Here is a 72,089-nt window from a genome sequence, read left to right as displayed (position 1 = left end):
ATGATAAACTACAAATTTACTCTAAATTACTAAAATATCGATATTTTAATGTGAGAATCGATTCTAGAACATAAATGATTGGTATCGGAGGAATCGATATTTCAGGATCGATCTGCACATCACTACCAACAATCGGATTGGGTGTGTGGTAGTAACAGGTAAATGAATTTCTTTTTTAAATTATTTGAATGAGTATTTGTGTATTAATACAAAAACAATAGACACGTGCTTTCAATTGTGTAATTTAAGTGATCTAGGTAGCTCTGTTTTGGAAGTTCAGTTAACACTAGCAATGTGTTTTGGAGTTTGTACGTGCTTTGGAGTTTGTACGTGTTTTTGTCTCTAGGGGCCCCCATAAATATTTATATATAAACATACATAAAGAAAACCACATTTTTTTTATATTACTAATTCCTTTTGTGTGTAATTTTACATTGTTGTTGATAATTAATTAATTAAAGCAACAAAACAACCCGAAGAGCCAGTTGGGAGCCGAAAGAGCCGGCTCTTTTTAGTGAGCCGAGCCGAAAGAGCCGGTTCTCCAAAAAGAGCCGGAAATCCCATCACTACTGTTTTAGCTGTTTGGTGGTTGTTGAAATTGTCCAAGCATCATTTAGGCTGCCTGGACTTATTTGGTAGTTTTGGCTGTAAAAGGGCCAGAAATCATACTATAAGTGAATGCTTTTGCCCCTTTATTCAGAATAACCTTAGCTTTCAATACCTGGTAGACATTTTACGTTATTTTATTGTTATGACAATGGAACAACAGTTTAAAAAACAAAACAAAAAAATGAACTTTGTTTTTTGAGATTTATAATCAACTGGAAACTGATATTCAACATATGAACTATAATAAATATATACAAAAAAGTATTTTAGCCCTGCTCTTTCAGTTTTTCATTTATTGGCCTTTTTATATTACAAATATCCAGGCGTTTTTGGGCCTGTGTGAATGATCCTGAAGCAGTTCCTACTCACCTGGAGACAGAGAGCTACACTGCACTGCTCACACTGCCAGGGAGTTTTTCTTTTGCACAGAATGCACTTTCGCCTTCCCTGGGTGGCCATGCTTCCCTTTGAACTGTCCTTCCCTGCTGCTTGTGGGGACAAGAAAATGGTTGGAGCCAGGTGCTGGTGGGCATTCAGGTTTCAGAGAAACACCAAGAAGATGAGCAAATAAGGCTTCCTGGAACTCCTGGCGACTTTGCTGCTTCTGCTGCTGTTTGGCACATAATTCTTTATGAATTATTGTAGCTGTTGGTCACAGCAATGTCCAGGAAATGCGGGAAAACCGTAATGTACCACCTCCGGGTTTTACGGTGGACTGAGTGAGTTGCCAGCATCTGGTCCGACGTGTCCACTCCTTCCATGTAGCGGCTGTAGTCAGCCACTGCTAGGGGCCTAGGGACAGGGACCCTTCGACGCTCACCATCTTCCCCTTTCTGCCATTGTAATACTGTGTCACCGGTGTAGACAGTGTGGATATTGTTGCAGATTGACACTTCTCTGGTGTCCATCCACTTCATAAATAATAAGTCACCATCTCTAATCCACCTTATTGACCCTCTCTGTGATTTTTTTTTTTAGTTAGGGCATTTTCTTGGGTGGATGGAACATCTGTTCTCCCTTGCCTGTAGGTGCCACAAGCCCCAAATCCCTGCTGGCCCAAGTGATGGAAGAGGAGGGGGCTTGTGTAGAAATTGTCACAGTATATGATGTAGGCAGAGCCAACGTAGTCCTTCTTGATGAGAGATGTGACCACATCAAAGGAGATCCAGAGGCCACTTTGGATTTGCCTATGTATAGCTTGAAATCTATGGTGTACCCATTTACATCAGCTAGTACAAAAAACTTGAGCCCTCATTTAGTTGGTTTGTCTCTCATATATTTTTTGATTCCCAACCTGGCCTTTGTAGCAACCATACTCTCATCCACAGAAATATTCTGCCTCGGATGATACAGGGACATGCTTCGGATTCTCATCATTTCAAGAAGAGGCCTGACCTAATGGAGACCTGCCTTTTTTTCTTGTCATTTTTGACATCTTCAGCTATTAGCTGATATTATAAAAAACTGATTCCTGGACATAATAGAGACAGGAAAGGGAGTTTGAAAAATTGTTTTTGTCCTCCAGAAGTCTTCTTTGGGAGGCGCAAAACAGCCATGTAGAGTAGCAGTCCAAGATATTTCTGGATATCTACTGGTGTTAGCTCCTTCCATTCAAACCTCCTCCCTCTCTATAGATTTCTTGCTGCATTTTTGTTGGTGTTTGTACACAGCATTTTGAGGACATCAGCATAAAAAAATGTGAAAATATTTCACCAGCTGATGGATTTCCACAATTTAGAGGTGGCTGTACACCAGGGGTTCTTTTGGGGATAAACCTTGGTGGCTGGGGAACCACATCAGGGTTTTAGCAGTTTTTCAGCGAATAGGATTCCCAGATGTTTGATCCCGCTGTCCGCAAGTCTGACCCTGGCTGAGACTCCTCTCCATTACAGAGGAGGTCTGTACAGCAGAAACTTGCCTAAAAGATAATCATGCATTAGCTGTGAATAAAGGTAACTAAAGGTAAAGGTAAGTGCATACATAGAGACAAAAAAACTAAAAGAATTGTAAAATAGCATAATAATAATGGAAAGTATGTATAGAATATGTAAAAAATAATTGATAATTGAAACAAATAAAGTTACAGATAATAATAACAAAAAAATCACACAAAGCAGAAACTTGGGTTTAGCAAAATTGTTATTTTCTTATCTTGATGCATTCTCAATCACCCAGGTAAGTAAATCTCCATTTTCTTATGTTTGCAAAATTCATTACTTACTTTTGTTTAGATTGAGCAACTCCAGACGAGCTTGGTTCCTTCTGTTCCTGTTCCTTCCAGGTCATTTTCCTCCTCTATGAACCTTCTGGGTAGCTTTCTCGGTCTTTTACTTTTTCTTGACATTTTCTCTCTCTATTTTCTCTGTTCACTATAAGATTTTTCAAAATTCCGAACCTTCCGCTGCGCAACACCGGTCTCTGCTCAGTGATGGGACCGTCTTTGCATGTGCATTTGAATAATGCACCATAAAGTCTTGTAAAGCTCGTCTTCTCAGCTTTCAGTCGCTGTTTAAAATTCATCTCTTGCTCAAATGCTTGAAGAGTTACAGTAGCGTGATGCACACATGGTAAAATTGGAGGTGGAGTTTTGCTTCTCAGTTCAGACAGGATTAGCTTGTGTATGCTTCATGCTAGCGTAAAGCACCGCATATCCCCGTAAAGCTCTGCTTCTCTTCTTTTCAAAACCGTTCGCATTTTTATTCTAGCATAAACGATGACGGAGTTAGGATCATTTAAACAGTGCTTGTAAATTGGGCCCGCCGGCAAGCCCGTGGTAATTAAAGGTAATTAACCTAAGATCCTGGCGTTTCTGGCACCGTATGTTTATATTTAAAAATCAATTCAGGATTTAATGAATCAATACCTTTTTTTTAAAAGATAAAAACGATTTTAATCGGAAATTCGATTATTGAAACCCACCCCTACTTGGCACCACCGCTATGCAGCTGACGCCAAAGGTAGATACGCTTCATCATATTTTATAGTCTTTGGCTTGGAAGGAAGTTGGTTTGGAAGCATATTTGGCGATGCTTCATCTTCTGCTTTTCATTTGTGTGGGAACCCCTTAAAAAACCTGTCCATTATGCTAGCAGTGTCTTTTTTTTAAATTTATGCCGCACCTCCCCTACAATGGCTTTGCATTTTGGGAACCCCCCCCAGCCACTGTGTTAAGCAATTATTTTGGAAAGTAACAACCACAGTAATATAGTAGTGATTAAAATATGTTCAGAAAATTGCAGATTGAGAATTCACCTCATAAGTCATGGCATTCTATTCTGCTGATATTAGCTCCCTGAATGAATTAAAATTATTGGTACTGATATCAGCAATACTGGCCCTGTATTGACTGGGTATTGGATATATACCAAAATTTGTAGCATGGCACAGGACTACTGTTAATCCACATCACTAGCAGACACCATGTGCGTTAGCAAATAAAACGGTCGGGTGGAGACCCAAACTGCAAACAACTGTAGCCTCCACAGTGCACCACCAGATGGTGAAAAAGAGCAAGATCCGGACATACAGCTCAATGAAGCATTAAATGCAAAAGACCATTACAAATTTAATTAGGTTGTGTGTCATGTTTTTAAAAAGTAACTAAGTAATAAAGTACTACTTTTGAAAATGGGTAATCAGCAAAGTAACAGGATTACTTTCTTAAAGAAGTACTCAATAATTATTAACTAATTACTATTTTCAAGTAACTTGACTAACACTGTCCATATTGAAATCTTATAAAGTTTGTATCTGTCTTGTGTGAAACTTGTATGAAAAGCATACAAGAGTGAAAACAGATATAAGATACCTTGAAAAAATTATATAAATGAAACTTCTATGTTTTGGATACTTACTAAAACAATATATGAAAGTAATGAGAAAGTGGCCACTTTCATGAGTAAATCATATAAGCCTTATATGATTCACTATATGAAGTAGGCCACATCTGCAAGTCTTTTATAAGTTTTTAATATTTCTTTTCCAAATGGGTGGTTGTGTTTTGTTGTGTTTAGTGGCCACATGGGACAGTTTCCATTTTGTTGTGCTATTGTATCAGGTATGACAATAAAGAGTTATCTTATCTCATCTTATTTGAACATTACTGAAGTAATTTATTATTGAATAGTTTAACATAAAAACACTATTTATAAATAAATATTTCAAAAACAAATGATGAATCCATTAACAAATATTTCAAATCAACAATTCATTTCACAAAAAAGAATGAATTTATTTAAAAAAAATACAATTTAAAAAGGGAAAAAAGTAAATGTATTAAAAAAAATCAAATGTTTATTTGTGACTGAAAATAGCGATTCTGATTTGAAAACCAATTTCCTCACTGGATTTCCTTTCCTGTTAGCTCATGGATTAGGTATTATATTAGCAAATGTATTAGCTTTGGGTTAACTACTGGATTAGCTAACAGATTAACTTTTGGATTTTGGTTCTCGTTTCCAAAATCCAGAAGCAATGCAAATTATGCGATGTAATGAGCACTCTGATTTGTAAGACTGAAGCAAGCTGTTTGAATGGATTTTGCTACACTGCTGTTTGTGCCAATAGCTTTGCACTGCTATGAAGTGTACACGTGCTTGTACAAAAGGCCATACAGCCTCGGGATTTACACTCTGCCCAACACAGATGTATGAAGAATGAAGGGACTCTGCAATGAAATGGAAGGCTGAACATCAGAGTGTGCACCTGTGGACAGCCTGGAGACCAGTTGGAGTAACATGCTAACATAGCTAACGCTTGCATGACCCCATGTACCCCCATTCTTTTAAGATCACGTTAGCTTATGTTAATATTACTTTCCAACAGTACAAGCTAGCTACCATTTTGTGTAAACTAATGTGCTCTTCACAAATAAATCTTCAAGTAGCTCAGACCAAGAACCAGCACTGAGCCCTGTTATATTTATGCACAGAATACAGCCTTTTAACTCATGATTAAAATGATGTCTGTCCTGCTGGCTTGCCAGCCTCCGGCTCATCCCGAGTTGCGCACCGTCCACCCTTACAATAATCACACGGTTGCTGTAACAGTACATTCAACGGCTGCAGCTCTTCCGAAGCCAGCCCTACACATCACCACCGACAACAACGACAGCACAAGCAGAGCACAGATTTTAAACCAGCGAGGCAGCTGCATTGTAGACCATGCCCCGCCACAATAATAAAGCATTTTTTAATTTAATTATAAACTTTGTCCTAATTATGTCCTGGGTTTTTACTACTTAAGAATAAAAAAGGAATCATCACAAAAAACACTTCAGGTCATGAAAATTAATTGAGATTTAGCAATTCAGTGATGCATCCACCTTTATTGAAAAAGTATCGGTATTGGTATTGGCGGTACTGGCCCGTATTTACTTGGTATCGGATCAATATCAAAATATGCAGTATCGCACACAACTAATGGATGAGGGATGAAATGATTCTCCCACTGAAAAGCATTGTGTCTAGTTGAATTCAATCAACCTTTTTAAAGTTAAGAGAACTGTTAGATGCTGAAATGCTCACTAAAGCTGAGGGAAAGTGAAGGTCCTTGCAACATAGATGAAACTGACCCCCTCCATGAGTGTTAGTTCCCTAACCAATTGCAGATCATCCTCCCAACACCCAAACTCATTGTGTGAATGCATTCCTATTTCTCTTTATTCTTTATTGTGTGAATGCCGTGAGTAGTTTTTCACTACTTTTCAGCACAAATTCCAGCTTCTTCAGCTGTTTTCAGCACAAACTTCAGCTTCTTTACCTCTTTTCAGCAGAAAATCTGCCAATTCACCTTTTTTCAGCACAAAGTTCTGCTTTTTCACCTCTTTTTAGCACAATTTTCAGCTTTTTCACCTCTTTTTAGCACAATTTTCAGCCTCTTCTGCTCTTTTCAGCACAATTTTTTTTAGCTTTTTCACCTGAAAGCTGAAAAAGTGGAACAGAAGATATTCGAATGCATCCCTCCACAGCTGCTGATGAATTCAACAAAAAACAAAGTTTGTTAAACAATTGCCGGTGAATCACCACTGATTTATCAGTGACATCCATTTACTAAAAAATTACTGATAAGTTTATAATTTCAACAGTGTACTTTATAAAATGGAACTTATTTGCCATATGTGGTGAGATGCTTGCATGATTTTCAACAGGTGTTGAGAAAAATTAATTGAAGTGCCTGAATAATGCTATGCTTTTTATTAATAAGTGTTATAAAGTTATATAGTATAGTATTAAGTGAACACAGCCCTGAAAAATAAAGGCATTAGACTACGTGTCCTTGGGAAGTAGAAAGCTGTAGATTCTCGCTCATGCTTGCCTGGGAAAAAGTAGATAACAGGGGACCATCTCTACTGGAAAGTTACTGATCTAAGCATCAACCAAAATATCAGCAGTGATTTTGTAACTTTACGACCTCTGTGAAAATGATTTTCACATCATTTATTGTATATAGCACAACATTCAGGGCCTCTATAATGACAGAGCATACAGAGAAAAGTGGTGAACGGAATCAATTTCAACGTTTTTCATTGTTTTTGATTATCTGTATCTTTACCACACATTTGACCAGGTACAGATGCTGTAGATGCTTAAATTATACTCATTGAAATATAGTGGACATTCAATGCTCATATTAAGCATACTGTGTTAGATGCAGGGATTTGATTAATTTATAAAACATCTAGCTTTCGTGTATTCATTTTCAAAATGCATTAATAAAGACAGGCATAAAAAACTGCACATGGTTCTTGATCATCATAATTTTTGTCCATCTGAAAATGAATGTGTATATTCGTGTATTAAAATAGATTAATTGAAATGAGTAGTGTCATCTCCCGTCTTGTTAGAAGGCAATAATATACTGAATGAGAGAACTGAGAGCTATTATTTTAATCACTCTGTCTCGGTTCTTTTAACTCTGAGTATCATAAAGTAATGGGGTAACATACATCTGGACTGATGTGTTTACAGACATCATTTTAATGATGAGTTTAAAGGCTGTAGGCTGCAGCCATTGTTCTAGTATTGTGTATAGATGTAAATCTGCATCTCCATACAGATCCTCAGCAGAAGGATTCATGAAATCCTCTAAAACATTCTGGTAGACTGTTGCGGTGACCTTGGATTTAAGAAAACAGAGTTTATCAACACCTGCACCGGACACTACACCCCAAATCATGACTGACTGTCGATATTTCACACTGGACCTCAAGCAGCTTGGGTTCTGTTCCTCACCCATCTTCCTCCAAACCCTTGGACCTTGATTCCTGAATGAAAGGCACACTTTACTTTTATCGGAAAACAGGACGTTTGACCACTGGCCAACAGTCCAGTCCATCTTCTCCTTGGTTCAGTTGAGTTGCTTCCGACATTGGCTCATTCCAATCTGCCAGATTCTTGAATCTTCTGTCTGACAATCCGCTGAAGGCCACGGTCATCTGTAGTTTGTAGGTTGCGTGTGTTAAAAAACTCATGTTCTTTGTAAATTTCACTAAAATTTCACTAAAATCTGTTAAGGTTTCAGGAGCACAGGGATCTGGCTTAAATATTTGTTTTAAAATGTTAGGATCATTACATAATAATTGTAAAACTTTTAGAAGTGGAATATACTTAAAAGTCTCCTGTTTCCCAGTAAAAAGGATCTATCCCCAGGATGCATTCAACAGGTTCAATCAAGTTTAATTTCTCAACACGGTATCTGTCTAGTTGATATGTATTCCTGACTGCACTGAAGCAATGTTCTACCAAACTACTGCCATCAATATAATGAAGACTTGATATATCAAAATTAAGAGTCTGCAAACATTGAGTAAATATCTCCCTATAGTTTTCAATAAAATACTTGAAAAGTGACTCTACTTCATTAAGAACAAATGTTTGAACTTTTCTATTTACAATGCTTTTCTCTTGAAGATTCAAAGAAAACAATGCCAATTGGTTTCTCACAGTCTCTGTAAAGTTCTCTATAAGTTCACTCAGAGCTAGTTCAGATGATCCGGGAGATTCAACAGTTTCCTGGATGACAGGGTCACAGTGTCACAGTCTGGGGCAGACTCTAATATATTATTGTTTCTTCCTTATGTGATTTTTCAAAGATTTCACAGACAAGAATTTTCTGGGACAGTCTTTTAGTCCGCAGGCACTGAAGAATCCCTATTTACTTTCATAATATATCTGTTGATATTTCAGCTATTTTTCATTTGTTGGTTTTCTTGTGCGGCACCATGGAAAATGATATGGCACATCCACAGAAATGCTCACCTACAAAGACCTGTTGAAAATCTGCCAATTCATTTTCCTCAAGCCAAAGAGATACTTCTCCAACAGTCCACTGCTGAGCCATGATCTGTTAAAACAAAACAAAACCCACATTACACTGATTTATTCTGTGACATCAGAAACCTTTTTTTTTTCATTCATTCATTTTCCAAGCTGCTTTATCCCCGTAACGGTCACAGGGGTCCTGGAGCGTATCCCAGCTGTCTTTGAGACAGTGAGAGGTGGGGAACCCTGGACAGGTCGCCAGTACATCATACAGATATGTATGTCTTTGGATTGTGGGAGAAAACCACAGTACCCAGAGGAAACCCACGCAGACACATGGAGAACATGCAAACTCCACACAGAAAGGCACCCGGTTGACCCCCGGAATCAAACCTGAGTCCTTCTAGCTAAGCGACAGTGCTAACCACTATACCACCGTTTTTTCTAACTGATAAGCTTTCTTCAGATGAATATTGATTATTTAATGCTTTGCATTATCTGGTCTGACCTCTTTTTGGCTTATTGTATGATGGTGGATAAATGAAATGTACATAGTGTCACGGTTTGCGGGACAAGATGTGTGTAAATTATTGAAGGACCCAAGATGCAGCACAACTGAGGTGAGGAAGCTTTATTGAAGAAGCGTGTTCAAGTAACAAAGGCGAGGGTGGCGAAAAACAGAACTGAGTAAACCTAAACTGGGAAAACTAAGAATAGAAAACAAACCAGAAACCTAGAGACACAAATGGAGTTGCAGGGAGACGTAGACAGACGCAGCAAAACCACTCTGGACGAAGGAGGGGAAAAACGCAAACAGTAGTGATGTGCGATACCACTGATTTCCTTTCCGATCCAATACCAAGTAATATTCAGGGTGGTATCGACGATACTGATCCGATACCGATACTTTGTACAAAAACTTATTTTATTTATTGTATCTCACATTATAGCGTCATAATGATTATAGGACATCAGATTACTTGTTCTTATCACTTAATAATGCAGGGTTCATCATATATAAATAAAAAAAACTGAAGCTGAGCGCTATTTGAACACCTTGCCTGCCTGCAGCACTAAAGGACTCCGTGAGAGACGTCTGTCTCACCCTAGCATCACCTGTCCCTGTCCTCCTCTTCGTCTCAACATACACTCCTCATATTCTGTGATATGATTTACTCTGAGGTGTTTGACAAGGTTAGTGATGTTGCCACAACCATACATGCAAACCCTCCTGATTTTTCCGGGAGAATCCCGGAGCCACCATTCTCCCGAATTTCCACCCGGACAACAAAATTGAAAAACCATATCGCAGAATTCATAGCATGGCCCAGCCAATTCCAGTTTACAACAATGACGGCAGCTACTTAGTTAATACTCTTATTTCTCTTTCTGGTTCGCAAAAAAACCTTTAACATATTTTCAGGTGAGGATGTAGCTGTGTAAACTTCAAATATCTGAGCCGACCGACACATCGTCTTCAAACCCCCACTGTCTTTCACTACTCAGGTTAAACATGATATATAAGTCACATTGATAACTTAAAATGTTATTGTTTGGCTTTTTCAGTGTTTTATTTGTTTGTGAGTAAATCGGTTTGGCTGAGATTAAAGTAATTAGATTAGATTAAATTAAATGTAACTTTAATAATCCCCCGGGTGGGTTCCTCCAGGGTTTTCATACAGCTGAATAAACGTCAAACAGAAAACTAATTAAAGAAAGTGTGAGACGGTCGAGAGTTTACGCCAGCGCCCTGTTATATTTTAGATAGCAAGGAGCAGACGGCAAGTTTCACTCCACCTAGGGAGCTCGTGACGTACTACCCGGCTTTCTTTAGACCGCGAAGGCCGGGTCCTCAATGTGTTGAAAGAGGCTTGGGAGGCTCCAAATCCCAGAAAACAATGCAATGTTCTTTAATACGTGCTGAAAATGAGAGATAAGCCTGAGGAGCTCCAAGAGCTGGCCAATACTCATCTGGTTGGTGTCCAACAACGTCAGAAGCAGAGTTATGACAAGGCAGGTCGTAGGAGGATTTTTCATGAGGGACAAAAGGTTTTGCTGCTTCTTCCATCATCCCAGAACAGTCTCCTTGCCAAGTGACAGGGACCATATGCGATCAGTAGGAAAGTGGGTCCAGTTACCTATGAACTGTACATGCCTGAGCATCGCAAGAAGTATCAAATATTTCATGTAAATTTGTTGAAAGAATGGTTTGATCAGCCAGCATCTTCGCTAGAGTTTTGGGCCCATGCCACGGTCGAAGAGGAGGAACCACGGGAGCTGTTCTTTCCTTCTACAGCAGGTCAACAGCCAGTTCCTGATGTGAGCCATCTTACTTCCAAACAACAGAAAGAGTTGAAAGCAATTATGCCTGCTGATCTTTTTAGCACCAAACCAGGTTGCACCAATCTCATCCAACATGAAATACGACTCCACTGTCCCAATCAAAAACCTATTAGGGACATGACCTCACGGGTTCCTGCAAAGCTGATGCCAGCATTAAAACAAGAGGTGGAAAACATGCTTGACATGGGAGTCATTGAGCCATCTAGAGGTGAATGGCGTAGTCCATTCACCTCTACAGAGATGGTCAAAGGATTGGTGCCCATCTCTGTACAGGACCAAATACGAGGCCTTAGACATGGCTAAATTGGTCATTAGAAATCACACTACATTTTATTTAGGTAGTTTAACACTTACTGTGACCAGGCTGTCAACAACCTGAGGTTACTGTGCTTCAGGTAAAGATCCACCAGCAATATTTCCACAGTGCTGGTTGTTTTTGTAGTACTAGTTGGTAAAAACTGAAACACCAAATTTTTTATCCTAAACAAACAAATGCCATACATTATTCATTCTTTTCCCACTACAATATCTAAAGTTGAGTTAGATAATTATTACACCAATCTGTACAAACGACTCCAAAACATGAAGTCTCCATGGCAGAGGCAGGGCTCCATGAGGCAGCCCCGGGAAGACTCTTTTCAGCTCAGAGGACACAGACAATGTGACTGAAAGTGACCTACATGGCGAAGCAAGTGGTGTGACAAAGTGGATGAGCAGTTGCAATGCTCTCCATTTGTCCCATATGTGTTGACCTTTTTTTGCACATTATACACATTATTCTGTTTCTAGGTATTTGCTATGATTTGCTATTTGTCAAGTAACATTGCTTCACTCACTATCCCGGGTTTGTTTGTGTAAGTGTTCTGTTGCCGGCAAATCAAACATTCTGCAAATTAAGGCAAATACTCAAGTTACGTTTCTTTATATTTTATTATGTTACAGATTAAGTAATTTGTTCATACTTTGTTTGTCTTTTCAGTCTTCAGCTTTCAAATTAGAAAGGATGAGAGGGGATGTGCACAATAATTGAAAAAAACTTTTTTAATTTCTTCGTGCATTCCCTCACATCACAAATATCTTTTTGTTTCAGGGAAGATAAAGAAAAAAATGACCACAAAGAGTGGGAATCCAGCAGTGAAAAAAATCCCACAATTTTGTTTGTTTCTATTATCCTTGGCCTTACATACACACCAGAACATGACTACAAGGTAATTGACTAGGCATGAGCGTCAGTAATTTGGGTTGTGATGGTGTTGTGATCACTACAAAGAGTCACTGCATGAAAATGAAAGCAGTAATTTTTTTTGTCCTAGAAATGTGCAGGCAAGTTATAATTTTATGTGTTGACATCAATTGAATGTCTGCTGAGTTCAGTGTCTACCTTAGCTTTTGTGTAAAGGAGTAAACATAAGCTTCCATAGTAATTTTATACATACCACACAAGCATGGATCACCAAGTCCTTGTGCATATACTGAACGAAGACTGCAAGACTGACGGAGAGATTCCGCAGGTCTTTCCTTCCTACTGCTGTCAGACTCCACAACAAAGACTTTACAGATGACCAAACACACACATCCACAAATGTGCAATAACACTAAGTGCAATTCTCTTTTTCCTGATAATGTAGTATTTTATTCTATTGCATATAGCATCTTATTCTTAATATCTTATTCTATGCCAGTATTTGTATTAATTTTTGCTACTATAACTTTGCACTGTCCATTTTCTGCTGTGACACAACAAAGTCAAGTCAAGTCAAGTCAACTTTATTTGTCAATTCTGCCACATGTACAGGACATACACAGAATAGAAATTGCGTTACTCTCAAACCCTAGTGATTAGAAAAATGCAAATAAAATAATTAAAAAGTAAAAATTTAAATAAATACAATACAATTTTACGTATAACAAAAAAAAAGCTATGCAATATACAATATACAATATTCAAGTAAGAAGGCATAGTGGTGCAAAATAGGCAAATAGTGCAAATGGAGATTTAGTAGTGTACGGTAAGAGATAGTGTAACAGCAAAGTCTTATGAGGTAAGGGTTAGGGTGTGGGAATAATAAAGGTTATCATATCTTATCTTATCTTAAGAAAATTGTACAGGATAGCATAGTGACTTACTGAATAACTTCAATTTTACACTTTCATAGGACTACACAACTACTTTTTTAATATAACTTTTTTCTTTCTTAGTTTTTTTTTGTTTTTTCAAAACTATTTCTGGAACATACAAAGCTTCAGGAATGCCCTTGCTCAGCACAATACAAATTTGTAGACTAAGCTTAAGCTTGAACTGTGTCGGGAAACCAGCTAATGTGAATAAATTCCAGTTCCCAGAAACTTGCTGCTGACTAACAAAACCATCTGGTCAAAGTACAGTTTGCTAAAAGACATTTAACCAGATATTAGTGGAAGTCTGCATATACTTTTGACACTGTATGTACACTTTTATTGTATACTTTTAATTTTCTTTGCAGATTACATAAAATCAGGATATGAACAAAACTAAGCTGCAATGATAGCAAACCTGTGACTTGTAATACATTTTAAATAACCTTCAAGCCAGGGGTTGGCAACCCTAGGCACGCGTGTCACAGTTGGCACGTGAAGGGTTAACTGATGGCACGACTATAGCTGGACTGGCCATCGGGCATACCCGGCATTTGCTCGATGGCCCAATGATTTTTTTTATTTTTTTTTATTTTTTTGCAACAGTATAAACAATGAAAGGTGGTGGATTGGCCAGATGCTGGTTGGTGTGTAAAAATAACTTAGTTGTTTGGTGGTGGCTATGGTGTAGCTTCCACAGATTCAGTGACATTAGCAAGTGATGGGGGCCAGCAGGTGGATGAGGGAGAGGGGAGGCAGGAGGAGGAGAGACCCAAGGCAGTCGCCGGTCCGAGTGTCAGGTGAACTGAACTTCAGGTAAGAAGTTATAACCTGCAGTCTATCTGGGTCATATATAAACCAAGTTTAGGTGTAGTTTATTTTCGTTGTGCTGACTTTTTACAGTCAGTTACAATAACTAGCTAGCTAGCATGACAGAGTTTCTATACAGCTGGGTGGGTGCTATGATGTTACTGATAGTGAACTTTATTTTATTCATAAGGTTAGTTAGTAGAGTTGCCAACCGTCCGCGCTAAACAACAGCAGCACGTTTAAGCTTGATCAGCTGTTGTTAGCATGTATTTAATATTACTTTCTAGTGTCAGCTGATGTTTGCTGGAGCCACAGCTGTAAAAGCTGCTGGTCATGATGTCTGTTTGGTTATCTGGTGAGAGGGAAACATGAAGATTAAACCAGGAGATGTCCTTACTGAACAGGTGATGGAGAAACAGGTTTACCTGTACCTTAGGTGACATTAGGGTTGCCAACCGTCCCTTAAAAAACGGAATCGTCCCGTATTTAGAAACAAAAGTACAGGTCCCGTATTGAGCTAATAAGGGACGCACTTTGTCCCGTAATACAGTGAGAATCAAAAGTAGTCTATAAATGTTTATGGAATTAACGCTTTGTTTGAAAACATAATTCCCAGCCCCTCTCCTGCTTTGTGACCAATGAGCTGACAGCACACTTATGACAATTCGAGTATGACAATTCAGATTACCGCTCATCTCATTGGTCGAGGAAAGGTCGCTTGTGGAGAAAATACCGGAAGACAACAGATGATCACAACAAGAAGCATGGCCAACAGGGAAACAAACGCTGACACTGCGGTGCAAGTCTCGGATGACAGTACACCTAAAGCTGGGCAGACACTGTGCGATTTTTTTCAGTCACGTTATTCAGCTCCTGCTCAAACTGCACGATTGACTCGCAGGGGTTAGAAGTTGGAAGGTCACGATGCAGGGTCTCACACTATACCGCCCGATGCTCTGATGCGACCTGAGTGCTCACACTGTGCCTCCATAAAATGAAGGTTATAACAGAAAATCTGTCGCTCGCTCTCTCTGTCTTTCACTCACACAGACACACCACCACCATCAACTTTGCTAAATTGCTAATGAAAAATCAGAATCAGAATCAGAATACTTTATTGATCCCTGGGGGAAATTATTTTTTGTTACAGTGCTCCATTTTAAACCAACATTAAGACAAGACAGACAATACGCTAACTAAGAATAGTACAATATATACATATATATACATACATACATAAGTCACTTATAAATAAATATTTGGAAAAGAAACATGTGTAGCTGTAGCAGCAAACAGTGTGTTAAGTGGATGCGTTGTACAGGGAGATGGCCACAGGCAGGAATGATTTCCTGTGTCGTTCAGTGGTGCTTTTTGGTAATCTGAGTCTCTCACTGAACGAGCTCCTGTGACTGACCAACATGTCATGGAGTGGGTGGGAGGTGTTATCCAACATTGTCTTTATCTTGGACAACATCCGCCTCCACAACACCACCTTGAGGGAGTCCAGCTCCATCCCCACAACATTGCTGGCCTTACGGATCAGTTTATTAAGTCTGTTGGCATCTGCGACCCTCAGCCTGCTCCCCCAGCATGCAACAGCATAGAGGATCGCACTGGCCACAACAGACTCATAGAAAATCCTCAGCATTTTCTGGCAGATGTTGAAGGACCTCAGTTGCCTCAAAAAATAGAGACGACTCTGGCCCTTCCTGTAAAGTGCTGTGGTGTTTTTAGCCCAGTCCAGTTTATTGTCAATGTGTACTCCAAGGTATTTATAGTCCTCCACAATGTCAACACTGACCCCCTGAATTGAAACAGGGGTCAAGTGTTTCCTGGTCTTCCTGAAGTCCACGATCAGTTCCTTGGTCTTTGCCACGTTGAGCTGCAGATGATTCTGCTCACACCACGTGACAAAGGAGTCGACCACAGCCCGGTACTCTGTCTCATCATCCCTGCTGATGCATCCAACCACCGCAGAGTCATCAGAAAACTTCTGAAGATGGCAGGTCTCTGTGCAGTGGCTGAAGTCTGTGGTGTAGAGGGTGAAGAGGAAGGGGGAGAGGACAGTCCCCTGTGGTGCCCCTGTGTTGCTAATCACCTTGTCAGACACACACTGTGGGAGACGTACATATTGTGGTCTTCCTGTCAGGTAATCAACAATCCAGGACACCAGAGAAGCATCCACCTGCATTGCTGCTAACTTATCACCCAGGAGGGTCGGCCTGATGGTGTTGAAAGCACATTGATCAGGCAGCTGTGATTGAGCAGCAGTGTAGATCCAACTATTTTCACGGTTGTTGTGATCGTGATAATTTTGTGATGCCACATCGAAAAGGCTCGGATGAGCTTTCCAAAGTTCTACAAGTTGTGCCTCCATCGCTTGTGTCCGGATCACACGCTGCACAGCCGTGCTGCTCTGTCTTTTTCACCGACGTTTACATGTTTGCGCGTGGGCAGTGTGAGCGGCTGTGTTGACACCCTCACGAGCGATTGATGATCGGGAGCTGGTCGTGAGGTGTTAATCGTTTCTCGTTACCCCACGTATACTACACGATGCACGATGAAGGCCAAAATCGGGCCGATCACCAAATCGGTCACACGACTCAAAAATCGGCTCAAAATGGGCCAAAAATCGCACAGTGTAAGCCCAGCATTAGAGCAGCAATGTTAGTTCGCTCAGAGAAAGAAAAAAAGGGCTGCAAAAGTACAGGGAGGAATGGGAAAAGGAAAACACCTGGCTGGGAAAATGCACGATAACACCTATAAAGCGCACTGCACTGTGTGCCGGCGCACTTTTTCCATAAGCATGCTTCTAATGGTGGGCACATGAAGAACATGAGGGGCGTGAAAGCTCGGGGAACCCTTAACCAATTTTTTGTCCACCAGGCCACGGCAGAAGCAGATATGGTATGTAAACACTGGTTTGTTTTTTTAAACCCTCTGGTTAAGGTTAATATGGGCATGTGCAGTGGATATCAGCGCTATGTGGCCAGAAGTGTGATAATATAATTTATTTTGTGTAATAAACAACTGCAAGGATAGATGATTACAACAAATAGATGACTAATACATAAAAGTAATACAGTACATAGATGAATAATGATGATGAGTTAAGATGCGTAATCATGGGAACAAGTGGGTTTACAAACAGGAGCAGCTGATTAGCATTAGAAAAGCTGAAATAATACTTCAACTGAAGCCAATTGTACTAAATGCACTATATGTGCACTGTTACAAGAATATTTTTCGTTCTATTGTTTTCTATTAATTTATATAATTTTAAGTTAGGCAGGACAGAGTTCTTTTAAAGAAAGATTTACCGTAATTGTCGGGCTATAAGCCGCTACTTTTTGCACAAGCTTTGAACCCTGCGGCTTTTAGTCAGGTGCGGCTTTTCTATAGATTGTCCATGATTTTTGTGATATCGTAAGACGATTTGTTTTGTTTGTTCCGCTGTTGTACGGCACTACGTTGCCTGGCGGAAGGATCGGGGTTCAAGAGTGGTATGTTAGTCACATGTCCGTCCGCCAGGCAACGTAGTGCCGTACGAAGTAGCGCGAAAAACAAACTTCAAAGTAGTGCTACGCGTTCAGCGGGAGTCGTGGATGATGAGCGGCGATAAACTTGCGAAAAGAAAGTTATGTCCAACTCCACCGGTGGATTCTGACAGCGTGGAAAAGTGTGAAAACATCCATGATCACCAACGGATTTTGAAGGGCTGGACTGCTGCATGATGGAGAGGAGGACACCGCCACGGCCCTTCTGAGGGTGTTCGACTCTGACACTGACAACGAGGATTTCTTTGGTTTTGAAAGTGACAACGAAGGAGAGAAGCGGAGAGTGGATGACGAAGCCATCCTGAGCCTGTTTGTATCCGACACTGGAGGAGAGGACTTTGGTGGTTTTAGTGCGCAGGAAGAAGAGAAAGATGGTGAATGACTGACTTTTCTTTTTGTCAAAGCTGCGTCACTGCACCTGAGCCTAAAAGGTAGTCCGAATCTATTTTTCTGGTGTGCTGTAGGCTACTGTTATGTACTACATGTGCAAATATGTACCCATAACTTGTTTTTCAAAATATTAATAAAAGTGATGTCTCCAAACAGCCATCTCTTTCCTGACAATTCCCTTTGTGCATATTCTCTTACATATGATAAGTCAACATTGAAACACCTGCGGCTTTTAGTCAGGTGCGGCTAATGTATGTACAAAACAGGATTTTCCCCTGATTTTAGCTTGTGCGGCTAATATTCAGGTGCGCTTTGTAGTCCGGGAAATACGGTACTTATATTCTCAAAAGTTAAGCATGACAGGCTTTACTGTGTTAATGTTGTTATTTGTGAGCTAAAAATAAATGGCTAAATGATCATTTGTTTCCCATATGGTCATATCACAAAGAATATGCATCTGCTTAAATCAAATTCAAGTCAAATGGTTAAAAAATAATTTCACACAAAAAAAAGAGCTACAAAATTCACCACACTGGGAAGGGTGAAGTGGGTTGCCCGGCCCTGGCCACGAGGTGTCCCTTATTTATTTTTCAGGGAGTTGGCAACCCTAGGTGACATGAATGAGTTGAAGGGAAGTTATGAACTGTTTCTGAGAGACAAATAACACCAGGATCCAGTTAACACCAGTTACCAGCTGACAGCTGGGAACTGTGCAGGGGCAGGTCTAGCAAAGTGTTGCCAAGGGGCCATGAAGGACATTAACAGGGAAAGGGGGGCACAAAGAAATACTTCTCTTTCTTATTCTCATTTAAAATGTCTGGCTGTTATTAAATAATTATCTGAAGCTTACAACCAAAGTTTTTATCTGACGTAAAATGTATAGAAATCATACATATACCAACAAGACACCGTACATCACTGTCACAACAGCATTTTCATTCAAAGGCTTTATGGCTGTAATACCTGGTGCTCAGCGCAGCATCAGCACCATGGAAATACACGGATACATCCGTAGGCTCGAGATAGAATGCACAATGCGTTTTTGGGACTTTCAGGTGTATGGACCAATGTTTTATTTTCTGATCAAACCAGAAATCTTTAATGAGCAGTTAGATTTGTCTCGTATTAACTGGCTGAGTTAATGCCAGTTAATGCAACATCGAAGCAGCTGGAATCCACAGCTGTGCGTGAGCTTGCATTTTCACCTGCTGGACATCACTACCTGACAAGTTTAACTGTCTTCAGAACATTGCAGAGGCCTTATTGACAGTATTTGGCTCTACATATCTGTATGAGGAGATTTTCTCTCACATGAAGAGAGTCCTCAGGTAGCCGTCTGAATGCTGGACACTCGGAGACCTGTGTCTCTGAGTGGGAGACCAGAGTGTCTTTTTTTTGTTTCAAAATAGCTAATAACCATTCACTGATAGCTGCTAACATCTGCAAACAAATATAATTCTATAAAGTGGTTCTATATAGTGTGTAACTGTTAGTATAGAGCGTTATTAAATTTATTGCTAATGCAATCATATGGCACACTGACCTCTGAGGAAATGTTAAATGGCACTCATCATCAGAAAGGTTGCCTATCCCTGCTTTAAGTTGCACAATGAGTGCTGTCTACTGGCAGATGACAGGATCATTGACAACTGTGAATCAGAAGAAGAATGCATATTTCAGTGTGCCGCACACTGACCTTCAGTATTTTTTTAACCAAATTGCAGTATAGCTAGACGCAGTGCTTTGACGTGCTACTTTGCTTCTTTATGTCTTTCTTGTTGCTTATTGCTGTGATCATAACAACTCTCCTTTTTAAGGGTACTTAAGGCCAGAGAAAGGTTAAACTCAAAGTAAACTTTATTGTCATCTCTGCTAGTGCCAGAGAGCTTTGCGTGTGTGTGTGTGTGTGTGTGTGTGTGTGTGTGTGTGTGTGTGTGTGTGTGTGTGTGTGGAGCTCTGTGCTCTATGGAGAGGAGTGTTTTAGTGACTAACCCTTTTTTGACTTACTTTTCAGTTTATTGACTAATGCCTGGGTTTGTTGTTTTCCTTCTCTAAAAGGTGGCAGTGGTTTGTCTGTCTCTCTTAGTTTAGTTAGTAATAGAAACATTAATAAAACCCTTTAATTAAACCATTTTGCCTCCCTATCTACTTTTTCAACCTGGACATCTTTTGTTACTTTCCCCTCATCCCCTGGACCTTTTTGAGCAGGCGTTGGCAACCTGCGTGCGGCTCTTTCAACCTTATACTAAGGCTCCGGGTGGCTTGGGAAAGTATATTACAAGTATTTAATTAAAGTGTATTGATTTGTGTTTGTTCTTTTATGAAAATTGTAGTTTTAAATTGGGAGATTACTGTGATCTAGAAATATTAAAATAAAATTATATTTTATTATTTTTTGTAGCTCAAAATAAGTGTCACACTTTACATCAGAAGGCCACTGTTGTTCAGAATCACAATTGGAGGGATATTGAGAACCCAAGACCGGACAAACTCGTATTTGAAACATGGAATGCCATCCCCGACACATAAACAGGAAGAAATATGCATTTGGAGTCATGTCGATCCTCTGATCCAAGTATGTATGCGAGCAGCTATTCTCCACCATGAACTATGTTAAAAACAAACATCGCTCACGCCTCTCAGATGACGGCTTACAGTCCTGCGGAAAGATGAAAGTGACTTCGTACAGCCCTGATTTGCAGATGCTGTGTGCAGAGGTTCAGGAGCAGACGTAACATTAACCAGGTAGAATATATATTTATGCCGATATTCTGCAAATATTTATTCTTCATTGTTTAGTGGCATAGTGCCTTTTTCCAGTTCATTTTTAAAATTCAGGTCATTGCTCCCCTACATACTGCAAAAGCCCAAAGGCGATATAAGGATGATGGCTCACAACAGCTTTTGTTTGCTACATGAATCATTTAAGTATAGCTTTTTAATTGTTTTTCTTTTTTGTTATTATTTATTAAAAGTACAAAATGTTCAAAATGTGTTTATTTCATAAATAAAATTCAATTTTCTCTGTAGCACTTCATGGATTTCATAAGCAACACACTATAGTTGTTTATACAAAGTGTAAAGGTAAAAAAACAAAACAATATATAGTGTTACCTTCATTTTAGATGTCAAAAAGTGTTTGCTACTCCCAGTGGGGTTTTTTGGGCTTTTTTCGTGGAAACCGGGTCCAAATGGCTCTTTGGGTGTTAAAGGTTGGCGACCCCTGTTTTAGGAGATAGTAACAATCATGTTGGCCCAGGCATCTGCACTCAGGATGGGCACTGCAAACAAATACAGTTGAAATATAAGGACCCTGACAACACTGAAAAACTGAGCTACACTGTAATGATTCCAATTACTTTTATATTATTGCTTTTTAACAATTGTGGTAATGAAACATTCTCAACTGAAAACAAAACTGAAACCTTAAAATATGCATAAAGAACTGCCAAGCAAAGAACGAATTTTGGAGTGCCAGTTTGTTAAGCTCTTCCAGTTTGGATAATGGTAAATGGCCTGTATGGTAAATGGCCTGTATTTATATAGCGCTTTACTAGTCCCTAAGGACCCCAAAGCGCTTTACATATCCAGTCATCCACCCATTCACGCACACATTCACACATAATAATTATTTTACCATTGCACTTGACAAACAGAAGTCTTTCACATCTGTTTTGTGCTACACCTTTTCAGAATGTCTCAGCCTGCACTGGCATTCTTCATACGATGGATTCATTGTAGCAGGGTGTGATCTAAACAGCAGGTTCAAAATCGGCAGAGGAGGTAATAGTGAAGGGAGCCAACACCCACCGGATAGCCAAGCACTGTTTTACAGGTACTGCTGACGTTCCTGGGCCTGGAGCAAATTCTCCCATCATAACCTCCCCAATATTTGTAGCTTTGCTCTCAAGTCTTTTGAATTTCATTTTTACTTATGGGCTTGGACCTTCCTCCTAGTTTTTTTTTAATTTTTTTATTAAGTCTAACACCCCCTGCGGCTTCCTGCCAAACAACAACTCAAAGGGGGGAAAAAATCCAGTGGAGGCCTGGGGCACCTCCCACACTGCAAACAACAGATGGTCTAGAGCAGTGGTTCTTAACCTGGGTTCGATCGAACCCTAGGGGTTCGGTGAGTCGGTCTCAGGGGTTCGGCAGAGCCTCCACTGCGGAGGTCGCAGAGGTCCAGCCACGCCCGAATTATCGTGTAAATTTGTGATGACACGCCCCCTTCTGGCCATCACTGGCTGCAGACGATCATGCTACACTGCTTGGCCAATCAGGGCTGCGGGGAATGTAGCGCGCGCAGTAGTCAACATGTGAATGTCGTGGTAGTACTTCGCGTGATTTTTTTTTTAACATTTTAATCCATACTAACTATGTCGGGCAAAAAAAGAAAGTGGTTGGACGAATATGTACAATATGGATTTACATGTATCACGGAACGTGATGGGAGTGAGCGTCCTATCTGCATGATTTGCAACGCCAAGTTGAGCAACTCTAGTCTCGCACCGGCAAAACTAAAGGAACACTTCTTGAAGCTGCATGGAGACGGGGAATACAAGAACACAACACTTGCTGAATTCAAGGTGAAGAGAGCCAGATTCGATGAAAGGCCCACTCTGCCTGCTCTTGGATTTGTACCCGTTAACAAACCGATCCTCACAGCATCGTACGAAGTTGCTTACCTGATCGCAAAGCAGGGCAAGCCACACACCATTGGTGAAACACTCGTGAAACCAGCCGCGTTAAAGATGGCAAATCTGATACTCGGAACAGCGGCCGAAGGTAAATTATCACAAATTCCTCTTTCAAATGACACCGTCAGCGACAGAATAGAAGACATGAGTAAAGACATCTTGGCTCAAGTAGTCGCCGATCTGATTTCAAGCCCGGCAAAATTCAGCCTTCAGCTCGATGAGAGCACAGACGTTGCTAATCTAAGCCAGCTTACTGTTTTTGTGCGCTGTGTGAAAGATGACATGATAAAAGAAGATTTTTTTATTTTGTAAGCCTCTTACAACAACAACTAAGGCAGCCGATGTGAAGAAGCTTGTGGATGACTTCTTCGGAGACAACAATCTTTCATGGGACATGGTTTCTGCAGTTTGTACAGACGGAGCTCCCGTCATGCTGGGAAGAAACTCTGGTTTTGGTGCGCTAGTAAAAGCCGATGCACCACACATCATTGTGACTCATTGTATTTTGCACAGGCATGCATTGGCAACAAAAACCTTGCCTCCAAAAATGGCAGAAGTATTAAAAACCGTGGTGGAATGTGTGAACTATGTGCGAAATAGTGCTCTGAGGCACCGCATCTTCAGTGAGCTGTGTAAAGAAATGGGCTCTGAATTCGAGGTACTTCTGTACCATTCTAATGTTCGGTGGTTATCCCGGGGACAGGTGCTGAATCGTGTTTTTGCCATGCGTGTGGAATTAGCCCTGTTTTTGCAAGAGCACCAACACTGTCATGCAGATTGCTTCAAAAATCCTGAGTTCATTCTCATTTTAGCGTACATGGTTGATATATTCGCAGCTCTCAATCATCTCAATCAGCAGATGCAGGGTGGTGGAGTCAATATCATAGAAGCGGAAGAACACCTGAAGGCTTTTCAAAAAAAGCTAACGTTATGGAAACGACGAACAGAGAACAACAACTTTGCAAACTTCCCCCTTCTGGACAACTGTGTAAGTAAGGTCGAAGATGTGTCTGGAATCGGAGATGTTTCTGTATCCACGGAACTGAAGCAAACAATTGCAACGCACTTAGATGAGCTTGCAAAGTCTCTCGACAGATATTTCCCTACAAGAGAGTCATATCCAGCATGGGTGAGACAGCCGTTCACGTTTGCTGTTGAGACAGCAGATGTCAATGATGAATACCTTGACGAAATCATTGAAATTCAGCAGAGCCAGGTTCAACAGCAACTCTTCAGAACAACAACACTCTCAACGTTTTGGTGTCGACAAATGGACAAGTATCCAATTATTGCTAAGAAAGCCCTGGATTTTTTTATACCATTTGTTACAACATATCTTTGCGAGCAATCCTTTTCGACGATGCTGGACATAAAAACGAAGAAAAGGAACAGACTTTTCTGTGAAAATGACATGAGACTGGCACTTGCCAAGGTGAAGCCACGCATATCTGAACTGGTCTCTCAAAGGCAACAGCAGAAGTCACACTGATTTGCAGGTATGTAATTTGTTGTAAGTTCATGCATTGTGTTGGTTTTGTTCTTTGAACAAGGTGATGTTCTTGTACGGCTCATTTTGTGCACCAGTAAAAAAACATATCTATGTCTTGAATTTGAAAAAAAAAAAAAATTTCACTAAAGAGGGGTTCGGTGAATGCGCATATGAAACTGGTGGGGTTCGGTACCTCCAACAAGGTTAAGAACCACTGGTCTAGAGGATGAATTGTGTTCATCCTCACGAATTAACTTAGAAATCATGGGCTTTGATTAAAGTCTTATTCAGCCCACTCTATTAGGGAGTAATTCTCTGGTAGCCCAAGCAGAGGACCACCAGAAACAGCCAGATCCTTCCCTAGAGGTGTCCTTGAGCATTCACCCATTCACACCCATTCGCACAATCACGTTTTCCTAGGTGCTTTCTAACTGACATTCATAATAATAATAATGGATTGGATTTATATAGCGCTTTTCAAGGCACCCAAAGCGCTTTACAATGCCACTATTCATTCACTCTCACATTCACACACTGGTGGAGGCAGCTACGGTTGTAGCCACAGCTGCCCTGGGGCAGACTGACAGAAGCGAGGCTGCCATATCGCACCATCGGCCCCTCTGGCCAACACCAGTAGGCAAGTAGGGTAAAGTGTCTTGCCCAAGGACACAACGACCAGGACAGAGAGCCCCGGGATCGAACCGGCGACCTTCCGGTTACAGATACGCTTCCCAACCCCCTGAGCCACGGTCGCCCACGGTCACACACATTCATACTCCGATGGATGCATCGGAGAGCAATTTGGGGTTACTTTATGTGTAAGTTCAATAAGGAAGAATTATGGTCTCACATCTGTCTGCTTCCAGGTGCTGCCGGCTAAATCTAAGCTTTATCACTCATGCTTTTCCATGATGTTAAAGACTGCAGCAGACTGCATCAGTGTGCTCTAAAATCATTGGCCTGCCTGTCAGAACTCTGGCACAGGTTTTCAGTCTACAGGCCCTTAGAAAGGCAGCCAAAAACATCAAAGACCCCTCTCACATTTCAATGGCTCCCCTCTGGCCTCCGGCTCCGCTGTATTTCCTGCAGGACTGAGAGAAGGAAAGCCACCTTTCCCCGAAAGCCTTTTTAACTCCAGCCAATAAGACCATCTCACACACCCATAAACGTAAACACTCTTTTTATACTGCCAACACTTTACTCACTTACAGTTATTTATTAACCTTTCACTCAACTTAAATTTAAAACTGTGTATATACTGTATATTCTGTGTATTTATTATCTCACTCTTATTGCCTGTTTATACCCTGTCCTTATCTTCAACGTCATGCTGCTCTGTTGTATCTTAATTGCCCCTTGGGGATAAATAAAGTCTTTCTGATTCTGATTCTGATATAATTTAAATCACTCAGTGACCAGACGTGCAGAAAAATACAAGAACTTGTCTTTTGAATAGCCGCTCAAGGAGTCGGATGCTTTGCTAGCTAAACTGCAAAACCAACAAGAATTTTTTTTTACAAAACTACACACATCCAGGTTTGCAGCTGGCAAGTTATGTCATATCCCACAAAATCTTAAAAGAGGAATTGAACCATCTTCTGATGGAAAGTTTATTAAAGAGTGCTACGTGGATTCTGAAGTGTTAATTTGTCCAGATAAATCAGTGCACTTGTTGAAGCCCAAAACAGACTTTAGTTTTCGCACTGAATGAGGAAAAATAAACTTCAAGACTTCTTTATCACTTCTTTTATTAAGTTGATTAAATACTTACATTTTTAAAACAACTATTCATTTCTTGTTGTGTGTTAACTAAAAAGAAATACTGATATAATTATTGTTTTCCCGTTCATATCTTGTATTTTCGACTATATCCTTAGTCTTTTGATTACCAATAGCATAATTAAAATTACATAAATATATTAGTGCTATCAAAATTAGCGCTTTAACGCAAATGAATCCGCCATCACGGTGAATGCGATTAAAATTTTTAACGCATTTAACGCATCTGGAGTTCTGTCAACGCATTTTGGGCAGTTTGTCCAAGTAGAGTTAACTTCGCACATGCATGTTGCTGGTCAGCAAGATACTGTGCCTCCCACACATTGGGTGGCACATTAATAAAGGATAGCTGGATGTTTACAGTACACAGCATTTTTGTGATAAATAAGGGATCTGGAACCGTTTTAACAAGAATTTGTCCTAAACATAAGTAGAAAGTGCCTATTTAAAATGCATGTGTTTGGCCATTTGATGCTTTACAGTCCCCAAAAGTGTAATGTTTTCTTTTGCCCCTCCACCCACTCATTTGCTGTCTGCTCTGGAGCCTGATTGTGCAAGAGGTTTCTTCCTGCCAAGAACTAACTCACTGAGCATCTTGTGATCAGCAGTATAATGACATTCTGAGTCAGCTGTAGCGGTAGAGTCACACAGCTGCCGTGAGAACTCTGCAATCTCAGCAAAAATAAATAGTCTCCTTTTGGGCATTAAAACTGTGAAAGACTGTGAACAATCATGAAGTAGCTTAACTATAAGACCAAACAAGTACAGTTTAACACACAAAAAAATTCAGAATGCCACTCATTATCTTCAGCTTGTGTTTTTTCATGCTTTTACATCAACCAGAAAATCTAATAACCCTTTATTTCGCATGACAGCATCATAAGCAAAACAACTACAGACATTGTTTTAGCCATTGCATTAAAAAAAGGACCTCAGTCTCTACTCATATATGTTTGTATGAATAAAAGCCTTAAGTATATGAAAGAACTAAGCTTTTGTAGCACAGAATGTAATAGTATTGGCATGCTAATGAAGTTTAATTTTCCTGTAACAGGTTAGTCAAGTATCATAAACCACAACTGCCATTTGCTTTGACATATTGTCACGGCCGGGATGGCCAGTGTGTTTGCGGAGCAAAATCAAAAGCAGACACGGTAGAGAGAAAACTAGGGCATAACAAAAAGCGAGACGTTTATTTGGCTGATAAGGAAAAAGAAAAACAAAAAACAAAGGCAAGGCGAACTGGGGCAAAACTAAACTAGAAATTAAACTGGGAATATCTAAGACTAACTGTGAAAAATATGACATGAAAACGAGAATATATATATATATGTGTGTGTGTGTGTATATATATATATATATATATAATATTCTGTAACTCTGTAATTTCTGTCGGTGCTGTGCTTTTTTGGAAATCGAATTTCCCAGAGGAACCCACCCGAGGGATTAATAAAGTTCTATCTAATCTAAGAACATGAATCTGAGCAGAACCATGAAAAAAAACAAGACTTGAGTAAAAAAAAAAAACATGAACACGAACCTGACGTGACATGAAGCAATACAAACAGATGACCCAACACTGAACAGAGGGAGACGTAGGACTTAAATACACAGGAGGATAATGAGGGAAGTGGTGGTGGTGTGTGTGTGTGTGTGTGTGGGGGGGGGGGGGGGGGGGGTACAGCTGACACAATGAACATGATGCCACAGGGGAAGCAAAAGTGAACACACTGAACAGGGACACAACACTTTCAAAATAAAACAGGACACATGAAGCAACATGAACTGGGACAAGCAAGCTTGACACAAGAGACAGAGAGAGGGAGCGAGAGAGGAAAAGGAACAGAAAGGGGAGAGACACAAGGGGAACCTACATAGACAAGGTGATAAAACATGACGCACAGAAAAAGACTCATAAACAAGGAGACATAGACGATAACGTAAACTAGACTAAACTTCAACTAAGACAAACTAATAATAACCCCAGACCTTAACATTATCTCATAAGTAATCAAAAAATACAAAATAATTCAAAATGCTGGGTCACAGACCCGGCCCCCTGACACACTTACTGATCCATAACGATTCTTGTGCATGCGCTGCATATCCCCGATGTTCACATAGCTGATAAAAAAGAGCACACTAGGTAATTCATAAAAGAATACAAAGATAAACCAAAAAACAATCTCAAACACATCGCAAAGAGTGTCCTACTGTTATTGTGCACTGTGAGCATTTGTATTTGATTTTCTTTTTGCCTCTTGCAGACAGACGACTGCGAGGATGTTAAGAGGACTACATAGAATCCTATACAAATCTAAACACACACTCATTTTTCCACGGTTTCCCTGTCTGGAGCATTCAGGTAGATGTGTCTTTCCAGAAGACCCTACAAAACTCAGAGAAATTGAAAGAAAAAGGCTGAACATGTATGGCTTGTTTGGAAGGGTTATCAGGATAAAGCCTCTTCTCAGTATGACTTTTGTAATGACTTCCAAAACAGCTAGACAAAACTAAAATGGAGATGTTTGGGTAAGATGCACAGCGTTATATTTAGCAAAAACAAAACACAGCATATCAGCACAAACACCTCATACCAGCTGTCAAGCATGGTGGTAGAAGGGTGATGTTTGGGCACGTTTTGCACAGGACCAGGGCACCTTGCAGTCATTTCATCAACCATGAACTCCTTTGTATATCAAAGTAATCTGGATTAAAATGTAACGTCATCTGTAGCTTGCATCAGCTCTAAATTTAGCAGAGCATAAAAGCATACAATGAGAAAATTATATTTTATTTGTGCAATATTGCTAGACCCCTTTACTGGCCCTATAAATCTCACAGGTTCCATTTTTAACAAGTTTTTGTTTAAAAACATCTGTTAAAACCCCCTTAAACCTAAAAATCAAATATTTGTAAAGCATGCCAAATGTCATGTCAAAGGTCTGTGATCTAGTGCTTGTGTTTTTCTGGTTTAATTTATACTTTAATATTATTTATGGTTCAGTTTCCTTGTTTTTTCTAGTTTAGACAGTTGTATTTCTAGTTCTGAGTTTCTTGTTTCATTTAGTCTGTTTCCCTTTGTGTGCCTCAACAAGACAAGACAGGCTAGACGTGAAGTTCTCCCTGGTTATTCATTTGTCTGCCAGTCATTTCTCTTGCTCCATCTGCTCCCCTTGTTCGGTTAGTCCATGTCTTCATGTGTGTCTTATGTTTCCTGTTTTACTTTGACAGTTTCACATCCTTCCTCCCTTGTCATAATGTTTGATCTCTCCCAGCTGTGTTCTGTGTTTCTGCATTCCTCATTAACCCTCTGTGTATTTAAGCTCTTTGTCTTCCTGTGCTCGTTGTCATATCGTCCTATGTTGCTGTGTGTTTCCTCCATGCTACTTGTTTCCTAGTTGGCTTCTAGTTCCTGTTTCCTTGTCTCCCAGTTCTGAGTTCCTTGTTTTTAGTTTTCAGTTTGGGGCTTTGTTTACCCTTCAGTAATTTTTGTCACAGAAAATAAAAGCTGACAGAATAAGAGAATTTGATTAAAAAACAAAACAAAAACATATTCACTTTACAATTATTATTTTCACTACTTGTTTTAGTATAGCAAATGCACACATAGCAAGTTTAGCAAAGGGAGCACATTAGAAGTCTGTGGCGAAGTCTGTGCGAAGTCTGTGGTCCCCACATGCTTCAAAAGATCCACCATCATCCCTGTGCCCAAGAACAGCAAACCCTCATCCCTGAACGATTACCGGCCAGTTGCACTGACCTCGGTAGTAATGAAGGTGTTTGAGAGGCTGCTGAAGAACATCATCTCCTCCTCCATCCCAGACACCACAGATCCGCTGCAGTTCGCCTACAGATCCAACAGATCCACAGAGGATGCCATCGCCCACGTCCTACACACCACTCTCAGCCACGTGGACAAGAAACAGGGTAACTATGTGCGAATGCTGTTTGTTGATTACAGTTCAGCGTTTAACACAATAGTGCCCTGCAGACTGTTCACAAAGCTGAGGGATCTGGGACTTAACAGCCGTCTGTGTGCATGGGTGTTGGACTTCCTCACTGGCAGAACTCAGGTGGTGAGGGTGGGCAGGTGCTTCTCCAACAGCATCACCATCAACACAGGAGCACCTCAGGGATGTGTCCTCTCGCCACTGCTCTACTCCCTCTACACTTCAGACTGTGTGGCCACCCATGGCTCCAACACCATTGTGAAGTTTGCTGACGACACAGTGGTGTTGGGTGCCATCTCCAACAACGATGAGGCGGCCTACATGGATGAAGTGAAGAATCTGGCATCGTGGTGCCAGGACAACCACCTCCAGCTGAACGTCAGCAAGACCAAGGAGCTGGTGGTGGACTTCAGAAGGGGTCAGCACAGAGACTACAAGCCCATTATCATCAATGGAGCTCCAGTGGAGAGGGTGCAGTCCTTCAAATATCTTGGTGTCCACATCTCCTCAGACCTGACATGGGCTGCCCACATTCAGGTCCAGACCAAAAAGGCTAGGCAGCGCCTGTATCACCTACGACAACTGAGGAAGTTCAGGGTCTCTCCAAAGATCCTCAGGATTTTCTATACAGGCGCTGTGGAGAGCATCCTCACACAGAACATGACATCGTGGTTTGGGAACAGCTGTGTGAAGGACCAAAAAGCTCTCCAGAGAGTGATCCGTACAGCAGAACGCTGCTGCAGGATTGCTCTCCCCCCGCTTCAGGACACCTACACCAGGAGATGCCGGACTAGAGCAGCGCAGATACTGAAGGACCCGTCCCATCCTGGCAACAAACAGTTCCAACTTCTGCAATCTGGTAGAAGGTTCCGCATCTTCCGGGCAAGGACAGAGAGACTCAAGAGGAGCTTCTATCCCCATATATATATTACCCACATTATATATATATATATATAATGTTTTTCCTCTACATCCCCCCCAATTTTTTTGCAATTGTCGAGGAGCGTGTCAGGCTACATTTCACTGTGTGTTATACTTGTATAACTATGCATGTGACAAATAAAGAACCTTGAAACCTTGAAACCTTGAAGAATTAGGAAGCTTCTACCTTATTCACAAGGAGTAACCACAGCAGACAGCACCACATATATGATTTATCAGAATTTTCTTTTTAACACCAAATGCCTTTCCTGACAAACCACTAAAGGGATTTGTATCTTCTGCTGCCAGGAACTCTTCAAACCTTTTTAAGTTAACATGCTAGCACTACAGTTAGAGTCCATAGACTCCTTGGGTGGCAGCAACTTGGTGTGGTCTATTTCTTAAGTTTCTCTTTTCACATACCAGGCCAGATCAAGGGAATATCCTTTTAGACTTACTGGCTGTAAACAGTAAGGACCCAGGACACAGACAGCTGTAGTGAGAATTGTTTTGTTTTTCCTTAGTGTTTGGCTGAGTTTGCAGGTGGTGACTTTCCAACTGTCACCACCCACACTCTCTCCAGATCCCAGCGTCAATGAAATGGACGATTCAAGCCGCAGACTGTACCACCACAGGGGTTTTTTCCCAGAACCAGAGGGGGAAAAAAATACTAACTACCACAATAAGTACAACTGGGACTAAAAACTCTGGCTGGGCATTTCTTTATTTTTATTTTTACTTGCAAATAATTACAAAAGCAGAACCAGATTGATGCTAAAGCAACGGGAAAGTGGATTTTGTTAGTGATGCTGTGGATGATGTTGCAGTAGAGTCTATAAGAAGAGAGATTGTAATCATTTTTACACATTCATTTCATCTTTATTGTGTGCTAGTTTGTGAAAACTATAGTTGGCAAAACTAAACTCATCAAAGTGGATGCATCAAATACAAAAAACAATCAGAGATCACTGCTATGCTATGCTATGTTATTACACCTCAGGGGTAATCAGAGATTAACATGATCGAAGCAGCAGCATTTATTGGACATTAGAATTGTTGGAGGTTATTAAATCTCAGGACCAGAGGTCACCACCATGCTTAGACACTAATCCTCACCAATAGTTATCAAAAACCAGCAGTATCAAGTTCAATTCACCTTAGCAGCAGGAGGTCACCACTGTGATGGACATTGAGCCTCTTGTGCAGTTGGTGTTGTCTAATCCAAGGAAAGACAGGAACAGGAAATGCGAAACTGGGGAAAGAAATACATTTTCAGTGCGCAAAGAAGAGAGAAGCTGAGTCAGTGGAAAATGGTAATGTATGCAGGGGAAGTGGTGAGGTTTCATTTCCTACCGATGGTGGAGGATGTGGTCTACCAAGACAGATTCTTTTTTCTTTTTTGTTATCTCTTCCAACCTCTGTTTTGTATTGTTAATTGCATTAATCAGGTTGGTTCTCCCAAGTTCATGAGAACATTGGATGGTGATTATTGGTCATACCGTCTAAGAGGGCACACAAAATTAATTATTAACTAATACTATTAACACAGCATTGGGGTAAAGACATTCTTCGTCTTTGGTTTTTATGCCCATCAGTTTGAAAAAGTATGCTTGGCTCCAAGTGACATAAGGTTTGCATCAGATGGTCAGCAGAGCTAATCTATAGGGTGGGCCATTTATATGGATACACCGTTATAACATGGGAATGGTTGGTGATATTAAAGTCCTGTTTGTGTCACATTAGTATATGTGAGGGGGCAAACGCCTCAAGATGGGTGGTGACCATGGTGGCCATTTAGAAGTCGGCCATCTTGGATACAACTTTTGTTTTTTCAATAGTAAGAGGGCCATGTGACACATCAAACTTATTGGTAATGTCACAAGAAAAACAATGGTGTGCTTGGTTTCAACGTAACTTTATTCATTCATGAGTTATTTACAAGTTTCTGACCACTTATAAAATGTGTTCAATGTGCTGCCCATTGTGTTGGATTGTCAATGCAACCCTCTTCTCCCACTCTTCACACACTGATAGCAACACTGCAGGAGAAATGCCAGCACAGGCATCCAGTATCCGTAGTTTCAGGTGCTGCACATCTCGTATCTTCACACCATAGACAATTGCCTTCAGATGACCCCAAAGATAAAAGTCCAAGGGGGTCAGATTGGGAGACCTTGGGGGCCATTCAACTGGCCCACGACCACCAATCCACTTTCCAGGAAACTGTTCATCTAGGAATGCTTGGACCTGGCACCCATAATGTGGTGGTTCACCATCTTGCTGGAAAAACTCAGGGAACGTGCCAGCTTCAGTGCACAAAGAGGGAAACACATCATCATGTAGCAATTTCAAATATCCAGTGGCCTTGAGGTTTATATACCACATCAAACTATCACTTTTGTTGTTCCAACAGTCTTGGAGGGATCCATCCAATGTGGGTTAGTGTCAGACCAATAGCGGTGGTTTTGTTTATTAACTTCACCATTCCCATAAAAGTTTGCCTCATCACTGAACAAAATCATATGCGTGAACTGAGGGTCCTGTTCCAATTTTTGTTTTGCCCATTCTGCAAATTCTGTGCACCGATCTGGGTCATTCTCGTTGAGATGCTGCAGTAGCTGGAGTTTGTAAGGGTGCCATTTGTGAGTAGCTAATATCCGCCGAAGGGATGTTCGACTAATGCCACTCTCCAGTGACATGCGGCGAGTGCTACGCTGTGGGCTCTTGCTGAATGAAGCTAGGACAGCCACTGATGTTTCTTCATTAGTGACAGTTTTCTTGCGTCCACATTTTGGCAAATCCAACACTGAACCAGTTTCACGAAACTTAGCAAGCAGTTTGCTAACTGTAGCATGGGAGATGGGTGGTCTCGTAGGGTGTCTTGCATTGAAATCTACTGCAATGACCCAGTTACTGCGTTCGTCAGATATCAACACAATTTCGATTTTAACCTCTTCGACATGTCAATGGAAACTTGTAAATAACTCATGAAAGAATAAAGTTACGTTGAAACCAAGCACACCATTGTTTTTCTTGTGACATTACCAATAAGTTTGATGTGTCACATGGCCCTCTTACTATTGAAAAAACAAAAGTTGTATCCAAGATGGCCGACTTCTAAATGGCCACCATGGTCACCACCCATCTTGAGGAGTTTGCCCCCTCACATATACTAATGTGCCACAAACAGGACTTTAATATCACCAACCATTCCCATGTTATAACGGTGTATCCATATAAATGGCCCGCCCTGTATAATCCACCAGGTTTCCTGTCTGATTATTTTAGTTCCCTTTCATCTCCAGTCTGCCCTAGTTTCATCTCTGGTTCTTGCCCCCACCATCTCCTGTGGAAATCAGTCTTGTCTCCATATTTGTTTACCTTCTGTCTCACCAGTCATGTTCTCTTGTCGGTCTGTTTGTGTGTCTCAATCTCTGTCTCAGTGTTAGTTTCCTGTTTTATTGTGATACCCCTTGTCTCAGGTGCATTATGTTTAGTTTTGCTTCCTGTGTCTTGTCAGTTAGATTCTGTTTAGCTGTGTTCTCTAGGTGTGTCCTTGCTTTCCTGATTCCCTGCTGTGTACATATTGTCTGGGTATCCCTCCGTTCTTTGTCACATCAACATAATTCATTCCCCGAGGTTATGTGCTCTGTGTTCATGGTGCCTCGACTTGTTTTTAGTCATAGGTCCTGATCCTGGCCATGCTCCTTCATAGTTTTGTATTTTGTTCTTAAGTTGATGAATTTCAGCAATAAAGCTGTGTTGGAGGTCATGTCAGCCTGCACGTGGGACGATCTTTCTGCTTCCACACAACCACCCCGGGACAATTTTATTCTTTGGAGCCTCGCAGGAATAATGCATGAGAAACAGTAAATCAGAGGGTGAACATGAAAACTTCACACAGATAGGCCCCAGCCTATCTAAGCCCAGGACCTTCTTGCCACAAACCAATAAACACACACAAACAGTAAAAAGCAGAAAGTTAAGACATTGCCATCTTAAATGAAAGAACCTGTGAATACTGTCACGGTTCTGGGTCCGTTGGACCCAGTATTTTGAGTTTATTATGTTTTGGTTTAATTTTGCATCATGGATTATTTTCTTGTTCTCTTGTTGTGGTTGTGATGATTATTATTTGAGTTTCATGTTTCTGTTATCCATGTTTTAGGAATTGTGGTTTCATGTATAGTTCAGTTCCAGGTGTCATTTTCTGTCTCTCTGTGTTGAGTCCGTGTCTCTGAGTTGTGATTCATGGTTCCTGTTTTATTGTGAAAGTCTTTGTCTTATGTTAGTGTGTGCAGCTTTGTTCCCCATGTCTCGTTAGCCCTGATCTCTCCCAGCTGTGTCTCCCTCCTGTTGCCGAGTCCCCCGTTACTACCCTGTGTATATAAGCCCTGTGTTTTCCCATGCTCGGTGTTGTGTCGTACCCTCAGATTATGCCTGTGTGTTCCTATTCTCCGGATTCAGTGGTCACTTCATGTTTTGTTTTCGTACCAGCAATAAAGCTGAGGTTTTTGAGTTTCACGTTAGTGTCTGAGTCCTGCGTTTGGATCCTCCTCTCCGCCTGCCCGCACACAGAGCCCTGACAGATACTAAGGAATAGATTTTTGAAGAGTCATCCCATCATGGTTTGTATATCCAATGCGGGCGCAGAGGAGGTACAAATTAGAGAACGGAGAAAAGCCCTTGGTTTTCTAAGGGGTCACTTCTGCTGGCCACAATTTTAATTTTTTGCCTGACCTTTGATTTTCTTTGAAATTTTAGTTTGAGGTTACTTTTACATTTGTTACATTTATGGCATTTGTTAAATAAAGCTTTTAACTTTGTTATTCTCCTGAGCATTTTCTTTTCCTGTTCTTTGAATTTTTTTGTTGTTGCTGTTAAAATAGCCATTTATTTTCTTAACTGTTTATTCAGTTAAAATGGTGCAGGATACTAGGTTCAGGTCATCAGTATATCACAGCGACAAGACACAGAGACAGGCAACCTTTTACACTTGCAACCATGCTGTTATATCTGTTGTGTAGTTCATGAGCACATACTGAGAAGGTTGACTGTACATTTAAAGCACCTGTAACACCTGTTAAGATGTAAAGCTGTAACACCCTCCCATCAAATTTGACCAATGTAAAAGTTTTATGTCTGAAAAATGTTGCGCATTTGACTAGACTGACCCAAGATTCCATGATTTTATCTACAAAGAGGATTTCAACACACAAAATAAATTTTATTAATTTTAACACAATTGCGTGTGTGTTTTATTCAACATTCGTACACCCTTGATGTTACTGTTGGCGAGGAGGAGAGAAACCAACTTAAAAAAGTAAAACATTCCTAAAAGTAAAATATTCCTCGTCAAAAGTGACACAAGAGGTGTTACTTCATTTCACTGTATAAACATTTTAAGTGGTTTCAAAACAAACGTTCTTAGTAACTTTCACCCAAAGTAGTATCTGATAAACAGTATACTATGGATCACCTCATTATTTCTTATTGTCAAATTAATCCAGAAATTAATTTGAATTAGAACTTGACTTCTAGGTGTATAAGCTCTGATCAATGAGACATACAGGTCATAAATAACAAACAGAAGTTCAAAAACAGCCAGTTTCACTGATCTGTAGTGCTGGGAGTCAATATAGAGGAGAACCTTTCCTGGAGTGTGAACACCTCCGAGCTGCTGAAAAAGGCCCAACAGGCCCAACAGAGACTGTACTTCCTGAGAATTCTCAGGAGGAATAACATCACACAGAGACTGCTGGTGTCCTTCTACAGAGCCACCATTGAGAGTGTTCTAACTTACTGCATATGCATCTGGTACACTAGCTGCACAGGGGCTCAGAGGAAAGCACTCCAAGGGATCATTAACACCGCCCAAAAGATCACTGGCTGCCCTCTCCCCACACTGGAAGTTCTACACAACGCCCACTGTTTTAAAAAGGCCCAAAACATCATAAAAGACACCTCACATCCTGGCCACTCCCTGTTCGAACTGTTGCCCTCAGGCAGACGGTACAGGGCAATCAGAGCAAGGACTAATAGACTCAAACACAGCTGTTATCCAACTGCAATAACACATCTGAATACTACAAAAAAATGTCCATCACGCCACTCTTGTGTTAATCTATGCACGGTCTGAAGCATGTGTGTGGGAATGTATGTGAATGTTTTACTGTTATATCTTATTAGTATTTTAAGTATTCTATCTATTTTATTTATTGAATTTTATTGTTTTATTTATATTTTGATATTGCTAGGGATGATGCAATGATCGGGGACCATTCTTAATTTCGTTGTTCTCATGACAATGACAATAAAGTTTCTGATTCTGATTTCTGATTCTGATTCTGATTTATTGCCTAAATATAGAACAGTGTATCAATTATTTAATGGTAAATGGCCTGCATTTGTATAGCGCTTTAATTAGTCCCTAAGGACCCCAACGCGCTTTACACTACATTCAGTCATTCACCCATTCATGAGTGGCTGACCTGCTCTGCCACCTGAGCTACAGCCACCATATTTTATCACCAATGTGGCTATTGTTGTTTGATTGATTGATTGATACTACTTTATTTATCCTGAGGGAAATTGTTTTAAAGGCTGCCAGACGATCTGGCACCATCATAAGCACCCCTTCCGACCATACATAGAGTACACAAACATAACATTGGGAAGACAGGTCAGAGAGGTACGAAAAAACAATGGAAATACACAATACTTGAGGAAAGAGGAGGAGAAAAAAAGAAGTCCTCCCAGACTGAGCTCCTAGGGGAGAGCAGTTTGAGAACAGAAAAAAAACACCTCAGCACAGAAAGCACATAAATCTTCAAATTCAAATTCAAATTTTATTTGTCACATACACAGTCATACACAGTACAATATGCAGTGAAATGCTTACACAACTGCTCGTGACCTAAAGAAAAAAGAAAAGGCTATGAATAAGATAGGAAATGAATATGAAAATTAAAAAGGGTAAATTTAACTAGGAAGGAATAAAATAAAATAAAATAAAATATAAAAATTAAAGTTAAAAATGAAATAACTGTACAACACAAATTAGAATGAAGGGTAAATTTATCTGAAAAAGAATAAGATAAAATATATAAATTAAAGTTGAAAATAAAATAACTGTATAGAAATATATAAGAATGTAAGAAGAAATAAATATATATATAAATATATTTCTTATAAATATATATATACACAATAACAGCAGCTGTACAAGTATTAAATGGAAATGAAGAAATATAATGTCCAGTGTTGTGCAATCCACATTTGTAAGTGTCTTGTGCAGTGCAAATATGCTTAAAGTGATTTAAGTGATGAAGTGAAAACAATGTCCAGAATGTTCAGTGTGTGTGTAAGAACCATATGTGTGGGTCAGTACTGTGTGGTGGTGTGATTGAGAGACCGTATCGCCTGCGGGAAGAAGTTCCTCCTCAGTCTCTCTGTGTTGGTCTTCAGGGAGCGGAATCGCTTTCCTGACCTCAACAGAGAGAACAGTCTGTTGTTGGGATGGCTGAGGTCCTTCACGATCTTTTTGTTTGTTTGTTGGTCTGTTTGTTACCCGTCTAGTGTCCACAGTTTTCAAGATCTCATTTTCAAATTTTGTGTGGTGATTGTCAAGGGCGGAAATTTGGCATGGACGGAAGGGACATGTCCCCACCAATATCCAGCGATTATTGAATTGTCCCCACCAATAATTTGATCTCTTCGAGTAAAGAAAGACAAACCCGATAGAAAGAAAAAAGAAAAACGATCTGTCTCATTCACCCAGCGGTGCAGAAAGAGTTAAATTACGTCCTCTAGTGGAGTTCTACCTCATGTGACAAATATGGCCAATGTGATTGGCTGTGCCTTTCAGGGAGCTCTGTTTAGTTTTAGCAGCGGCAAACCTGCGCTGCGAGGACCTGCAAGGAGGAGAGGACGATGGCAGCAAAAAGGAAGAACCTGGATATAAGAAAGTCGTTTTCAAAGAAACCTGTAAGTCACTTAAAGTCAAGTTCATTCATAAAATGTGTCCGTCATGTTACAGGCCATGCTAGGCCATACATGCCAACACTCCTGATTTTTCCGGGAGAATCCCCAATTTCAGTGCCCCTCCCGAAAATCTCCCAGAGCCACCATTCGCCCCAATTTCCCCCGATTTCCCACCTGGTCAACAAAATTGAAAAACCATATCCCAGACTGGCCCAGCCATTTCCAGTTTCCAACAATGGCTACTATTACTACAGCTACTTAGTTTTAATATTACTCTTATTACTCTTTCTGGGTCGCAAAATAAACTTTTAACGTATTTTCAAGCGAGAATGTAGCTGTGTAAACTTCAAATATCTGAGCCGACGAGAACAGCAAACTCCTGGCACATCGTTTTCAAACCCCCGCGGTCTTTCGCTAAAGTTACTTAAATAACTTAAACATGTTGTTGTTTGGCCTTTTTCAGCGTTTTATTTGTTCGTGAGTAAATGGGTTTGGCTGAGATTAAAGTTATTAGATTAGATTAAATAAAACTTTATTAATCCCTCGGGAGGGTTTGTCCAGCGGTTTTCACACAGCTGAATAAACGTCAAACAGAAAACTGATTAAACAGAAGTGTGAGATGGTCGAGAATTTACGCCAGTGTCCTGTTATATTTTAGATAGCAAGGAGCAGACGGCAGAGGGTCACTCCACTGAGAGAGCTCGTGACGTAATTCTGAAGGCTGGATCATCGCAGTCGCTCACTTCCGGCCCACCCGGCTTTCGGAGGACCCGGCCCACTTAGACCGCGAAGGCTGGGTCCTCAGGTGGACGCAGCTTCTGAATTTGGACACCCCAGGCCTGTTTCCGGCCGGACAATAATAACGGTGACATTTTACTTATTTTATCCGATAAATAAACATTGTAAGATTAAAATTTTTGTACATATATATATATATATATATATATATATATATATATATATATATATATATATATATGTATACGACTCCCACCCCCCAACCCCCAACAGCCCTTTTGAATTTTGAGGTCTCAATGTTGGCAAGTATGTGCTAGGCTTGGCCCACATCAGTCTAAAATTGTATGTAACCATGTAACGTGACGCCATATCCACCAGGAGAGACTGGACAGTATAGATGTAAAACAAATATGCCAGCAGTTCATCTCAGCTAACGAGAGAAGAAGGCATGTGTTTGGATCCTTCACATAGTGGACATTGAGTTGTTGTGTGGGGCACCAGTAGTCCATGTCTTTTGCTGTAACAGTAGTTCATGTTTAGAATAAAAAGTCCCAGCTCACTGACTTGATAGGGGCAATAGTGTGCCTAAAATGTTGCATAATTTTGCTAATCTTTTACTTTGTGGTGATCTTAGATGAGTAGTTTTGTATAAGTAACTGAACTAATGTTGTTAAGTCCTTAAAGTCATATTCTTTTATTGTCATGACTGTATTTGAAGCTAGTTTTATTTTTGTATGATACCTAATTTATATGGAATATGGCTGAAGTAAACTAAAGTCTAAAATACTTAGTCATTTGTTTAAAAGTAATTTAACATTATGTAATTCACATATAAAATTATGAATTGTAATTTTAAATGGTTTAAAAGCATGCTGAATAGGAGATGTAGGCAAGTGTATTTCTCCTCATTTTATTAAGAAGCAAAGACAAAAAGAAAAAAAAAGAAACAGGGCAGGGTTCAGTGGTTGAATCATCCGTCCCCACCAATGCCAAAACTAAATCTACGCCCTTGGTGATTGTTATCAGTATATAGCAACTCAAGCTGATTTAATTTAGGTAAAAAAATTGGATGAAGGTCAAGGTAACACCAAATCTTAAAATCGTTAACATTTTATATAACCCACGATGATCTGTAAAAACACAACAATTTTTATGTATCGTCCTTAAAATACAAAATAATATTACAGGCTTTTCGTGGACATAAGTATGTTGCCTAAACATATGACATTGACCTTCATTGACCCAAGGTCAAAGTTGACCTCGAAAAAAAATGTCAAGAAACCATATGAAGTATTATATAAAACACTTTTCATTTTTTCATTTTGACACCCTACAACGTCAAAGCGGTGCCATAAATTGTTGCAAAGTCACAAACTGCAAGAATATATCTTAAAATCTCAAGTTTTTTATAGTCTTTAGATGCCTATGTTGTCAACTAATTCTGCTCCAATCATATACATTCCTGTAAATTGATGGCAGAATTCTAGCAGTAGCATGCTGTTTTTCCAAATTACGGTAGAATAATGTTAATTAATAATGTTAAGTCTAATGTTATTCTGTTGAATGATGACTGTTAAAAAACAAACAAACAAAATACAATTTCTTTTAGGGTACACTTTGTTTTGGCAATTGCAATTTTAGCAATCAGTGTTCATCCTCTGAATTTAAAGCATGTAAAGGGTAAAAAGATTCACACTTGAAAATGTAAATTGTGGTTTTGCATAGTATAAAGTCAATTTAGACCCGACTGTTATATATCATTTGTCATACAGTTTACTTATGACACATGACTTAGTAAATGAAATATGTCTTGGGCCATAGTCAGGTTAGGATTTTATGGTGGAAAGTTAAATATTGATTTTTACTGATTGGACACTTAAGCATTGTCTAATGCAAATGCCATGTAGGACCACATTTTTGTCTTTTATCTGTGAATAGTTGTAAACTCATGCTAGGGTTAGCATCTGAACTAGACCCCTGAGCCCACAATTCGCTTTATGGGGGTACTATATACACCCAATGCATGAAGTTATGTGTTACTTATGAGCCACTTGACCTTGCTCAAGTCACTTCAAAATAGTATTAGCTATGGGCCTCTGTGCCTTGCCAATGTGACAATGAGCTCCCTTAAATAAAGTAAAGATTAACAACATTTACAGAGTGGGACATATTACCCACTCTTAAAATGTTGAATCACATTTGCATCAGATCATTTAGCTGCCTTGATCAGTTAAGAGCCTGTCAGTTTCTTCTCATTACTATGTGTAAGTAATATGAGTTGATATTAAAATATGTAATATGCAATAGTGAAACAGTGGTATTGTTCATTTTTCTCTGAGTAGTTATACCTGTGATTTTAGAATATTTTTCCAAACATTTCTGCTTGCACGTAGATAAAAATCTTCAACACTATTAACCAGTGATGGGAATAATGGTGTTACAAGTAACGGTGTTGTTAACGGCGTTACTTTTTTCAGTAACGAGTAATCTAACTAATTACTATTTCTATTGTTTCAACGCCGTTACCGTTACTAACAAGAAAATGCAATGCGGTCATTTATATAAGTTTATAAATATGTAAACTTATACAAATATAACTTTTTCTACCCTAGAGGGCTAAACATTTTTTTCAAGGTAACTCAATAGTTACTTTTCAAATAATTAGTTACTTTTAGAATCTTGTAACTCAGTTACTTTTTTTGAAGAAGTAACTAGTAACTTTAATTAATTACTTTTTCAAAGTAACTTGCCTGCTAGTAACACTGCTATTAACAAAGAGTGTACTTTCTGTTTTTTCACATAATCATCTTACAGATAACAACATAGTAACATTATCTACAGCTACTTTCAGTATCATTGATATTTATTTTGAGTCTTTTTCTCCAGCTGACTTCAGTAATTATTTATTATATAATTGTATATAATATATAATTATAAGTAATTATATATTATTTTAGACCCCATTCCCACAAGACTCCTCGAGGAAGTCCTACCATTAATTACTGCTTCAGTCTTAAATATGATCAACCTGTCTCTAATAATTGGCTATGTACCACAGACCTTCAAGCTGGCAGTAGGTAAACTCTTGACCTAGCGGTCTTAGCTAATTATAGGCCAACCTTCCTTTCATCTCAAAAGTTTTTGAAAGAGTAGTTGTAAAACAGCTAACAGATCATCTACAGAGGAATGGCTTATATAATGTCACGGTTCTGGGTCAGTTTCCACCCAGTATTTTGAGTCTATTATGTTTTGGTTTAATTTTGCATCAGGGATTGTTTTCTTGTTCTCTTGTTGTGTTAATGATGATGATTATGATGGTTATTATTAGAGTTTCATGTTTCTGTTTGTGTTTAGGATTTGTTCTTCGGTTGTGTCTGCTTAGTATATGTCTAGTCCCATGTGTCATTTTCTGTCTGTCAATGTAGAGTCTGCATCTTAGTGTGATGGTTTCTTGTTCCTGTTTTATTGTGAAGGTCTGCGTCTCATGTGAGTGTGTTCAGTTTTACCTCTCGTCTCGTTAATGACTCCAAGCTGTGTCTCCCACCTGTGTGTAATCTCCCTGTGATTCTCTGAGTGTATTTAAGTCGTGTCTTCTGTGTTTGTAGTTGCTGGTCCGTCTGTGTATCCACCATGTCTCACCCGTGTGGTCTCCCTACTGTCCATCTCCTCTGCTCGTTCTCATTCTTGTCCAGGTTTGTGCTCTGTAGTTTAGTTGTTTCCAGTCTAGTTTAGTTCGTGCTCCATTTGCTGTTTGTCCATATTTATTTCGTGTTCAATAAACCACCTTCACTTCTCCACTACTGCCTGCGATTGGATCCTCATTTATTATTTTCACACGGCTCTCCTCACCCGCCGTGACATATAAGGAGTTTCTCTCAGGTTTTAGAGCTCATCACAGCACAGAAACAGCTTTAGTGAAGGTTACACATTATCTTCTTATGGCCTCTGACAGTGGACTCATCTCTGTGCTTGTCCTGCCAGATCTCAGTACAGCATTCAATAGCCTACTGTTGACCGTAATATTAGCGCGATGAGCACATGCTGTAGGTATTACAGGTACTGGAGTCATTTTTTCTTACCAGGATATGTTCTTCTAGGCTGGACTACTGTAATTCATTATTATCAGGGTGTCTTTCTTTTTCATTCACATTTCTCACTCACTATGTGTTAATAGACCTCTATGCATTGATTCTTACTTGTTATTAATCTCTGTCTCTCTTCCACAGCATGTGGTCATGGCAGATGACTGCCCCTCCCTGAGCCTGTTTCTGCTGGAGGTTTCTTCCTGTTAAAATGGAGTTTTAAGGGTCTATCTTATGATATAAGGTTTGAACAAGTAATAAAAGGCTTTTATGTAAGTGGGTTAGCGCCATTAAAAATACATCAATGCATCTATGACTCCTGAATAGTCAATGCAACACTTTAAAAATCAAGGCTACAAGTCCACAATTTAATCATACCTTGATAGCTCAATTTAAAATACATTATGGTAGTGGAAGACTGTTTGATTTACTTTTCTGTGGTTTTAAAATCTCCAGTTATTTTTTAGTTATTATTTATCAGGAGTTTAACTTCATAAGACCAAGACCTCGTCCGCTATACATTAATTGGTGGTGTGCTAGCCAAACATTACTCGTTTCCCCAACAAATTATATATAGATTTGTACAAAATCTGTGCATTTGTGGTAAATATTATTAGGCACCCAGTCAATGTTTTAGTTGCGTATTATCACTCATTGTACTCATGCTTCCTTGAATTATAACTCGACCTTGATTAAGAAATGCCACAGCATAGGCAGGCCTTCCTCTGTCCTTCCTTTTGTTTGCCTTTAATGACTTAATGATGAGACTGCATTGGAATTTCTGTACTCCCATAGGGAAAGAATACATGTTGATGTTGGAGTCCTTTTAACCTTTTGTCCCACTGACTAACAGCTCTACAGCATCAATCAATTATACAGTTGGTACAATTTTTTTTTTTTTAATGTAAGATGTGAAATGGATTTTGAACATATTGGTGCTGGTTTAACTCACTGGGCCTAAGGCTAATGCAGAGATCTGGGTTCAAATCCATCCTGAGGGCTTTTACTCTTTCTCATGAGTAATGTGGAGGAAATAAGAAGGAAGCAGGTCTCTTTGCCTAGTCTTCAGTGGAATGTTAAGTATTTAGTTGTGTCCCTAAAAGCTGCCAATTTTTTCTGTAATATGTTTGGTATTTTCCCTCTTGTATAAAATCCATCTCATGTAAATACTGTAACATTTTCCATTGGAAAATCTGGGACTAACTGGAATGTAACAAAATGAGCATGAGTGCCAAAATTAAACATAAAAGGCGCCAGGGTAGAGTCATACCATTGGCTTGGAGCCTTCCTGAATTCTCTTCTACACAGTCACTTACTTGCACCAATAACAATAACCAGAAAAACACCCCCAAACAAACAGAATACAACAAGAGAGAGCAATTTTCATCTTATTCTTTTTAAAAAAAAATTATTTTAGTAATTACTTCATGTCTGTTTGTTCTTGCAAGGCATGCTTTTTTTAAACCCAGCAACAACTATCTTTATATTTTGAATTCTAATTTAAAAACCTTTCCATAAGTGACCCTGAATGCACAAAAATGAAAATATTTAAACCGTTATGCTGTTGTAGCTACTGCACATTTTGTACATCTACTGAGGACTGTTGGCTTCCTCCGACAGTTAAAACATGTGCATGTTAGGTAATTGGTGATGCACATTTTGTACCTCGAGTCTTAATTATTATTGATAATTAATACTGATAACAGTAAAGTTTAGTGATGAGGATTTTTTTTATGATATATTAGTGAATAATTATTGAATAAGCGGAAGAACATGAGTGGATGGCTGTTTGTTTTTGTCAAGGTCCTGGGTCGGTGACCCAGTGTTTAATATTTTGAATTATTATATCTTTGAGTTCATTTATTATTTCTAGTCTCTCAGTTTGTTCCTGTGTTATGTGTTCCTGTTTATCCTGTTATCCTGTTTATCTTTGCCAACCTGTGTCCTACGTTAATCCATTTTGTTTTGCTTCCTCCCTGTCTCGTCAAGTCTATTATGTTCATCTGTGTCTCCCTCCTGTTGTGCATTTCCTTACCTTGTGTGTGTGTGTATATATAGTGTGTGCTTTCCTCTGCGCCTTGTCAGATTGTCCATTTGTCATCCCCGATGCTTCATCTGCGTACCTCTGCTCTTCATCACGTGCGTATCCTCTCTTGTTCATCATCCACTGCTGTACTTCTTGTGTTTCTCTGGGTTTCAGGTTTCTATAATGTGCTTTCTGTTTATCTCATATGCTTATGTTTAGCTGTCCCCAATTTAAGTTTTTGTTAGTTTTTTTTCTCAATTCCCTTCAACTACACATTCCAAACATTGCCTGTGACAGTTTTCATGTCTTAGGTGAAATGGGAGATGGTCTTATTTGATAATAGATGTATTTGTTCACAAACAAGTATTGTAAAACCTAAAAAAATCCCCTTCTTTGCTCTCTGAAACACTAATGAAGGATTAATCCTCCATTAATGTCATTTGTTGTTAAGAAGTCAACGTAAACAACATGGACAACATGCAACACCTTAAATGAGAGATTTAGGAACAAAGTTTTGATGAAACACGTCCTCCCCATGAACTAAAAAATACAATAAACTTTGACTTGTCAGTATTATAATGACTCTAACTTAAACAATCCACTGAGTCCACTCAAGTACCTGAAACAAGGGGAATACAGCATGTTCTGTCAGACAGCTGTTACCTGGGGACAAGAGGCCAAAGATTTACAAGAGCATTAATACAGTTATAGTGGGTGAGCACATCTCTGTCATTCAGAGAGGCGACAAATCCAGTGTTAGATTTTTAAGCTCACATACTTTGAAATCTATATTTCAGGGGATTTTTGGCACAAGAGTCACAACTTTGAAAAAGTAGCATATTTCTGTATTCATTTCATCTCCAGCTGGAACTATCTTTTGATCCATGAATAATCGCAAGACCAACCTTAAGACCATCAATTCAATAAGATAAAACACAACATGCTGTTATATTTATTTATTCAAAGCTTTATCCTTAAAAGAACAGTACCTCCTACAATTTCACTCAAACATGCAAAATGTAAAATTGTGTGCCTTCAACGTTTCCAGGGTTTCTCTGGGTTAAAGGTGTGTCTTATATATTGTGAAGAAACATACAGTGAAATACATGCCAAACATATTCCAAATAAAATAAATGTAGCTTAAACCAAGGAGAACAAAAATTTGTAGTTACAAGTAAACAAACACAAGACATTTAAATGTGACCTCTGGGTGGTCTTTTGGGTCCTTAAAGCATATTTCATGATAAATGGCAAGTTGAGTACATCTAGTAGCTTAATCAATAAAAATAAAACAATGCCATTAATAGAACATGTATACATTCAGTTATATGGGTTAATGATGTGCAAACAGTCACCATTTATAATTTAGTTTAGTGCAAGAATCAGAAAATAAAAGCATAAAAATAATAATCCCCAATTTTTAAAAAGATAAACTATATTAGCTAATAGCTGCTTTGAGCACAGAGCTGCATGCTATTCTTGTGTGCTACCTGCTATAATGACTGCTAAGGTGTCAGCTACTGCTGATCACAGACTCGCACAAGCTTTGATATACTGTTTGCTTCTTTAGCTTCATGGGGTGGCTGTAGCTCAGGTGGCAGAGCAGGTCAGCCACTAATCAGAAGGTCGGTGGTTCGATCCCAGACTGCCTCCTGGCTGTATGCCAAATATCCTTGGGCAAGATACTAACCCCATGTTTGCCTACTGGTGGTGGTCAGAGGGCCCGGTGGCGCCGGACACTGGCGCCACCGGGCCCTCTGGCAGCCTCGCCTCTGTCAGTGCGCCCCAGGGCAGCTGTGGCTACAATGTAGCTTGCCATCGCCTGTGTGTGAATGGGTGGATGACTGAATGTAGTGTGAAGTGCTTTGGGGTCCTTAGGGACTAGAAAAGCGCTATACAAATACAGGCCATTTAGCTTTTTCTTTTTGTTTCAGACTTTGGCAGTTGGTGATCATATTTCATTATTGCATATATTACAGATTTAGATTTCAACAACACTGTGTACCAATTGGCTGTGTTACACTCAGTAATTACTTTAAGTTGTGTGACTGACTACAATATGAAGTTCAGTAAATATTACACTTTGAAGTACATTGTTCTTACTTAATGTACTCTAATACTGTAATGTTTTCGGAGATGCCTGTTACCAATTGGCTAATCCACCACCTTTTATTGTTTATACCGTTTTAAAAAAACAAACAAACATAAAAATGAAAAATCACCATCGGCCCACCAGGCAAATGCCCGGTATGCCCAATGGCCAGTCCAGCTATGCGGTCAGCTGGTGGCTATCAGGAATCTCCAAAAACATTAGAGCACTTTTGTAAATATGTGATGTCTTGATGAATCGAGCAGATATTTGAAGTTTACACAGCACCATTCTCGCATGAAAATATCTTAAAAGTTTATTTTGTGACCCAGAAAGAGTAATATTTCAAACTCCGCCACTCTGTGTTCCTCCGCCACAGCCTCGTTTGAGTTTTGGACGAAATGGATTCTGGGATATTGCATTTCGACATTTCAAGCTGATTGGAGACCAAAACAGCCAATCAGATTTCGTTGCATCCAAGTCTGTGATTGGCTGGTTTTGTGGCACAAATATAACGGTGTACAGAAAGAGTTGAATGTGCACGGGCAGAAATGTTGAGAGCACAAGCAACACATTGAGAGCAAGCGCAAATGCAAAAACTGAGCGAGAGGGGCTGCTATAATAGCAAACACTGAAATGCATTTTTTGCATGCAGCAATTAAATTTTTTCACTCAAGTTTAGCTTTTCTCCACTCAAAATAAATTTCTCCTCAAAATGCAACACTTGCACCTGCATTTTTTTTTAACGTGCGCTCAGAATAGTGGCACAAAAATAACCCCATATTTTTGGGTCATCTTACACCAAAGAGGAACATGGTTTGGCTGAATACAGGCAGAGTAAAGTAAAAAGTGAAGCAATATTTGAAAAACAATGTATAATATATTGATAACAATGTATAACTAATATCACTAATAACTGATACTGCTGTTTTGGAAACACAATGTGATTTTCTTAATGAAATAAGTATGCAGTGTGGGTGTGATATAAAAAGTAATGCATTGTATACTTACATCACATTTGTCTGTATTGCAGTAATATTGTGCATCATAGTCTCTAAATAAGGTAAATGGTTGCCTGCTACTGGCAAATTAGCTTTGTTTTTCTTTTTACTCAAGTTACATAATCTGTATAATAGAAAATTTTAAAAGAAACAAACAAAAAACCTCCAACTGTTATTTGTGCAACAATAACTTATCTCACCTTGTAGAAAAAAAAGTGACTGGCCTAAAATTTTTGGCAGTGCAACACTGCTGCAAATGCAAACTCAAACCTATTCAAAAATCTGAAAAGGTAAAATAAAGATCAGTAAAGCTCATGAAGATCCGTGGGATCCAGAGCAATGTTCAAGGTGAGTGCATGCTAATCCAAGCAAACAGGTCATATTTTGAGCCTGAATGAGTAAGAAAAGCAATGATGAACTGAAAAGATCTCTTTGGGTTGGTTTTCACCAACTTTGCTGCTGGTATTGCTGGTAAAACGTCAGGTTAAATTTTTTTATGATGATGAGTACCTTTACGGTTGATTGTTTTAGAGGTAACAGACCGTTATGTGACAACGCATCTCTGTAATAGCTGTTGTGAAAAAATGTAAATCAGTGTGTGAGTAAGAAGTAATATGTATCCATCAGTGACTGGTGATCTAAGCTGAACACTTAGAAAAAATGAAGTGGAGTGACTGAAGAACAGTGTCATGGTTGGAATCGGTGAAAACATTAACTTTGTTAAAGAAGTAGGTCTTCCCAGGAATCAGTTTGGGTGAGCTGCAGTGATCATCTGTTTTCAAGATATAAGGGAAAGGCAACGCTTTCACTTTGGCCTTCTTTCCACGGATCTTCAGCACGCTCTTGAACACAATGCTATGCAGAGAGACACTTTCCACTGTCCCGATGCGCACTAAACAGAGACGCACACAAATACATTGCATTACAAACCCCCATAAATTCCTAAACAGCATTTGCTACAATGTTTTGTTTTTTAAATTTACATATAGACTGATGTCCTACTTTTTTTGCAAAGATCAGTTTTGTTCATATTATTCACTGATTGAAGTCTGGATTCTGTAAAAGAACATTATAGACACAGAACAGGTGAAATACATGATCTAAGCTGTGCTATTAAGTTCAAATGACACAAAATTTAGTTCTACTTTGTGAGAGGACTTTTAAGTAGAGATGACAGACCATTATTCATCTTTCTCCGATCCTGTCCTGGTTCATGGATTGATCTCAGCCGCTCAGCACAGCATGACCACAGGGTGGTGTTGAAGTAGAGGTGACCACAGCATCTGAATCCCGTCTTAGCAGAGTATAGCACTTCTCTGTCCTCACTTGAGCAGCAAATGTCCTGGATTTAAAAAGACAGTGTTCTTTATATACATAATTATACAATTATACATAAACATAATTGTTTGGAGTTTTTGAGGAATGTGTTAGTTAATGTCAAGTTCACCCAGTAATGTTGCTACATAAGCTAAAATCAGCTTTGTTTGTCTGTGTAGATTCACAATTCAGTCCATGTTAGTCTTAAGTGACTTCAATAACAGCAAATATGTGCAAATCTAGCAGTGTCATTATGGTAATTAAAGCCAAAGTGTGAATCTCTTATGAGACACTACCCCACCATGCAATCATGTGAGTTATTAAGATCACATGGTTCAAGGTGTGCTTCAAGTGTGGTTTGAAACACCAGGGAAGGGATTTCAAGACTGTCTGATAGTTGGTGTCATAGACCACCACCTCTATTCAGTGATCGTCATTGGACTGCTTTGCTCCTCTCTTAAACCAACTGTTTTTCTGGTGGGATTTTCAAATGAGTGTCTGTTCTCCTTTAGTTATAAATGTACAGCTGAGTCTTATCCTGATGACTTGGCTCTCCTGTGTTGTACCATGCATCTGGGGGATTTTTAGGTTTCTCCTATGTAACAATCTGAGCACCGTAATGCACAGCACATTTTTTAGCTTTTGTTTGGATGTTTTATCCCTAAACTATGGAGGAAATTCTTGTGAGGGAAGGAAGTCTGGTTGGCATAAAGACTATCACTGGTTTAAAGCCAACCAACGGCAGTGGAGTTGAAAGCAGTTTGGAGTGGGCCAATGAGCGAAGTCAATTTTTTTTTTTTACGTGTGACTCAATAACTCCTTTTCCATTAGTACCTACTCGGATCAACTCTCTACGAATCGAAACAACTTGACTCGGATTGACTGGTTTTCCATTACAACCCACTAGTTCCTTATTTGTGTGCTTGTTGTCATAGCAACATATCTGTGCATTGCACATTGCAATTGATATGCGACACGAATGCTCCAACAGGTGGACTTAGGTGAACTTCGAAGCAGACTATGGATTTTCGCAAACGAGATACTCTCATGACTCATTAAGTGTTGCTACCTACCACCCAATTCGTGGCAACCAGTCTGACGACGTCATATTTTAGTACCTGTTTGGATTGCTTGGAATCTGGGCTGAGCAGCTACTAAAAAAGCACCTGGACCTAATGGAAAATCCTGGAAACTGTGACAAACCATGCCAAGTCAATTAAAGTAGGTACTAATGGTAAAGGGGCTTATGGGTCCAGCTCACTGACACCATGAAACTTCTTGTTTGAAAGCTTTGGTTTATTATGGTCCATGTGTACTAGGAACATCTGCAGACAATGTACTGACTCATCATATACCCAGATGGGAGACATCAAGCGGACTTCAAAGATGTGTAAGAGGAATGACCACTATTAGGTCTCCAGGTATCCATGTCCATCTTTGTAACATATTATAATCAAGGCTTAAACCTGCAACAGCAACCACCCTTTCATCTCTCCCTCTCCTTCCTCACAGCAGCCAAGCCTCCTGTGAAAGTATTTTGCACATTTCCTCCCCCAAAGTGTCCTTGGATCATTGTCCACATGTCACAACATAGGAAAGACAGTACATCAGAACAAGACTCAGCGGTGCATTGGCACGCACCTTCAAGGATGTTAATAGTTACATTTTTAGCTAAGAAGATAGATGGGTTGAGGACTGCATGGGAGCACATTTGCACTGGTTGGAAGCCCCTCTCCATATTTTGCATACCTCCTCCCACAGAGTGTGCTTGGATCATTGCATGTTGTAGGAGAGACAATAAAGTTGAATTCTATTCTATTCCATTCTCTTCTACTCTAAGATCTTATGACCTAATAAGGTGTAAGACATGATTACATAAACAAAGAGTAGATCTTGAGATAGCATCAGTAATATTAACTCTACCTGTTGCTTTTGCAGAAGGGATCCGCAACACTGTGCGTCCTGTCCATGCTCATCTAACAGTGTCAGATTGTACAGTGTTCCTGCACAGCACTTCATCTGTGGGTCTTTAATGTTGTAGGCTTTAATCCCACAGCAGTGAATATTTTCCAATCTGGAATGTCTGGGTGGAAAACAGAGGTAACCGTTATGATTCAATAAGGACAGTGATAAAGATGTATGCCAAAAAGATTCTGAATTAGATGACTCTTGTCTTATGTATTAACTGGATCTCACTCTGGAAGATACCTTCTTAACTTCTTCAACAGAGTGTTGGCAGGAAAAAAAAGATTTTCATCTATACTTAACTCAGATGAAAATACTGAAAATTTATAATGAATTATAATTTTATCTCCAACAATATCGATACCAAAAGTGCTGTCTGTGCCTCCTCCAGTGAACGTGCAACTTCAGACAGCACTGCTAAAGATAGGCTTACATAGATGCTCCCCTCATTAGCAGCTGAACATAAACTGTTGATAATGTTCACATCATGGAACATCAATTTATTTTGTGACATCAGTAATGCTTCCGTTTCATAAACATTAACATGCTATGGAGTTATCATATTAATGTCAGCCATTTAACTCTTAGCAGTTACCCTGCAGCTACATTAGCTGCTTGCTTAGTTATAATTAAGGTAGTGGCTGCTGGCTATGGCTATGTGTAATGCTGCCGCTGTTAGTAAGTAAAAGTAAAATGTACTTATTAAGCAATTTTACAGATGAAAATCAATTTATAATAAAACACAAAAAACAGACATAACAATGTAACAATCTAATGGATAATAGAATAAAACATAAAACCAGAAAATAACATAAAGGTGTTGTCACTTTGACAGCTACTCCAACTGGAAATAAGCTTGATTAGAGCAGCCAAGACTCAACCAGTTCATCTTGTAAAGAGCAAACTATAAAAAGAAAAAAACTGAAATCTTAATGCTATTTGCTGCTGAGTAGGGCGATAATTTAAATAATAACCTCTAAAAAGAAAGCCAAAGAACATAATTATGAAAAGACATGCACACATGAACATAGCCCTTAACAATAAACTTTAACTAAAACAGGGCCAAACCCAGTCAGAGACTACACAGACTGAGACAGAAATTCTCTGGCACAGTAGCTCAGTGCATTTTAAAGTCACCACACTGAAAACAAAGTGGGGATAGGGTTTGTGCACAGCTGGAGCATTTGCGTATCGCAGACACATATACATTCCATGAAAAGTAATTTTCCCATGCCACTCCTGTCTGAGTTTTCCTCCACCCTCTCTCAGAAAACATTAAATTAAGTGGTTCCCTTTAGCACAGCTGTCCTGAGAGACAAAATGCAATCCAGCGATACATACCAACTAATTAAAAAAAAAGAAAGAAGTTTGTTTCACCAGATTTCATCAGCAATACAATACAACTCGAAACAGATTTCTTCTTTCAGCTGATCCCTTTAGAAGTTCCCACACTGGATATTCCTTACCATCCTCTTTTTTTTTGCACCAAATCTTTGCATGTCCTCTTTAGTACATACATAAATCTTCATGTGAGAGTAATGTCTTTCTCTTGCCTGGCAGTTCCAGATTTAACATTCTTTGTCCAGTATATCGACAATCCCTCCTATGCACATGCCTAAACAGCCTCACCTCTCTAACTTTGTCTCAAAAATGCTTGACTTGAGCTGTCCCTCAGGATACACACACACACACACACACACACACACACACACACACACACACACACACAATCACCTGTGTCCGTTACAGCAGATCTCAGCATCAGGCTGGTAAATTTCTGTCCCACAGCAGTGTTGTCCCGGGCTGCCATGAAACTGAGAGCAACATATGGTCCCTTTAGTTGGGTCATAAGGAATACCCGTCTCTGAACATTCCTCTCCATCATTTCTGTTCTCATACAAGGTGTTATTACAACAGAGAACTCCACGTTGTGCTGAGCCAAACGGTGTGTCCCCACAGCACTTGAAGAATCAGAAATAAAACAGTAATGTGTGCAGCAATGCAGAAACATCCTATATATCAGATAGAAAACACCCTGAGTAACCATGTAAAAGGAGCGGGGTGGAGCTCCGAGCTTTCTCATCAAAGTGGTACAAAAACAGCTCTTTTTTTTCACTGGGATCACTGAGTTCGACTGCCGTTAACTCTGCATTGTATTGTTCTTTGCAGCAATTGAATCCTGCTCAAATTTACCTTTAATTCTGGACCTGTGCTATCCAGAATGCTTTCTAATCAATTATCTCATTAAAAATCTTGCCAGAATGGACTTATTATATTCTTCCTTTTTCTGTAAGCAAAAGAAAAAGAGCTGAAAGCTGAAAACAGTGCTTATAGCTCATAGCCTTCACTGGAAACAATTAGATTTTTCTAGAGATTAAGTATTTTGACTTGCATTAATAGAAAAAAGTCAGCCAGCTGGGCAGGCCTGGGAAAAGCAAACAATGTATTGAGTGCATTACTTGATTGATCCAAGGCTTCTGCACAGATGAACAGCCATCACAGCAGACTTGGTTTCCCACCTTGGAATTGCTTTGACCTAAGGAGGGGTGTGAGGGTGGAAAGGGTAGATGGGAACATTTGGGGATGAATTATCTATGGAAAAGATGACTCAGAGGATTTGCGGTCTTTTGTTCTGTTTTTAAATTTGTTTTTGCCAAAATAACATAATAAACACATCCATCTTTGCCATTCTTGTGCACTGCATGTAGGAATTCAGTATAAATGAATCTGAAACCAAACCCAGCAAGAAACCACTGTGACTTCCCATCCCTAGTTTACACTATACACCCTTTGGATGGGTACCAGAAATTTTGACTGGGCCTTGTAAGTTAATGTTGGAATGCTACTGCTTCTATTTAAGTGGCTACATGCACATTTATAAATTAAGAAAACAGTATATGCCATATTATTGTTTTTACTGTGGTTTGTGAGGCCCAGTAAAGCCTATAGTAATAAAGACTATAAAACAATCAAATAAATCACATAAATGCTGTTATTTGGATGATTACTGTCACATAGATGACAAGGAAAGAGAAAGACTCTTGGATGAGGAATAATGACTCTCATAAACAGAAAAAGAAAGAGGTGCACTACACAGTAAATTCATTAACTTATCTCGATATAAAAAAAAAAACACCTGTGCTATCAAGAAGAAAACAAATAAAGCTGAATTTTTCAGCTCTAACTCCCATCTTGACTATTGATCTATAAGATTTTCTGAGATAATGTATTTGGACCATTAAGTGACTTCAGCCTTATTCACTCTGGTGGTACGAATGTATTTTTTTTTTTAAAAACAGTTTTTTCAAACATTACATTTGCTACTAAAAAGTTGAGTAAGCACAATTTTTTGACAGAACTAATTTTTAAGTTTTTAAAATGCAAGACCCATTTAGCTTTAGGTCTAAAACAGATTTCAAAGATTTAACTTTGTAAAATGCCTTCTCATCTGGTTTGTAACATTTTTTTTTCTTTTCTCCTGAATGCAACTTTTGTTTTAAATGAAGTGAGGAATGTCTTTCATTGACATGACACCCACTCCATCCTGCCTAACATCTGTTTTCCAGGACATAACTCCAAGTCTCCAGCCTCTTTTCCTCACTCTCTCACTACAGAGCACATATTTCACAGCACTGCCTGAACTCAGGCTGACCTGTTGTCCTGTCTATAACCATGGCCAGCAAGAAGGAGCTAAGAGCGGATCCCTGCTTTTTTTGGCACGAAGCAATAACTGCAGCTCACTGATCATCACCTCTCCTCTTAACCTCTTTTCCACAGCTAGATGATATAGCTCATCAACTTTATCCTTCTGTAGTTGCTATTTAATGGTTGTGGTTTACCTTTGTTCTTGAAAATTAGTGCCTATCCACTTCTTATCCTTTCCTCAGGCCTCCAATCACTCTCTAGGATCATACTGTCAGTCTGTTTAAAAAAACAAAACGCTGCCCTCTACCCTAGACACCTCCATACATCTAAAGGAGTTATGGCTCTGGGATGGTGGCCCAGTGTTCTGTGTTTTGTATTATTCTTGTTAATCTTTGATTTCCTCATGATTTATCATTGCTAGTCTCTCAGTTTCTGTGTTTCTAGTTCCTTAAGTCTCCCTGTCTCACCACGTCTAATTAGGTTCAGCTGTGTCTCCTATCTGTTGTGCATTTCCCTCATTACCTTGTGTGTATATTTAGGGTGTGCTTCCTTCAGTTCCTTTTCAGACTATCTGCTTGTCATCCTTTGTTTTACCTGAGCTCCCCTTCTTCATCCTCTTCATAGCTATCTTCACTTCCTCCTTACCAGTCTGCATTCCCTGGTTCACTAACTGCCCTCCATTCATCTTTATCTCTCATTTTCCATTTTAATCCTTAATACACTACTACCATTTAATCATTAGTAATTATTAAACTCTGGCTTTCTCTCTTCTCTATCCCCTCACCCCAACCAGTTGTGGCGGATGGGTGCCTCCCATGAGTCTGGCTCTGCTACAGAGCTCTTCCTGGTAAAAGTACCACTGTTGCCAAGTGCTTGCTTATAGGATAATGTGTAATTGTTTGGGGTTCTTTCTAATATTATAGGTTCTTTACCTTGCAATATAGCAACCTGATAACCCCAACCGATTGGACAGGCAAACCGCGAGTGGACATGGTGGACCCAACGTCACATTTTGCCATGATGGTGGGTTAAACATAACATGCCTTGAAACAAAGGTTGATATGAATTGATGCTATATAGAACACTGAACTGAATTGATGACCAAACCATTTTTCTGGTCATTGTAGACTGGTGGCAGTGACCACATCAAGAACCTGGAAAGACTCATCCTTGATCAGCTCCATATATGAACCTCTTTCAATTCGCTTACCAGCCCCGTCTTGGAGCTGATAACGCCGTCATCTACCTGCTCAACCATGTCTATGCCCATCTGAATCAGCCAGCAAGGACTGTGAAGGTCATGTTTTTTTTTTACTTCCTCAGTGCATTCAGTACCATCAGGCTGACCATCCTGTGTGAGAAGCTGACAGCAATGCAGGTAGATGCCTCTCTTGTGTCCTGGATTGCTGATTACCTGGCTGAAGGTTCATGTGTGTCTTCAAAACTGTGTCTGACGAGATGATCAACAACACTGGGGCTATTCACCCTCTACACCACTGATGGGAGACACTGCACAGAGACCTTTAGAAGTTTTCTGATGAGTCTCCGGTGGTTGAATGGATCAGTGAAGGTGATACATTGACGTAGAGTACCAGGTACTCGACCACACATGGACTCCTTTGTTATGTGGTGCAAGCAGAATTATCTGGAGCTCAACATTACAAAGACCAATGAATTGATTGTGGACTTTAGGAGGATTATGAAACCTGTGACCCCTGTTTCAATCCAGGGACTCCATGTGGACATAGTATGTATAAATACGTTAGAGTACACATTGACAATAAACTAGACTGGGCTAAACACCACTGCACTCTTCAGGAAGAGACAGAGGTGGCTGAAGTCTGTTAATAATTGCTGAACAATGCTCAGGATTTTTTATTGTTCTGGTTACTAGTTAATGACTTGGATCAACTGTGACCACATCATTTCCTCGAGCCGTCATAAAGTATTGTGATTCTGATTATTGGATTTAGCAGTCCATGCTGCCATCCCAAAATCACAACAACAGCTCCATATCATGGAGTAAATGTAGCCTTTTTCCACCAACTAGAATTTTGCAAAGATACAAAATGCCAACTGAAATTCAGTTGAATATCAAATGTAATTTCTAAGATGTGCATGAAATTGTATTAGACAAGTTCTGACCTTCAAGCACAGCTGACTCCTCTGAACAGCAAGATGAATTCTTCAATTGTACTTCAGCACTTTCCTTTTTCCAACAGCAGCACTCGGTCTTTGTGTTGAACTGGTCATGATAACAGCACTGGTGATCTGTAGAGTTCCTTTCAAGGATCTTCTTATCATTAATTGGACCACAACACAGCTGCTTTTCCACATCATATGTCTCTGTGGAAAAAGAACCAGATACTAGAAAATGAAATGCATATAGTGTACTTTATGCATAATTAAGTTAATGTTAAACTTTTTTAAAGAAACGGGTTTTATATGTTCCTCATACAACAGATCATTTAAATACTTTTTTTTATAGTGAAATACTTGTATTTTGATTAGCTCTGCTTACCTTTATCACAACATCTGTGTTGTGGTGAAGATTTGGCAACAACAGTTGACTGACAACATAAATGCTTATGTATGTTGAAGGTTGTATTTCCACATAAAGGAGCTGTAGAGTCAAAGACCAGGTCAAAATACACACATCATTCATAGTAACCAGCATAAATTTCCTTTAGAAGAAGAACAATAGGAGGCAGAGCCTTCAGCTTTCAGGACCCTCATATGTGGGGGACAGATTTGGGAGACAGACACCCTCCCTGCTTTCAAAGATTAGGTTGAAAACTTCATTTTTGATAAAGCATATAGTTAGGGCTGGATCAGTTGACCTTGAATCTTGCCTTGAGTAGTTCTTCTTCAGTCACATTTTCCACTACAGGGAGTGCAGAATTATTAGGCAAATGAGTATTTTGTCCACATCATCCTCTTCATGCATGTTGTCTTACTCCAAGCTGTATAGGCTCGAAAGCCTACTACCAATTAAGCATATTAGGTGATGTGCATCTCTGTAATGAGAAGGGGTGTGGTCTAATGACATCAACACCCTATGTCAGGTGTGCATAATTATTAGGCAACGTCCTTTCCTTTGGCAAAATGGGTCAAAAGAAGGACTTGACAGGCTCAGAAAAGTCAAAAATAGTGAGATATCTTGGGGATGCAGCAGTCTCAACATTGCAAAGCTTCTGAAGCGTGATCATCGAACAATCAAGCGTTTCATTCAAAATAGTCAACAGGGTCGCAAGAAGCGTGTGGAAAAACCAAGGCGCAAAATAACTGCCCATGAACTGAGAAAAGTCAAGCGTGCAGCTGCCAAGATGCCACTTGCCACCAGTTTGGCCATATTTCAGAGCTGCAACATCACTGGAGTGCCCAAAAGCACAAGGTGTGCAATACTCAGAGACATGGCCAAGGTAAGAAAGGCTGAAAGACGACCACCACTGAAGAAGACACACAAGCTGAAACGTCAAGACTGGGCCAAGAAATATCTCAAGACTGGTTTTTCTAAGGTTTTATGGACTGATGAAATGAGAGTGAGTCTTGATGGGCCAGATGGATGGGCCCGTGGCTGGATCGGTAAAGGGCAGAGAGCTCCAGTCCGACTCAGACGCCAGCAAGGTGGAGGTGGAGTACTGGTTTGGGCTGGTATCATCAAAGATGAGCTTGTGGGGCCTTTTCGGGTTGAGGATGAAGTCAAGCTCAACTCCCAGTCCTACTGCCAGTTTCTGGAAGACACCTTCTTCAAGCAGTGGTACAGGAAGAAGTCTGCATCCTTCAAGAAAAACATGATTTTCATGCAGGACAATGCTCCATCACACGCGTCCAAGTACTCCACAGCGTGGCTGGCAAGAAAGGGTATAAAAGAAGAAAAACTAATGACATGGCCTCCTTGTTCACCTGATCTGAACCCCATTGAGAACCTGTGGTCCATCATCAAATGTGAGATTTACAAGGAAGGAAAACAGTACACCTCTCTGAACAGTGTCTGGGCGGCTGTGGTTGCTGCTGCACGCAATGTTGATGGTGAACAGATCAAAACACTGACAGAATCCATGGATGGCAGGCTTTTGAGTGTCCTTGCAAAGAAAGGTGGCTATATTGGTCGCTGATTTGTTTTTGTTTTGTTTTTGAATGTCAGAAATGTATATTTGTGAATGTGGAGATGTTATATTGGTTTCACTGGTAAAAATAAATAATTGAAATGGGTATATATTTGTTTTTTGTTAAGTTGCCTAATAATTATGCACAGTAATAGTCACCTGCACACACAGATATCCCCCTAAAATAGCTAAAACTAAAAACAAACTAAAAACTACTTCCAAGAACATTCAGCTTTGATATTAATGAGTTTTTTGGGTTCATTGAGAACATGGTTGTTGTTCAATAATAAAATTATTCCTCAAAAATACAACTTGCCTAATAATTCTGCATTCCCTGTAATGTATTTATATTCTACTCTGCTTTCGTTATTATTAACGGCTCTTTTCCACATCATGTTGTTACGATTCGGTGTTGTCAGTGTTTTGTTTTAGACGTGACGGTTGTGTTTCCTGCTTTACTTTGAAAGTCTGTCTTATCTCAGTGTGTTCAATTTATGCTTCCTTGTCTCGTCAGTTCTGATTTGCCCCAGCTGTGTTTCCCTCCTGTTGTCCATTCCCTGATTGCTCCCTCTATGTATTTAAGCCCTGTGTTTCAGTTTGTCATGTTTGCGATCTCCCCCCCGGTTGTAAATAGTTTGGTGGTTTGATGTAAATAAATGTCTTATTTTGCTTTGATGTAAGTAAATGTCTTATTTTGCTTTGATGCAAGTAGTTGTTGATACTTTCGTTTTGGGACTTTTTTTGTGGAGACCCGTAGTAGCTTGTTTGTTTTGTTTTTTTTCCTTATTTTTATTTTTCGTGTGTTGCACGCCGGTTGCCTAGGCCGGGGTGTAACAATGTGTTTTGTCCTGTCTTCCTCTCCTCACCCCATATGGTCACGCCAGATGGCCACCCTTCCCTGAACCTGGCTCTTATGGACGTTTCTTCCTGTTAAAGCAAAGTTTTTAATTCCCAGTGTTGCCAAAGCACTTGCTCATAGGGGGTTATATGACTGTTAGGGTTCTCTCTGTTTTCTTTTAATTATTTTAGGGTTTCACCTAACAATTTAAGCACCTTGAGGAAACTGTTGTTGTGATTTAGTGCTAAATAAATAAAACCTAATTTAAAATTAAATCGAATGAGTCCGAATAGAATAAGACATAGACCCTCTAAAAATTTGGTTAAAAACTTTTCTTTTTAAATGAAGCATATAATTAGGGCTGGATCAGGTGACCTGAATTCTTTTGTTGTGCTGTTATCTGCCTCTTAAGTCTGATGTCATTAGCCATTTCCTTGTCCATCCATCCATCCATTTTCATCCGCTTTGTCCGGGGCCGGGTCGCGGGGGCAGCAGCCTAAGCAAAGAGGCCCAGACCTCCCTCTCCCCAGCCACCTCCTCCAGCTTATCCGGGGGAATACCAAGGCGTTCCCAGGCCAGCCGAGAGATATAATCTCTCCAGCGTGTCCTGGGTCTGCCCCGGGGCCTCCTCCCGGTGGGACATGCCTGGAACACCTCACCCAGGAGGCGCCCAGGGGGCATCCTTGTCAGATGCCCGAACCACCTCAGCTGGCTCCTTTCGATGTGGAGCAGCAGCTGCTCTACTCTGAGCCCCTCCCGGATGGCCGAACTTCTCACCCTATCTCTAAGGGAGAGGCCAGCCACCCTTCGGAGGAAGCTCATTTCTGCCGCTTGTATCCGCGATCTCGTTCTTTCGGTCACTACCCACAGCTCGTGGCCATAGGTGAGGGTAGGGACGTAGATCGACTGGTAAATTGAGAGCTTCGCTTTTACACTCAGCTCCCTCTTCACCACGACGGACCGGTGCAGCGTCCGCATTACTGCAGCTGCAGCCCCAATCCGTCTGTCGATCTACGGCTCCCTTCTCCCATCACTCGCGAACAAGACCCCGAGATACTTGAACTCCTCCACTTGGGGCAGGAACTCATCCCCGACCCGGAGTGGGCACTCCACCCTTTTCCGGCTGAGAACCATGGCCTCAGATTTGGAGGTGCTGATCCTCATTCCCGCTGCTTCACACTCGGCTGCGAACCGCTCCAGTGCGAGCTGGAGGCCCTCACCCGATGAAGCCAACAGAACCACATCATCTGCAAAAATCAGAGATGAGATTCTGAGGCCACCAAAGCGAAAGCCCTCCGCCACTTGGCTGCGCCTAGAAATCCTGTCCATAAAAATTATGAACAGAACCAGAGACAAAGGGCAGCCCTGGCGGAGCCCATCACCCACCGGGCCACTTTTTAAACCGTGTGAAACACTGCTAAAATCACAGCGAATGTCACAGTCTGACGAGGGCAGACTGTAGGGGTTGACAAAAGGACCCAAAACGCAGACTCCAAGGAACAGGGAACAGAACTTGAAATGTTAACAAAAAGCGAGCCGTTTAATATGGCTGGTAAAAAAGGTACAAACAAAGGGCAAGGCAAACTGAAGCAAAATTAACACAAACCTAAACTGGGAAATCTAAACAAACAATAAGAAAAACCTAGAGAAGAAACTTGGAAGCGAAGCATGGCATAGGAAACATGGCGTGGACAACAGACGACCTGACAATGACACACTGAAAACGGAGGACTTAAATACACACAGGAGGATAATGAGGGAAGTGGGAACACATGAAGAAACAGCTGACACATATGAACATAACGACGTCACAAGGAGAGAGTAACACTAAAAACATTGAATATAGGAACACAGGACCCCTTCAAAATAAAACAGGAAATATAATGAGACGCAGACATGACAACATAAGACACACAGACATGAAACACACGAAGGGCAAGGGAGACTTCACAGGGGTTGAAAACACAAGGGGGAACTAATAAGCAAATGAACATAGGAAACCTAATAAGCATAAACATACTATAAACATCAAAAGAACTAAAACTCAAAACACTGGGTCATAAGACCCAGGATCGTGACAGCGAACTTTTACACTTTGTATTTTAGTCATAGTTTACTACAATCTCGTGATGTTTAGTTGACTAAAAATAGGCTTCCAAATTCTTTTACTTTTAGTCTAACTTATAACTAAATGTAAATGACAAGACAACAGACTGATTAAAACAAAGTCAAGATTTGCTGTCAAAATTAACACTGGACTTCCAGTGTTAATGACCCATAGAGCTTTTGGTTTAACATAACTACTGTATAATAACTTGCATGAGGGAAAACAGAAAATAACACATTGCTCAGGAAACGGTTCTGTTTGTTTGTTTGTTCTTGAATTGCAAGTTAGGTTGGGGCAGGTTTACTAATTTGTCTTTGCTTGCATACTTTCTAGTCAATCATCCCCCCCCCAAGACTGCCCCCCTTAAGATTGATTTGTACAGTGACTCAAACTGCATCAACTTTCATTAGACTGGTCCCACACAGTGTTACATGCAGTTAAGTCCTGAACTGACCTGCAGATACACCAAAGTCCTTGAAACAACAGGATGAATCCTTCGATTGTATCTCCACGCTTTCCTCATTTGAACAGCAGCACTGAGTCTCTGTGTCATACTGGTTGTGACCACAGCACTGGTGGTGACTGGAATTCCTCATCAGAATCATCTTGCTCTCATTCGGACCACAGCACAACTGCTTGTCCTTATCATAAGCCTCTGTGGAAAAGACCATGGTGATTCATTATATTTCTACCTCCTACAAATGTTGTACTACTGAATTATTCTACTGAATAAGCAATTGCACTACATTAAAAGAAAATTTTTCTGCTGTTTTCCAGAAAATTCTGTGATAAAACCACATTTATTATATATTATATTTAAGCTTCTCCAAAACAATTTGTATATTTTCATAGGTTTCTTTTAACTGGACAGTTAACTTTCCTTGGTATAGGGTTATAATGTGATGTTTTTCATCAATGTGTTCAGTTCTGCTCACCTTTACCACAGCATTCAGCCATTGGTCCAGGTTTTGTTACGATGGTTGATTGACAGCATATTTCATTGACTGGGTTGTACGCCTTCAGGTCACAGCACTTGGACACCTTTTCACTTAGACCCTGTGTAACAGCTGGAAGTGTGTCATGGTAAGTGCATTAACTCAGTACTAGAAGGTTCACAAGTTCCATGAGTCACAAAGCTCAATCTAAAAATAGCTAGGGGGTGTTTCACTTTTACGTAAACCAACCACAACAAACACAACCACAACTCTTGAGGGTTTAAAATATGTTTTTGATGAAGACTGTGGTGGTTTTGCACCAGTGTTTTTCGCAGTGTTTAGTCATGCACTGGAGCCATTAACTCTTGGGAGAAGTGAATGACTCAGAGAAAATTTACTCACTGACATTTTTTAAAAGCCCTTCATCTGCTTACTGCGCAGAATGTCAGTGTGAGTGACGTACACAGAGCAGTAAAAAAGGACTGTTGCAGCAGCTTTGAATAAATGAAAATACCTAACTTAGTTTAAGTGCTAACAGATGAATCCATGGACGAATCATATTTATTAGCATGGTCTTTTTAAAAGCTCTTTTTTAAAGTTTTGTTTTAATCTTTTGTATGTGGCTGTTTCTAATCTCCATGAGGCACTTTGTAACCCCAAGGAAATTCAAAGCATGATCATTGCACATGGTTTATTTATGTTAGAAGGAGAGTAGCTGCAATAATTTTTAAGTTTCCAGTTTATTCGGTTAAGTATTAAGTTTTCTAGTCCAATACAGTTCAAATGTTCCACAAACTGCAGTTCCAACATTGGAGTAATATCTTGTTCCATAAATGGTAAATGGCCTGTATTTGTATAGCGCTTTACTAGTCCCTAAGGACCCCAGTCATCCATCCATTCACACGCTGGTGATGGCAAGCTACATTGTAGCCACAGCTGCCCGGGGGTGCACTGACAGAGGCGAGGCTGCCAAACACTGGCGCCACCGGGCCCTCTGACCACCACCAGTAGGCAACGGGTGAAGTGTCTTGCTCAAGGACACAATGACCAAGACAGAGACTGTCGAAGCCGGGGTTCCAACCGGCAACCTTCCGATTACAAGGCGAACTCCCAACTCTTGAGCCACATCGCCCCATAAGTGAAGCTGCTGCTTTAAACCTTTTTATGCTCATCACACCATTAACTAATACTTACATTATTAAATTCTCATTTTCACCTTGTTAAGGTGCCCAATTTCTTGCAAGATCACAAAGTCAAATTTCCACTTTGAATTTTAATTATTCTTTTGTTAGTTGTTTTACAAGTTGATTACCTGTGGTGCTGTGTCCATGTTGTATTTTACAACAAGTGGCTGTTCCAGGATTGTAAGGCTCCTTTCCACAGCAAAATAGACTTACACCAGGGTGAAGCTTATTTTCACAGCAAACAGCCTCTTGGATGTCATACTGTATTCCATTGCAGTCTCTTCTGAAAAGCATAGAAGACAAAATCCAGGACATTATCCCTGACACTCATTTGTATTCATCTGACATAAAAGTACATAAATTACGTATAAATATGAAAAACATTTTACAGCTAGACCTATGCGTTCCTTCATAGTCCCATGCAATACTGATCTCTGATGGACTGATATGAAAACACTGTAGTTGGACAGAACAGTTGGGTCCAGGTTTTGTTTTTTAAGAAGAGGCTGAACTACAGCTTGTTTAAAACATGATGGGACGCAGCCTGTAGCAAGGGACGTATTAATTAATCTCAGGATAAAAGGCCCAACAGTATTAAAAGTGCTTTTAAGCAAGCTCGGGGGGAGTGTGATGATCTTAGGTTACTAACTACCGCGGTCAAGTCCTTAAGGGAGACGGGATCAAACTGCTCTAAGACAGCTGAGCACACAGGAGAAGGACTCTGATCTGAGGCAGCAGACAACGAGACAAGGGCCCTAATCTATAGGATCTTGTCATTAAAAAATGCTAAAAAATCATCGCACATACTTGGTGAAGAAGTGACTCCAGAATTATCACATAAACTAAGAAAGCGATTAAGAACATTAAAAAGTACCTGAGGCCTGTGACTGTTTACTGACACTAAGTTTGAGACAAACTGTGTCTTTGCAGTTTTTACAGCTTCTTGGTAAGCAGAAAGACGAGTCCTTAAAATCTGTAGGGAAACATGCAATCTGTCCTTTTTCCATCTCCTTTCAGCGCGTCTGTAGTCACGTCTGAGGGAGCATGTATGTTCATTCAACCACGGCTCTGATAAATGCTTAGCGCGCACAGTCCTGAGCGGAGCAATAGAGTCTAAGATATCAGTGCAGGTAGAATGAAGAATGTCCGAAAGGTCCTCAACACTTTTACAGTTGGAGTTCATTATTCCAGAGTCCATAAAGGCAGCAGAAAAAGCGGGCGCTGTTAGTGCATTAAGCGCTCGCTTTTTGCGCGCTGGGACGTATGGTTTATCCACCGAGCAGCGCAGGATTAGAGTGAACAACACAGGAAGATGATGAGATGCGCAACTCGGATATTTCCGTGATGCACACCTCCAACCCGTGGGAGCGCACCAAGTCCAGTGTGTGACCTTTTTCATGCGTGGGACCAGTAACCCACTGGGTCAAGTTAAAAGAGTCAATAATATTTAAAAAGTCCTTAACCAAAGGTTTAGAGTCACAGCAGACATGGATGTTAAAATCACCAAGGATTAAAAAACTGTCAAATTTAAGAACGATTCCAGCCATAAAACCTGAAAACTCTTTGATAAAATCCTTGTTAAACTTGGGAGGGCGATATATGAGGGCACACAGCAAAGGCGCAGCAGAATTCAGGTGTAACTCAAACAGCTGGAGTTCAAAACTAGAAAATGAGTCGTGCTGTAATGTTTGATGGCAATGAAATCGAATGTTGAACACGGTGGCTAAGCCCCCCCCCCCCCCCCCCCCCCCCCACCAGAGGACCGAGGGAGGCTGAAGAATGAGAAATTAGGAGGGACCAGTTCCGAAAAAGCTACAGACTCACCGGGTTGAAGCCATGTTTCTGTCAGAAACAGAAAGTCCAACTGTTGTGACTTTAGGAAGTACGTCTTGTTTGCTAATGATCTTACATTTAGTAAAGCCATTTGGAGTGTGTAGATCCTAACATCAGATGTTCCAGCTCGGTTAAGTGTGCGAAGATTTCCGTGGTCCACACCACATCCACGGTCCGAGGCCGCTTAGGGAAATAAAATGCTGAGAGCGGGGGATCAAGTGTCGTGGGAGCTCCAGGGACAACAGGCAGGATCCATCTAAAGATGCACTCTGCTGGTCCAGTAGTTCCACGAGAAGCACGGAGAAGAGATCGGACTTTGATGAGTGTACCAGCCCGCTTTCCTCGTTTCCTCGGGCGCTTCTTCCAGGAAGTGGTGTAGGAGTGTTGGCACAGATAAACCAGGATACAGGGCTCAAAAAGTGGTGGAGGAGGCCCATAATCATCTCCTGTCTCAGTTTGCTTAAGAGCCAGGTCATACGATGCTTTGATTTCTAAGAGTAACTGGCGATTGTACACACGCATGTTAAGATGTTGTTAAAATGAACGTCTTACCAAAATGTTTCTTTTTATTTCAGTCAATTCCCTTATTTTTGCCAAAACATTTTTTGTTATATTTTTTGTTACAAACATTATTTGTTCTTTCATTTGGGGAGGGAAGCCACCTAGGGTTTCTAAAACTTTGCTGCAGCGATGCAGATTTAGTGGAGGACTTGCATTACCTAATTTTCTAGCCTACTACTGGGCCGCTCACATCCATAAACTTTGCTACTGGCTAAAATCTTCTGGTTCCTCGTGGTGTAAATTGGAGCTATCATCATGTAAGGGCTCTTCTTTACCAGCTTTGCTCTATTCCTCTTTACCCGTAAAACCCTCTCTGTATACTGATAATCAGGTGGTTCTTAACACACTCAAAATCTGGTTTCAGTTTAGACGTCACTTTAAATTTGTAATGCCATCTTCCTCGGGTCCTATAAGCGACAACCATTTGTTTCCCCCATCACTTTTTGACTCAACATTCTCAGTGTGGTGTGACAAGGGTATAAAACAGTTCAAACATTTATATGTGGATGGTGTTTTCGATAGTTTTCCCAATTTGTCTTCTCATCTCTTACCCATTTGTTTCGCTATTTTCAAATTCGAAATTTTGTTGCCAAGTGTTTCCCAAATTTCCCCTCTTTACCTCCAGAACAGCAGTGGGAAACTACATTATCATTTGGTCCTCATCACAGAGGAACCATTTCGAAACTCTATGATACTATCCTGTCTTTTAGTAACCACTCTAATGTTAAGCTTAAGTGTACATGGGAAGGAGAACTAGGAATTCAAATACATGAGGAGTCTTGGGAACAGGCTATAGCGAGGGTACGATCTTCCACCTCCTGTGCTCGTCTTGGATTTATTCAATTTAAGGTCATACACAGGGTGCATTTCTCTAAGTCTAGACTTTCTGAATTGTATCCAGAAAATAAATGTGATAAATGCCACGGTTCTCCTTGTCACCTTAGCCACATGTTCTTTCTGTGTCCTGAGCTAGAAGGTTTCTGGACAGGGTATTTTGCTATTATGTCAACTGTTCTTGGGGTAACTCTTCATCCTTGTCTTCTGATTGCTGTATTCGGGATTCCTGATTGCTCACTTACACTTGATTCTACACAAAAGGATATTATAGCCGTCTAATATTGTTGCATTGGAAGTCTGTTAAGTATCCTACTATTTCCCGGTGGCTTAAAGATGTCATGTTTTTTTTAAACTTGAAAAAATTAAATACACGTTGAGAGGTTGCACAGCCAAGGAAAGGTCAATTGTATTTCAGTAACTGCAAGTACTGTGTTGTTTTCATTTTTCAATAAAAATATTTGCAAAAAAATAAAAAATTTGTTTCAATGTCCAAATATATATGGACCTATTTGTATCATTGGAAATGTGCACTGTAGCAGCAAACAGTTTGCAACCACGTGACATTGCGATATGATAGCTTTGTTGTATGTACAAGTCAGAAATAAACCAGGACAGATCACATTAACAAGTGGAAGAAATATTTTTTTCAAATCTTGGGAGACAAATTTGCCACTACAGGTTTATTTGGAGCAGCGGTTTTGTCTTTGGAGCTCCACCATGGATGCCACTTTTTCACCCAATTTCTTTTTTATTGTTGGATCATGAGCACCAAACTTAAGCGAGTCAAGTGAATCCTGTGGGTCTTTAAATGTTGTCTTTTATTTGTTGTGACCACCAGATATGCTCTAGGAATCATTTTGGTAGGCCAGCCACTCCTGGGAAGGTACACCACTGTTTTGTCCTTTTGTTCATAATGGCTCTCACCATAGTTTGGCGGAGTCCCAAAACCTGAGAAATTGCTTTTTAACCCTCTCCAGACTGATAGACTACTCAGTTGCTTTATTTTGCCTCTGTTCTTGAGTTTCTTTAAGTCTGACATTAAACAGGTTGTGTGTGGCTAGTGAAACTGAATTGAGCATTCTAAAAAAGAAAAAAATATCTTACTGAGAACCAGCCTAATTTATGTCCTATGTAATGGACATTTGTTTTTAGTCAATGTCTTTTGATTTATTTGAGCTACCCTACTAAGTCCTGTTGTACTAAATAGAGGACATCCTGGGCTTTCCATTGATATACTGTGTGTCTGGGTGGATTTCCAAAAAGGCAGGAAATCCCAAAACACTTTCAATGGGAAGTTCCTTTTTTCCTCGGGGCTCAGGCATTTTTTCCCCATTATAAAAGGAGAACACCTCTGCACATGCACACAGTGAGTGAAGAGGGAGTGACCTACCGATTACAGTCCCTTCTGGAGGTTGCATTAGCTCCCACTGCAGGCTCTGTCAGCAAGCACAAGATCAAAAGTGTGAGTCACTGGAAATTTAATTAGAGTAAACTCTGTTCACATTTCAACAATCATATTTCATATTTCAACAATCATCTAGATTGATAGTAATTTTGTTAATCTGAAAGTAACACTGGGATTGCTTAAATATTGTATAGTTCATTGGTTACAGATGATTCACTGTGCTTTAATGAACAGCACAAGAGTGAGCTGGGGTTTCTTCACATGCGAGCATTAGCCAAGCGCCTCCACCCACATGTCACCCTAACAAAAGGATTGCCCTTTTTCTTTCCCAAAGCATCATCACTGTAAAATTCTACGTCAGGGCAAAATGCACACCAGAGACATTAGGAGGAGGGTTTCAGGCAAGAGAAGAAAATAATACCAAAGGCACAGTTTCCACGAACTTGGAGTTGTTCTTCAATAAATTAGTAGATAAAAGTATCATGCACGTGACAGTGCTTATTGCGTCATCACGCACATGAGACTTAAAACCACTTATCTGCTCTTAAAAACAATGATGCCAAATTGACATGGCGCATTATGTATAAACACATGCAGCCTTAGAACCTATAACTCGTATACAGTACTTATATAACTCCATCCACCGTCTGCCTCTTAAACACAAACATATATATGCACAGACGTACAACAAAGCAGTCGCGGAAATTGAAAAAAATAAATAAAAGAATCTATATCAGCTGTGTGGAAATAGTGATCAAGTGACCCTTCAATCAAACTCTCTCTCTCTCTCTCACACACACACACACACACACACACACACACACACACACACACACACACACACACACACACACGAAAAACAAGAGAAAAAGAAAGAAAAACTCACCAGAATTAGTGGTTAAGCCAAAAATCAGCCAGGCTGAAATGGACATATAAGCATTATTAAAAGTATATATATATATATGTAAGTAGAGAATCAAATAAATTAAGAATTTATCTCAAATAATCCTAAAGTCATTTTGTAAACGATTTCAACCTACCAAATCCTAGACCCCAAAGAGGAAACATTTGGAAGCCTTTTAGTAGAATCTGAATGCCTGAATATGAGAATGAAATTCAAGCAGGGAAAAAACTGAAGAATTTAAGCTGTTTTAAAGCCACACCCCCACGTGATATAGTCTAAAAATATGACATGTATAAAGACACAATCAGCGTGCTTGCCCAACACGTTTAGACCCAACAAGCGCTTCGTCAGCAAGAGGTGTACGATAGACACGCCATCGTGATTTTAATATTTTTGCTCAGGTGAAACTTAAAAAGAATTTAAAACTGGATCACCAGATTTCAAAACTGGTTCCAGCACTGACTTTTCCCTTACCTGAAATAGTTGACGATGTTTTTCACCGACTCTGATTAGTGGCTGACCTGCTCTGCCACCTGAGCTACAGCCACCCCGATATATGTTATTTATTTATATATTATTCTTGATGTTGCCCTTAAGACACCCGTGGGAGTTAGCTTGACATTTTTTGGAAAGTGTTTGTGAAGGACATCTCTTATAGTTAACATGCCATACAAATATGGTCCATATTTTGCCGACAAGAGCTTGTTCCCACCTGCAGTCCTCCGACCGCTCTGCCTCTCCTAAGAGAATATATTAAATAGCTTAAAAACAAACGAACAGCATAAACACATCGTTAAAAGAAACAGAATCTCCATTCCACATTGTCCAGTTTCAGTTAATATCTTTGTCGACAGATTTGTGCTTTTCTCGTTTTGCTCGTCCTCAGGGCACAATTGAAAATTAGTTTGTTAAAAATTTTAGTGAAGCAAATTTTCTAGTACTTATGGGACTTTGAAGTGGTTTTCTGGTGAAGATATCGTCATCGTTAACACCATTTAGAAATCAAACTACCATATCTTATTTCGTGGGTGCTTAGTTAAAGAGCCTCAAAAACCTCTATAGCAAATTGTAAACAAGTGGAAGTACACATAAAAAGTGCAAGAAACGCAGTCTATCTATCTATCTATCTATCTATCCATCCATCCAACCTGTGAAGACACAATGAAGAACGAGGCTTCAAAACGCCCAATATCATTATCAATAGCGTAAAATAAATTTTAAAGAGTTACAACGATTTTTCATGATGATTATCCGAGCTGGATAAGCAGAAATGATGTCTGCAGAGATAAACTGGGCATGGGGGGTACGCCGAAATTTCCCGGTGGCTTGCGGGTCGTTTTGGCGTGTTATGATCTGTCACATTGACCAGCAAACACATTCAGAACCACGGAGAATTCAAGCTGCAGGTACGGCTCTCACAGCCAGATTTACCAAGTGGTAGTAAGTTAGATACATTTGCATGAGGCAGCAATCACAAAAATGCTAAATGGGAGGGTAAAGTTATTCAGTTGCTCTACAAACAATGCGCTACTTTATGTGTTACAGCCAGGGTATAACTTGTTTTAATGCTTTATGCTGTCTTTCATTGGTTTGGTTTTATGGATCT

At 39.9% G+C, this 72,089-nt stretch overlaps 1 protein-coding gene and 1 long non-coding RNA gene across 7 annotated transcripts; one reads left to right on the top strand and one right to left on the bottom strand.

Moving 5' to 3' along the window:
- The first annotated feature begins 38,558 nt into the window (after positions 1–38,558).
- On the top strand, positions 38,559–45,159 carry LOC309687681. 2 transcript variants are annotated; one of them, XR_014270826.1, is made up of 4 exons: positions 38,559–38,910; positions 39,566–39,772; positions 43,251–43,337; positions 43,872–45,159. It is a non-coding gene; the product is annotated as an uncharacterized lncRNA (long non-coding RNA). The 2 variants fall into 2 exon arrangements; XR_014270827.1 differs by lacking the exon at positions 43,872–45,159 and having other exon boundaries at positions 43,251–43,532.
- A 1,535-nt stretch (positions 45,160–46,694) lies between these two features.
- Positions 46,695–70,704, bottom strand: LOC309687678 (uncharacterized protein). Of its 5 annotated transcripts, none has more exons than XM_082502796.1 (14): positions 70,620–70,704; positions 70,466–70,498; positions 69,565–69,610; positions 65,072–65,226; positions 63,760–63,891; positions 63,279–63,479; positions 58,292–58,393; positions 57,916–58,116; positions 54,585–54,661; positions 53,860–54,086; positions 52,084–52,243; positions 50,023–50,185; positions 49,846–49,899; positions 46,695–49,735 (listed from the first exon to the last, which is right to left on the bottom strand). In XM_082502796.1, exons 1-14 carry the CDS (start codon positions 70,645–70,647, stop codon positions 49,482–49,484), a joined length of 1,833 nt encoding a protein of 610 aa, XP_082358922.1. In that variant the 5' UTR covers positions 70,648–70,704; the 3' UTR covers positions 46,695–49,481. The 5 variants fall into 5 exon arrangements, with proteins under 5 accessions (XP_082358922.1, XP_082358926.1, XP_082358923.1 ...); XM_082502800.1 differs by having other exon boundaries at positions 53,860–53,939; XM_082502797.1 differs by having other exon boundaries at positions 65,072–65,223.
- Between the last annotated feature and the right edge of the window lie 1,385 nt (positions 70,705–72,089).

This window comes from Aulonocara stuartgranti, assembly GCF_965226115.1.
Source record: "Aulonocara stuartgranti genome assembly, chromosome: 14".
NCBI lineage: Eukaryota > Metazoa > Chordata > Actinopteri > Cichliformes > Cichlidae > Aulonocara > Aulonocara stuartgranti.
The sequence above is the reverse complement of the archived record's forward strand: the minus strand, read 5'-3'. Positions and strand labels throughout refer to the sequence as shown.

Bases quoted from the DNA above. Each gene is read 5' to 3' on its own strand.
- LOC309687678 (XM_082502796.1), bottom strand. From the start codon at position 70,647: ATGTTTCCTCTTTGGGGTCTAGGATTTG. The intron at 54,662-57,915 runs GTCAGAACTTGT...ACCCCTCCTTAG, and splicing joins GGAGTCAGCTGTGCTTGAAG to GTCAAAGCAATTCCAAGGTG. The intron at 50,186-52,083 runs GTAGAGTTAATA...TTTTAAATCCAG, and splicing joins CCCTTCTGCAAAAGCAACAG to GACATTTGCTGCTCAAGTGA.